The sequence below is a fragment of the Juglans microcarpa x Juglans regia genome, chromosome 5S (assembly GCF_004785595.1).
Source record: "Juglans microcarpa x Juglans regia isolate MS1-56 chromosome 5S, Jm3101_v1.0, whole genome shotgun sequence".
Classification (NCBI taxonomy): Eukaryota; Viridiplantae; Streptophyta; class Magnoliopsida; order Fagales; family Juglandaceae; genus Juglans; species Juglans microcarpa x Juglans regia.
The window spans coordinates 27,535,423-27,607,511 of record NC_054603.1 but is presented as its reverse complement, the minus strand read 5'-3'; the positions used below and the strand labels follow the sequence as shown (position 1 = coordinate 27,607,511).

The 72,089-nt window shown below is 35.5% G+C and overlaps 1 protein-coding gene across 1 annotated transcript; it reads right to left on the bottom strand.

The window, feature by feature from the left end:
- Positions 1 to 43,509: 43,509 nt before the first annotated feature.
- LOC121267264 (spermidine hydroxycinnamoyl transferase-like) lies at positions 43,510 to 58,659 on the bottom strand. The gene is made up of 4 exons (XM_041171113.1): positions 58,656 to 58,659; positions 58,593 to 58,596; positions 50,759 to 50,786; positions 43,510 to 44,893 (listed from the first exon to the last, which is right to left on the bottom strand). The coding sequence occupies exon 4, from the start codon at positions 44,890 to 44,892 to the stop codon at positions 43,510 to 43,512; it is 1,383 nt and encodes a 460-aa protein (XP_041027047.1). The 5' UTR covers position 44,893; positions 50,759 to 50,786; positions 58,593 to 58,596; positions 58,656 to 58,659.
- Positions 58,660 to 72,089: the final 13,430 nt, after the last annotated feature.

Genomic DNA, 72,089 nt, shown 5'->3' with positions numbered 1-72,089 from the left:
AAAATAGATTTAACATCAAAATAAAGAGTATTTACTCAGATAATGGAGGTGAATACATTGGGTTAAAATCTTACCTATCCGTTTATGGCATTAGTCATTATACTACTGCTCCTCACACTCCCCAACAAAATGGCATGTCTGAAAAACGACATCGTCATCTTGTTGAAACTAGGCTTACTCTTCTCACTGATGCTCGCATGCCTCTCTCATATTGGCCATATGCTTTTCAAACTGATGTGTATCTCATAAATAGAATGCCCACTCTTGCGTTGCAAAATCAATCTCCATTTGAAATATTGTTTAAGCAAAAACCCAACTACATGAAGCTTAAGCAATTTGGTTGTCTATGTTATCCTTTAACTAGGCCTTACAATACCCACAAACTCCAGCCCAAAGCCCAACCGTGTGTATTCCTCGGCTACTCGCTCTCTCAAAATGCGTACATATGCATTGAGCCCAAAACCAGAAAGTTCTATCATTCTCGGCATGTGCTCTTTGATGAGGGAACTTTCCCTTTCGCTACTTCTAACCCTAAAATCTCAGATTCATCCTCTTCAATTTCGGGTGCCTCTCCATCTTCGGATGCTGTAATTTCCTTGCCACAAATTCGCATGATCCCTGTCCAAGCTCATGACTCTCCAGTCGTGGGGGTACCGTTTCTCCAGCCGTGGGTACTGTTTCTTCACCATCGCTTGCGAATGAGTCCTCTCCTGCGTCGACTTCACCACAGGCAAGTGTTCCTTCTTCTTCTCTTTTGGTTCCGCAAATCACCTCAGCTTTAGAATTGAATGAATCTGAGATACCTTCAATTTCTGATGTGCGCACTCACACAATGACCACCAGATCCATGAATCAAATTTACAAGCCAAAAAAAATCCTTCTTGGTCACTAAGCACCCCCATCCCTCCTTCTATAGAACCCACGAGTGTCACTGAGGTACTTTTTGATTCACGTTGGCGTGATGCTATGTCATCTAAATTGACTGCTCTCTTGAAACATGATACATGGCAACTGGTTCCACCACCAAAACACTACAATCTTATTGGTTGTAAGTGGGTGTTTAGGATTAAGAGACATGCCGATGGTTCCATTGATCGATTTAAAGCAAGGCTTGTTGCAAAAGGGTTTAATCAGAGACCTGGTCTGGATTACACAGAGACATTCAGTCCTGTAGTTAAATCAGTCACCATACGCACTGTTTTAACACTTGTTGTGATGCATGGTTGGTCCTTGAGGCAATTAGACGTAAATAATGCATTTCTTCATGGGTATCTCACGAAAAAGGTGTATATGAAACAACCACCTGGGTTTCTGGATCTTGAAAAGCCAACTCATGTATGTTGTCTTCGAAAGGCAATATATGGCTTGAAACAAGCACCTCATGCTTAGTACTCAGCCCTCAAACAAACACTATTAGAGTTTGGATTTATCAATGCAAAATTTGATTCATCACTCTTTGTGTTGTCTAAAGATTCTATACTTGTCTACTGCTTGGTGTATGTCGATGATTTGATTATCACAGGAAATAACTCGACCTTTGTAGCAAGTGTTATTGCTCAACTTGGACAAAAATTTTCTCTCAAAGATTTGGGTCCATTAAACTTCTTTCTTGGTGTTGAGGTTATTCCTACAAAGGATGGTTTATTTTTATCTCAGCATAAATACATCCGGGATATTCTTGCTAAAACGAGTATGGATGGTGCCAAGGATGTCACAACACCCCTATCCACCTCTGTCCCTCTCAAGCTCGTTGATGGCTCCTCAAAAGTTGATGCTACGGAATATCGAAAAGTTATTGGTGCATTGCAATACTTGTCATTAACTCGGCCTGATATAAGTTTTGCAGTAAATAAACTTTTTCAGTTCATGCACTGCCCAACAACGATTCACTAGACAGCAATAAAAAGGCTGTTACGTTACTTGAAGAATACCATTTTTCATGGTATTAATATCACAAAATCAGTGAATCCAGCCCTCACTTGCTTTTCGGATGCTGACTGGGCAGGTAACTTGGATGACAAAAAATCTACATCAGCTTATCTTATTCTACTTGGCACAACTCCCATTTCGTGGAGCTAAAAAAAACAACGGGCCATTGCCAGATCGTCAACCGAAGCTGAGTATCGAGCTCTAGCAACAACTGCAGCTGAGTCCATGTGGATACTTTCTTTGTTTCATGAAATGAAGTTTTCGTTAAAACAATCACCACTGTTACTTTGTGACAATTTGGGAGCAACACACCTAAGCTTCAACCCTGTCCAGCACTCAAGGATGAAACATATTCAAATTGATATTCACTTTGTGCGAGACTTGGTTGAAAAGAATGTTCTTCACGTTCAGCATGTTCATACAAATGATCAACTTGCAGATTTACTCACCAAGCCCCTCTCACGCCAACGTACTGATTATCTCAGAAACAAGATCGGCCTCACTGATGGGAGCCGTTCTTGTGGGGGCGTATTAAGGAAGATGCTCGAAACATGCAAAAGTCAACAACACAATAAATCACTCCAGATTTTATTCTCCAGATTTTATGCTAAGCTTGATCATAGGAATCGGTTTTTATTTTTATGTAATTAATAGTTTTTATTCTTGCTGTAAATGTTATTTTTTCAGTTACATTTTCCTTGTATAGCTCACGGTTTGTATTTATATACTGTGATGAAGAGAAACAGTGAATTAAGTTTTTCAAAACCTTAGTAGTGCTATTTCTTAAATATTCTAATAATATTCTATTCAATTTTTAATTTTAATCTCAATTTATCTAATCTAATCTAATCTAATCTAATCTAATCTAATTTAATTTGAGAAAACAAAGGAAACCAAGTGTTTTTGAGAATCTGTGTCTCACAACGAGCACATAAGCGAACATGTTCCATTTATAAAAAAATGAACAAATTGACTTTACAAGCAGTGGAAGCTGTATAAGGAAAAGATTGGGCCTAGTTTGTTTTTACATCTCATCTTATATTATTTTATCTAATCATTATAGTTTTCTCAAATTCTAACATAAAATAAAATAAAAAATTCAACTATTTTAAATTTCAAAATAATAATAATATTAAAAAATATATATTATAAAAATATTTTATTTAATTTTTAACTTTTATCTCAACTCATCTCATCTTGTCTTATCTAAGAAAAATAAATGAGACCTAAAGCTGACTAGAGCTGTACAGTCAAAAAAGCAAGGATTGCATTAGATTGTAAGGCTGTAATTGAGGATCACATATAGCTAGTAGAAATTGTTGGGATAGTGAGATGAGATGAAATTGTTTTAGATGAAAGTTAAATAAAATATTATTAGAATATTAGTTTTTGATATTATTATTATTTTAAGATTTGAAAAAGTTGAATTATTTATTATATTTTATGTGAAAATTTAGAAAAATTGTAATGGTGAGATGAGATGAGATGAGATTGATCGAGAGTGTTTCTCAATCCAAGCGACTCCAAATTAGGTTGGCATGTGCTGGTGGATGTTGTCTTCATGTGGAGATTGTAAGACTGTAATTGACGAACACGGCTGGCTAGCATTTTTTTTTTAATCAAGCATGTTTAGTATTATAAAATAAAGTCTAAAATACAATATAGATTCAAGGTGGATCCCTTCTATTAACGATAAACAAAATGCACCTAGGAAGAGAATATAAAGGAAATGAGCCAAAAATAGATTGGTTGCTGCCCATTGCGCCATTGAGTGTGCAGATCGATTTTGAGATCAATAAATTTTTACTATTTTCCACTCCTTGTGATGTCGAAGGATTTGCTGGATAACTTCAATGATAGGAGTGATTTGCTAATTTGGAGACGAATCTGTGCTTTTAACAGCTGTTATGACTGTTTGAGCATCACCCTCTATCACTGCTAGATTTTGTTGGAGCTGAGATGCCATTTGGGAAGCCAAGAGGGCTGCTGAAGCTTTAGCTTTCATGGGATTTGTGGTTTTAATTTTTGATGCTCTGACCTCCAAGATTTACCTGTTGTGGTCCTTACATATCGTTGAGATTGCTGAGAAAGAATCTTTGACTGCAGCATCAAAGGAGAAACTTCTTTGATTTTGAGGTGGTGGTTTCCAAACTTCCATTTTATTTTTTCTGTTTTTCTTCCCATGCATTCTTGTAGGCTTGGTAAGTTTGGTTCAGTTGATCGTTTTACAAGAAGTTGAATAACTAACAAAATGGTGGAAATCCAAACTATTTACAATAAATAAGATGTGCTCTACCGATACCAAGGCTTCTGATAGAAAGATAACGTCCGGGATATTTTTCGTAATATTAATCCTTAAACTTCTAGTTGCTTTGGGTGAAGCTAAACCCATACAATTCCATATCCTTGTCTTCATTCAAAGGACTGTATTGAGTGTAGAATCGGGCACGAAATGGCTAGCTTTTGAGGGAAAATATGTGCTTGAGGGGCTGGAGCTAATCGGCCTTGTGGAGAAAATGTTTTCAGCTTGTTTATCTAAGAAAAGTGGGCCTTGTCTAATAAAAGGTGCAAATATAGAGTTGGGCTCTCCAATATGGGTTGTGCATTGTTAGGCCCCATGTTTGGCTCGATATGCTTTATACCCTTGCATTGCCGAATACATATGGCACCATCGTGCCTTCCATCGGGTGTATCTCCTTGTTGACACCCCTGAATTTTGTGACGTAAATCCCACCTGCTGCGCCATTGCCATATTTTCAGTTAATATAAACACTATTCCAGTTGGTGAGAGGGATAAATTTTGTCTCACTGATGGATTTGGCGGGACTGAACTGAGCGATGGTCCAACAGTGAAGTAATTGAAGTTGGTAGGTGTCGAGTTGAATGCTGTTGTTGCACTGCCCTGGTACAAAGGCAGGGCTTGTGGGTTGGGTCTTGTGATAGTTACAGAAGATTTGGGAGTGACCCAATCTTCCACATGCATAATAGAAGTCAGATAGCCTTTCATATTTAAAGGAGATCCAAGTCTCTTGGTTACCAACTCTCGGTAATATGAAACCTTACTGCAGAGGATTAGTGAATCTATTTCAACTTTAATTCTAATATGCTTTCTGCATGCAATGCCGAATAGTGGGTCTTCTTCAACCTTCACCAGGTTACCTAAAGCTTTCCCTATGTTTGTACGATTCTTAAATGTCACGTGGTCCAATGGTAAGCCATGGATTTGAAAATTGAAAATGGAGTGTTTAAGACAGATTTCTTGTAACGTAGAACCTGGAGACCAAGGTTTTAGGATTAAGAGATGACCTTTGTAGTTCCATGGTGCTTGGTTGAGCACAGCTCTGAGCTTGGTTGAGCACTTTGAGCTTGTCCTGTGGAGAATGGAAAGTAAATAGTGTAGATGTAAAGTTTGGCTAGGACTCTGTGACTAAGTTGATAAGTTTGTATAGGATTAGGTGACTAAAATGATAGAGTTTATCTTATCAATAAGTTTGAATTTGAATGAATGTAAAATAATTATTGACTTTATTTTAAACAATATTAAATTTATCTAGGAGTCTTTAAGGTTAGTTAGATAAGTCAGCAACACGAAATTCGAATTCAAAAAGATCTGCAATTATCCAAAACAGAAGTTGAATACAGTTCAGTAACTACAAAGAAGAGTTATCGTGACATGTCAGCAATCCGTCAGGAGATGTCTTCTGACAGATTCTGCCCTTCAACAGAGTTCTACTTTAATTGGGACTCTTTTCAGATTGTTTATTTAAAGGATCCTACGGGATATGATCCATAGAGATTCAGATCTACATATTTTCTAGAACACTTTCTAGTGCATTGTTTGGTGAGAAAATTCCTTAGTGAATTTTCATATTTGTGATCTCTCTTTGAGTGTGATCGTGCTTCGTGCGTAGAGGATCGTGTGATTGGATTTTAGCCGCTAGAGTTATAGGAGGAAAGACAATATTTGAATATCTTTAGAGGTTTTGGCTGCTACTGCGGTAGAAGACAAACGGGTCGTTTGTCTGGACAAGTAAAATAGTCAAGTTACAAAGGTTTTGTAATTGATGAGTACTTGTAATTGATTTTCAAATAATAAGATGACTTTCCTGGGTTTGGCTGCTCCGTAAGATTTTACCTTTAAAGAGTTCTTTAAAGAGTTTTTCTTCGATACCAATCTTAGTGTTATGCAATTTATTTATTTTATGTTATTTTTTAATTATTAAATTAATTGCATTCTTGAATAGTAACCAATTTGTTAAGTGAATTGGTAGATATTTCCGCTGCATTACAGAGGTACTTGGATAATTTCAATTGGCATCAGAGCGTGGTTTACTCATCCGAGTGTGATCCGTTCCTTTGTTGACTATGTCGCTGCATGTCCCGCCACACTTTGATGGGGAAAACTATGTATATTGGAAAGTTCGTATGAGGGCTTTTCTCAAATCGTTGGATGAATGAGTGTGGTATTCCATTGAAAAAGGATGGACTAAACCAACACCAAGTATTGATGCTTGGACAAAAGATGAGATCAACAACTGTAATTGGAATAGCAAGGGACTGAATGTTATATTCATGGCTGTATCTCCGGAAGAATTTAAGAGAATCTCCATGTGTGAGATTGCTAAAGAAGAATGGGACATCTTGGAGGTTACACACGAAAGAACAAAAATTGTGAAAAACTCAAAATTACAATTGCTTACTTCAAAATTTGAAGAGATTAAGATGATGGAAGATGAAAGTTTTAATGATTTTTATGCTAAGCTTAACGATATTGTTAAGTCCAGGTTTAATCTCGGTAAGAAGGTGGAAGATTCAATGGTCGTGAGAAAGATTTTGAGGTCTCTACTTGAAAGATTTTAGCCTAAGGTTATTGCCATTGAGGAAAGTAAGGATTTGGACGCAATAAGGATTGAAGAGCTGATCGGTTCCTTACAAACGTATGAATCCTCACTTCCTCAAACAAGAAAATGTAAGTCCATTGCATTAAAAACAGTAAAGAGGATCAAAATGATTTTTCTGATGAAGAAAATTTTAACAATGAGGATATAGATCTCATTGCAAAAAAATTCAGAAAAATTTTGTTTAACAAGAAAGCTAGTGAAAAACAAAAGCAAGGTAAAAATTTTTTGCAAAAAAAAAAAAAAAATTATTCTGAAAATTGGAATAAATAAATTTTTGATAATAAAAATAAAGTAAAGTGTTATGAATGTTCGGGTTATGACCATATAAGAATTGAATGTCCAAATTTCAAGACAAGTAAAGGAAAAACGTTAAATGTCACGCTTAGTGATAGGTCAGATTCTGAAAGTTCAAGCTCATCATTTGATGATGAAAAATCTTTTATGATTTTTCCTTCTATTGTGAATGATTTTCTTGAGATTGCACTAAAAAAATCTGAAAATGGTTGTGATTACAGTGATTCAGATGTATCACTTGTTGATACTGACCAAGAATTTAGTTTACAAGAAGCATATAATGATGTGTGTGAAGAAGTAGTCAAATTAAAAAAACTCAACAAGAAGCTGTATAATAAATTTACTACTGTGGAGAATGAGAAAAATAATCTCTCTAAGGCATTAAAAATTTCTGATGTTGAAATATCAATATTAAAAGATCAAAAGGTTGCACTTGAAAAAGAATTGAAAAAGTTTCAGGAGTACAAATAGAAAACAACAACACAGAAATTAGAAGAGATATTAAGTTCTCAAAAATCTAGTTATGATCGTACGGGTTTGGGGTATATGACTTCCCAAGGTATGAAACTTAAAGGCTCATCATCCACTGCCACTTCATCAAAAAGTATTGTGTTTGTTAAATGAAGTCAAGATGAGGAAGCTCTAAAGAATGTTGTGTCTAAAACTCATGTTTCGAGAGCCTCACATGATAAATCAATGACAAAGAAGCCCAACCAAGATAAGTCTGAAGGTAAGTTTATTCCTACTTGTCATCATTGTGGTATTCTTGGCCATATAAGACCATATTGCTTTAACTTGAATAAAGTAAAGAAAAATGGAGGTGAAAGAAAGTTAAAAAGGAAGGGAAAGATTCTAGAAAATCAAGTTGATGAGATGAATCAACAAATTACTTTCATAACTCTAAAACTTGGTGAACTAGCAGAATTTTACTTTCACAATAAAGAAAAGATCATACAAAGTGGTATTAATGAAAATAATAGGCCAAAATTTAAAGCAAAGTAGGTGATCAAAGAAGATGCCGTGTCACATTAATTGATAAGATTACTTGCATGTTCTTACATTCTTTCATTTCATTTTATTAGTCTAGGACATGCATTTTATTTTTCTGTTTTTAAGTTATGTTTCTATTTTCAGTTTTTTTTTAATAAGCAAACTAATATATAAAAAAAATTTTCTAGTTTGTTTCTAATTTTTTTTGGGAAGTACATGCTTGATATATCAAAGTTTTGAGCACATGTGTTCTCACAAAATAAATTTTTGAACTTATGCATCTCTCTACTTTGTGCAGTTCACTTTGTGCATACTAACCCTTCGAGTCATCTTGACAAAGTTTATTTACAAAGCACTGTGAGAAACTTATGTGTATGCACTTTATAATTAAGTTCCATATTTATTATTGAGATGCTCACCATAGAGGGAGTTCATGCTTTGAATTGACTAATACTAGTTGAACCTAGTACAAAAATAAAGAGATCTTCTATTGCCAAATACAAATAGTTGATCCATATAGAAAAATTCGGTGTTATATCATTGCGGAAAAAGACAAATACCATACACGGATCTATCTCTTAAGTCCTTATAGAAAGAATCATGGCTCAAATCATTGTGGAAAAAGATGAGCAACAAAAATGGACATGAAAGGGGTTGTGCAAATTAGTGTTTGGAGGAGATATTCATGTATCTAGGCCTTAGCATAAAGTTTGACTTTTAAGGTGAGTAACAAACTCTTGTGAGCATCTATAAGAAGCAAAACATCCATAAATAAAGGTCTCAAAAATATTTTGAAGAAAGAAGACATAAAAGTATTATGATATAAGGTTATTCACTCACATGAACTTTGACATTGATGATCTTATGAGGAGTGAACATCCATAGTGATTGTTGCAAATTAGAGGATGTTACCTATTGAATTTATTTTGTGAGTAACATTATGATTGAACTGAGATGCATTTAGGCATGTTCATTGTCTCTTTTTTTTTTAAAAAAAAGGAAAAAGATTAATTTAAAAAAAATGGAAAAACAAAATATAAAATATATATTTAGCTATTTTGTTGATTGTTATTTTTTTCCTTTATATTTTTTTTGGTCTGTGCTAGTTTTGGGTATTTTTGGATTTGATGCACAAGTCTGAAAGTAATAGTATGGGTCTCTATTTTATGTCCCACTGGGACTCTATGACAAGAGTTAGTGCATGGCACGGGTAACTTTTAAGTGACTTCAGTTAGTCAAATATGACCCAGACTCCTTATACGTCCCGATATCTCTTAAGTGTTGGATGTTGGTTTAAGTCTGGGACTTGGTTTCTGATATATTGGCATAAGTCCTAGTGATGGGTCTCTGTTTTGTTTCTAAGTCCCAGTGGGACTCTAAGGCACAAAGCACGTGCACGGTCCTTAGTCACTTAAGTGACTTAAGTCACACGCCCAGCCCCCGAATTGATTTTTCTAAATCTTCCGATACACAGCTCATGGCTCTCTATACGCAAGTCGTAGCCTTCCTCATCTCTTACATAACTTCTTCGATTTACTTGAGAGAAATACTCGGGTTCAAGTTTCTTGACTAAAGGCTCTCAATCATGGACTCACGGTAAATTTTTGAATTTATTCAAATCACTCTTTCCTTCCAATTCTAGGTTTCGACACATCAATATCTGAAAATTGGGATTTTGATTGTTAATTTATGATGTTGAGGCTGCGATTTTGATTGGGCAAAGTGGGCATTGACATAGTTGATCACATGAGAGTATTTTATTCATGTATTGATGATGATTTTTTGTGAGTTATGTGATTATACATTTCAGTTTTATCTCAGTGCATACCAAGTGTTTGATTTTTTGTCTCAATCAAGTTGTCTCAATCATTTGCTCATTGCTTGACATACATTCATGCTCATACATCAGGTGCATTTTATCCATGAGAAGTTGAGACACATGGGAGTTTTTCATTATGACTTTCTTAGTTTTTTTTCATCTCGACACATATAAGTGGTATTAATTCTCTTATGAGTATTGTCATATTAGTGACAAAAAGGGGGAGTATTAGAGTAAATTAAAATATTTTGGTATTGTGAATTTTAGGAGGAGTTGAAGAATTTGCTGCTGAAATGAATTTGTTGAGGGGGAGATAAATGATGAAAGTTTATTTTTGCTGGACATAATTTAAAGTTGGAGTAAAACAAGATTAGACTTTGAATTAATTTTTAAATCTTGTGAAATATGGTTTAATTCAGTTTCAAGTCTAATTTCATTGTGTTCAAGTGAATGGTTTGAACTAAACTTCTAATATTAGTTAATGATGCTTCACGAGATCTTGGTCTATTGGCTGTGTTTGTCTCAGGTACACTTTACATTCATCAAGATGGTTTTGTTACCAATCCGCCAAAGTGGGAGATTGTAGTGCAAGACATTCCTCAAGTTGACTTTGTCACCAATCTGCCACAGGGGAAGATTGTAAATGTAAAGTTTGGCTAGGACTAGGTGACTAAGTTGATAAGTTTGTATAGGATTATGTGACTAAAATGATAGAGTTTATCTTATCAATAAGTTTGAATTTGAATGAATGTAAAATAATTGTTGACTTTATTTTAAACAACATTAAGTTTATTTAGGAGTCTTTAAGGTTGGTTAGATAAGTCAGCAACATGAACTTCGAATTTAAAAAGATATGCAATTATCTAGAATAGAAGTTGAATACAGTTTAGTAACTACAGAGAAGAGTTATCGCAACATGTCAGCAATCCGTCAGGAGACGTCTTCGCGACAGATTCTGCCCGTCAGCAGAATTCTACTTCAACTGGGACTCTTTTTAGATTGTTTATTTAAAGGATCCTACTGATTAGGATCCATAGAGATTTATATCTACATATTTTCTAGAATACTTTCTAGTGCATTGTTTGATGAGAAAATTCCTTAGTGAATTTTCATATTTGTAATCTCTCTTTGAGTGTGATCATGCTTTGTGCGTGGAGGATCGTGTGATTGGATTTCAGCTTCTAGAGTTCTAGGAGGAAAGACAATATTTGAAGATCGCCAGAGGTTCTGACTGCTACCGCGGTAGAAGCCAAATGGATCGTTTGTCTGGACAAGTAAGAGAGTCAAGTTACAAAGATTTTGTAATTGATGAGTACTTGTAATTAATTTTCAAATAATAAGATTGACTTTCCTGAGTTTGGCTGTCCCGTAAGGTTTTACCTTTAAAAAATTCTTTAAAGGATTTCCCTTCGATACCAATCTTAGTATTATGCAATTTATTTATTTTATATTATTTTTTAATTATTAAATTAATTACATACTTGAATACTAACTAATTTATTGAGTGAATTGATAGATATAATGGGAACAGATTAGCTTCTAGGTCTTTAATGAGGAATTTTTGGATGAAATTCTACAGCTGGCTAGCATGGTTATCAAATATCTCTTATTATCTACCGACGAGTTTGTGGTAACAAACAAGGAACGTGATAAAAGTAAACCGACACCTCACCCACACGAGGTATTCCTATTCTATAGATGAAAAATTCTACTGTCTACACTATTATATAACTCTTATTACATTTTGATGGGTGGTGGAATTGTCAACTAACCTTTAAATTTATTTATTTTTTAAAAAAAGTGACGATCTTTGGCTAATTGTAATTGCCCATCTATAAAAGTACACTATTGAGACACTTTAGTTGCGTCAATTTGCGGTGATTGAATTTGAATGGAATTAATTATTTACGAACATTTTTTTAATAATTTTACAGTAATTTCATTTGACGCCAAAAGCCGTTTCTATGGTAATGGTAGGTTGCTGGATAGCAACATGGTACGTAGCATTATTCATAACTGTTAAAAAAAGTCGTTTTCACTTGAGAAGATACAAAAATTAAAAAAAACTAAAAATTTTAATTCAATTCGATCATTTCAACCAATAAGTTTAAAAATAGAATTAATCATACCATTTCAGAATTAATCATATATATAAATATAAATTGATAACTATTAGAATAAATACATGATATATAAATCTGCATTATGCATATATATATATGTGCGTATAAAGATAAAAGAATTGACGATTTAATACACGAAGAAATATTAAACTTATATAACTATATTTTAGATTTTAGAATTATTTAAATATCATATAGATTTAAAATTTACAAAAATAGCACCCAAACTAAAGAAAGTTTAAAAATTGCCATTCAAATAGTCTAAAACAGAATGTCAATTATTGCCAAAATGGATGGAATTTGACTGGAATGGTCGAAATGAGCCGAAATTTGAAATAAAAAGGAACAAAGAGGTATAGTGTCTTGGCTACCACACTAGAATGAAAAATTCTAGCCCAGAACGGAATTGAAAAGTATGATACTTCAAACTAAAATTTTATTTATTTATTTATTCTCTAAATATTTAAATGCAACTACTTGATTAAGATCATAATTATGTGTGTAATCGGTTCGGTCTAGTCGGAATTAGAGGCAAATTTCGAACCAAACAGATTTTTTTAAACCATCAAAAGTTCGGACTATATCCAATAAAGACTTTGGACCAGACCGGACCACTTTGGTTTGATACTGTCGAGGCATTTCGGTCCGGGTCATTTTTTCTTTTTATTTTTTGACAAAAACTTAAGGTGAAGGCAAACAGTTGGCAGTTGGAGGAGACGTGTTCAATTTCAATCGTAAAGAGGATGTATGAATTGTGAATGTGTTAATATCTACTTTATTTTGGCATCACAAGGTAGATTTCATGAATACTTTAACAATTTGAGATGTTGGAGGAGGCAATCGAAAAATCTTTCCAACAAATGAATTTGGAAAATTGGAGGACAATCAAATTATGTAACTCATTTATATAAGGTAAGGAAAAAGATAGTCTTCCCATTGGGAGCAACCGCTAGTGGCTCCCACTGGGATTTTTTTTTTAATTTCTTTTACTTAATGATTAAGGATGTATTTTTTAATAATATTTTAATTTTTAAAAAAATAATATTTAAAAATGTTAAAAAATACATATAAAAAAAAAACAAATCCCTAATATAACTAACGATAACTCCTAGTGGGAAGCTGCTGGCCATTCTGGACTTCATAAAACTCTTCATAGATCTCAAGCAAATTTTTATTGGAAGGGGTTGATGAAGAAGAATGTTCAGCAATTTATCAAGAAATGAAGTGTGTCAGCACAATAAAATCGAAAATATCAAGCCCACAAATCTGCTCTAGCCTTTACCCATTCCCAATAGGGTGTGGTCTGACATTTCTATGGACTTTATAGAAGGGTTACCCCCTTCAGCCTTCCCATGGGTTTACTGTTGTTTTGGTCATAGTGGATGGTTTAAGTAAATATGCACATTTTATTTCGGTTGCACATCCTTACACAATAGCTAAAATAGCTCAAATTTTTATTGCTAATATTTTAAAGCTTCATGGTATGCTTAGCTCGATTGTTAATGACAGGGATCCCACACTTACAAGTTTGTTTTGGAAGGAACTAATCAAATTACATGGCATAGATATGAAGTTCAATACGGCATATCATCCTCAAACGGATTGCCAAACTGAAATTGTGAATAAATGTGTTGAGCATTACTTAATATGTTTTGCAGAAGATAAACCTAAGGAATGGTCAAAATGATTATTAATGAGTGAATGGTGGTATAACACGAATTAGCTTGCATCTAAAAAAATTATTCCATTCGAAACAGTTTATGGGTACCCACCTCCATCATTGTTGCCACATTACCCTTATACAGTCTTTGTCCAAGTTGTTGAAGATACACTGAGATATCGGGATCAGATCGTCCAACTTTTGAAAGAGAACCTACATGAAGCACAAGAAATGATGAAATGGTTCACGAATTTGTAGCACATGCAAAGGAGTTTTGAAGTGGGCGACCTAGTTTACCTTCGGCTCCAGCTGTATCAACAGCATTCAGTTGTTTGTTAAAGGCATTTGAAACTTTTACACAGATTTTTGGATCCCTACAAGATCCTGGACCGAATTAGTATTGTTGCCTACCAATTATAACTTCTCCTTGGGATGCTAATCCATTTTGTATTTCATGTATCATGTTTGAAGAAAATGCTAGGAAATAGGAATGTGCAAGTATCGACCATACCTCTGGTGGCTGAAGATGGTGGATTGAGAGCTGAACCTGAACAAATCTTAGAGTGGCGCATGAAGAAGAAGGGGCGCAAAGTTGTGACAGAGCTGCTTGTCAAATGGCAAGGGTTAGGGTTTGAAGATGCTTCTTGGGTTGAATATCATGAGTTAGCTAAGGACTTCCCTGACCTTGTAGGCAAGGTCTTTTGATGGGGAAGGGATTGTCACGGTCTCATGGGCTTCAGTGGGCTTAAGGCTACTTTGAGTGGGTTGAAGCTTAGGTTTTAGTGGGTTGAATAATCTGTGGTTATGTTGGTTATGTTAGTTGTAGATGAGTCATTCAGTGGGTCGGATAATTTGTTATTAGTTAGTCCGAGTCTTTGGGTAGTAAACTAGTGTGTTGATTTTTAGGCAATTTGTTAGCAAGGAATCAATTGCAGATTTGGTCTTCAACAGTTATTAGGTTGCTCCTTAATTGTAGTGATTGGGTTTTTGGGTAGTTTCATAATTGTAGTGGTTTGGATTGAGTCTGTTATTTTCCAGTTGTATTTAACTTAATAGAATTAATGGAAATCCATAGAGATTTTTATTCCCAACTTACAAATCTGGAGGTCTAACCCCATCGAAGTGGTTAACTTATCTTTAATTCCTATCGTGCACCTTACACTCACGCACGACAGCAAGCCCTCTCTCTCTTGATCCCTTTTCTCCCTGTTTGTTTCTCTCCTTTTTGGCTGCCACCCACAACCACTTAAAGCCACCCCCAAACTTTCATCTCACGTCGTAGGTCAGCCACCCAAACAACCCCTATTTTTATAATCACGAAGACAGAGTAAGTCTTCTTCCTCCTTAGCCCAACTCTGCCCCGCACAACCACCCACCACCAGTAAACCACCATTGAATCCCATGATGTGAGCCACCTCTCAAGTTTCCACCTGGGCATCCCAAGCTAGAGCCCTCCTCTGGTTCCTCCACGCAAATTCATGGCAAGTCCAACCTTGAACACATAGCAGAGCCACCGTAAGCCACCATCACTATGTCTACACCGAAAACAAAACACCAAACCACCGTGCTCAACCACCCGAGTCACAGAGCCCCTCAATTTTGGTATAGCCTTAAGTGGGAAGCGGCAAGCGGCAAGTAGCAAGCAATAACTCCAGCCCCTTAATTTTTGGTATAACCCCTATTCCCTTTATCTCTCCTAGATGGGGGGTTGTGTTGAATTGGACATATTTTCTATATATATTGACTATGTTGATTGTGGAGACTCAGAAGAAGTGGTGTGTGGTTGGGATCGAAATGGAATTGTAGGTGAAGCATGGAGATTGTGAAGTATGGGGTTGTGTTGGTTTGTTGTGTGGAGTTTAAATGGACTGTGGATTTAGTATGTATTTTTGGTGTTGTTTTGTTGTATATCGAGTTTAAATGAATAATGGATTTAATTTATGTGCATGTAGTTGCATGTTTTGATGTTTGATTTCATGGACTAAGGAAGTTTGTAGTTGAACTAGGAAATTTTTGTAAATTGGTAAGTTGTTGTATATTGATTTTATATGTGTAAGAAATTGATAGTATGGGCAGAATTGTATTTATATATACTGAATGTATTGATTTTGATAATTGAGAAGAGGTGATAAATGTGTAGTTATGATGTGTTGTGCTATGTGAAGTGTTGGGATTGTGGAAGTTGGGAAATTGTGAAAACATGATTATTGTATCGGTTCAAAATTTGTGAAGCTATGTGATTATTTGGCTTCATTGTAGGTGAGTTTAAATGGATGATGGACTGGATATGTGTGTTGTATGTATTGTTAAGAAGCTTACTTATTGAATATAGTAATTGTGAAGGTTGGGTTGTGTGGAGTCAAATGAAACTTATTAATCTTTGTGTATTGTCATTGTGTTGGATTGATATGCTTATGTGAGTAAATGTGTAGTTGTGAAGTGGTTGTATGCTGTGTGAAGTGAGAGGATGGTTCTATAGTTTGTGAAATAGTCGGATGTCATGTGAAGTGTTCGGAATGTTGTTGGTGTATGAAGCTAAAAGCTCATATGTATGTTGGTGTTAATGGCAGAACAGACTTTTATACATTGAATGTATTGTATGAATGAAGCTTGCACAATTTAGTGATTGTGTTTGAGTTGGTGTAAAAATGATATGGACAAATTTTATATACTGAACGTGTTGGTTTCAATAAACTATGAGGAAGTGATGTATTGATTGGAAACTTGTTATGGATTGTGTGTTTATATTGGATGGTAATTTAGGAATATGGAGGTGTTATCAAATGGCTTATAAATTGAGTAAAATGTTTGTGAAGGTTGGGCAGATTGATTTTATGCACATTGAAGTTAATATGAAGCTTATATGACTCTTTGGTTGTGTAATGGATTTGAGTGGAGGTCAAGTATTAGATGGATAGAATATATATATATATATATATATATATATATATATATATATGGGTTGGGTTGGACTACATGGGTAGCCAACATGTTGGTATGCTTTATAATTTGAGTTGTGTATATGGAAGGGTGAAGTGGAATGATACGAATTGATACTAAATATTGAAGTGATGTTGGTTGGGATTGTTGTTGGTATGTATGAAACTTGTAAAGCTTTGTGAATATGTACTGTGGGTGTATAAATTGTATGGGAAGATTTCATGTATTGGACAGATCTAATGTTTAATCTTTGACTTCAATTGTATTAATGTTTGAGCATGGAATGGGTTGTAATTACATGATTATGCTTGAGTTTAGGTTATGCTACCTAATTGAGTTATATTGAAATAATTGATGTGAATATATGGCATTGGGATGGAGATGGATTTTTTTGAAGTGTTGGGATTAAATGATGGAGTTGTAGTGGGTTTGTAAAGCATGATGATGATGTTGGTTAGTAAATTGACAGATTTGTGTATTTAAATGTTTTTAGTATGGATTAAACTTGTAAAAACAAATGAGTACTTTGAATGAAGTGTATGTTGATCTTAGGTGATAAAGAGGTAGGGTACATGTGTAAGTTGATTGGGTGCATATATTGGATAGATTTGTGTATCCTAAATGTGTTATGTATGGATGTAGCTTGTAAGAACAAGTGGATACTTAGATGAATTGTATGTTGATCTTAGGTGATAAAGAGGGTAAGGTACACGTGTAAATTGATTGGGTGCATGTATTGAATATATTTATGTACTTGAATGTGTTATGTATGGACAGAGCTTGTAAGAACAAGTTATGGATTGTATGTTGATCTTAGGTGATAAAAAAGATATGGCACATGTGTATGTTTGGTGGGTTGTATATGTATGCTTGGTTTGGATTGTCTAACATGTTTGTAGGTGAGGAAGTGAATGGGAACTTGAGTCGATGTTGGATTGGATTGTATGTGTATAGAGGATGGGTATTGTATTTGTCGTTTGGATCAAATGGTGAAGTGGGACAAATTTGTAAAGCTTGTTGATTGATGGTTTGGAGGTTAAAGTTAAGCATTGGAGCTCACTTTATTGGTTAGAAAATGAAGTTAGACTTTTAGGTTTATAGTCTAAGCTTAGGATTTATGAAAATGGTTATGCTTCAATGATTAAATGATGACTTGTATAAGTGAAATGAAATGGATATTATGAATATCTGAAGGTGTAAGTTTGTACAATTAGGAAGGTCATGAAGAAGTATACAAGTAAATAGTTGATGTAGATTATTTGGACATTCATAGTGGAGGAAGTTTAAGTAAAGAACCAATGAGAAGTTAATGCCATTTGGAAGAGAATGCACAAAGAGTTAGGGGACGCTTATTTATGCAAGTTCTAAGTTTAATATTCTAATGTAAATGGAAAGAAAATGACATAAGGTTATGTATCATGTAGCTTGCCATATGACCTGCACATAAATGGATTGCATAAAATAAAAATGGCATGGAGTCCAAATAAGTATTATGTTCATACTCTTCTAAGGTTTTACAAATTATATGAAAATGAGAATGAAATGCTTTTATAAATATTCTTTTATGCAATAAAAGAAAGAGATTTTTTATTTTTTTAGAATGAAATGATGTTTTATGAATATATGCTAATGTATTAATTTTTAAGTATATGTATGTAGCAGCCTTCTTTGGTAACCCCTTTTTATGCACCACAAGAATAATTATATACATATGAATGGATGTTATATGTTGTACTTGTTGTATTTATGTTCCATGAAATGAAATGATGAGCATTTATACTTTATGTTATTAAATGATGTTGTATGAAATGAAATGGATTAATGAATGAAAAGAATGAAAAGGAAATGACTGAATGAAAGGAAAGGAAATAAATGAATGTTTTAATGTATGAAACTACGTAACGACCATGATTGCATGAATGATGGTACCAAACGAGGGGACTATTGAAATTTTGAGTAAATGGTATTGGTAGTGCACCCAGTGCTACCCCCTGATTAAAGGATTCCCAATCCACGGCCATGGACAAAATCCAGTCCAAAAGATTGCTAACCCAAAACATCGGGCGTAATAGTGTGTACCGGCCAGAGGAAAGTGATAAGAGTAATTGGATGTATGTAACATTGTAGTTTTTTATGAACAATTATGAAGGAATGTACAAGGTGGGGCATGTTTTTATGAGGAATAAAAATCGTTGTAAAGAAAAACCTCACCTTTTAATATTTTCAAAGGAAAGAAATGCTTATTGTAAAGTATGTAGAGGAATGATAAATGCATGAATAAAAACTTATGTTGGTATATTTTTACAGTGTGAAGTAATAATACTTACTGAGTATTTGACTCATTTTATTTTTATGTGTACTTCACCCAAGAATGAAATGAAGAAGAAGAAAAGTCAGGATAGACACAGCCCTTGGAGAGGGTGATAGAAGTCTAGGCTTTTTATGCAATATATGAAATCATTTTGTAAAAGAACATTGTATTTTAATTAAATGAATTCCAATGTAAACTCTCTTTAGATTTATAAAACAAGTTTTAAATTTTAACTATAGAATTTTTTATATCTTGTAGAGGAAAGGAAAAAGTCTAAAAAAAGAATTTAGTAATTCCCGTCTCATTTTTTAAAACCACAAGGCGGGCGTCACATCAAGTAACTAGCTGGTAATTGAATCTTTCCTTGTTGGTAAGCTTGACAGTTGCATAATAGTTTCTATTTGGAATCTCATAATTTGAGGCTTAATGATTGCCACTAGGAGATACTGTTGATGTAGAGTGAGCTTCAATCTTGGTCATTGATTGTTGTATCTTAACATCTCACTCAAGCTAATGGGTGGAGAATACACTCTTAGCTTGTCACGAATGAGAAGAAACCTTGCTCATGTAAGACCCTTAGTATAGATGTCATCTATTTGATCAAAAGTCTGAAAATATGGGATGCAAATGACTCCATTCAGAACCTTCTCCTGAATGAAGGGGTAGTCCACTTCAACATGTTTAGTTCTAATATGGAAAACAAGATTTGAGGGATAGTGCTCCTAAATTGTCACATGAAAGAGAAGGTGGACTTTTGATGGAAATGTACAATTCTTGGAGAAGCATGATAATCCAATAGAGAAATGATTTGTACAAGCCCCAAATAGACAAGCCCCATACAAGCCTTTGTAAAAAAGTAGACCCCACTTTAAAAAAGTATAAAAAAATTATTATTTATTAGTGGGACCCATTGTTTTATAAAAGGTTTGTATGGGACTTGTCTATTTGAGGCTTGTATCTAACATTACTCAATCCAATATTATTCAATAGTGGCAAGAGCAAGCAATCTATATTCAGCCTTAGTACTGGATTTGGAGACGACTGGTTGCTTCTTAGCTCTCTATCTTATAACACTAGGAATGAGATAAATGGCATAACCCATGGTAGACCTCCTGCCATAAGGATTTCCTACCCAATCTGAGCTTGTATAAGCATTCAATTGGAGTGTTCCTTTGCTAGAATGCAATCCATGATTCAATGAGCCTTTAAGATAGTGAAATATCCTTTTAGCAAAAAACCAATGAGTGGTTGTGGGCTAATTACTTAGAGGCACCTACAAGTTGATTGATAGAGAAAGATATTTAAAGTGCAATACTACAAGGCACCTACAAGTTGTCGATACTTAGAGCGATTTTCAAGGGTGTCACCATCATGTTAAGATAATTTGGAGCTAGCAGGAGTAGGTGTTTTGGCAAGCTTGGCATCTGTCAACTTAGCTCAGGAGAGAAGGTCTAGAATGTATTGGAACTGTGATATCAATAAAACAATGTGAAAGGGTTGAAGATTAATGCCATGAAAGTAATGTAGGGCCCTAAGGTCCTTCATGGCAAAACTCTTCTTTAAGCAAAGCCATGAGGTTGTTCCATGTATTTCTCCTAGTCCAAGGTGCCATGGGGGAAGGCATTAGAGGCATTCAGCTACCTTATATGCCACTAAAAATGTATTGCAAGAGCAATAATGGTTTGAATAGTAGTTCACTTAATCATAGAGCAATGCACTACCTTAAACACCCACTTGTTGCTGATTACATTCTTGTGAAAAGGCTGAGGAGATAAGATCCAATTATTGTTAGTTATAAGAGCATTGAATTCTTCAATCATGGCTTGGTGCCATTGTGGAGTTTTCATGGCTTGGGAAAAATGAGATGGAGGAGAGGCACATCAAGTGTAGCAATGGTAGAATAGAGGGCCATCAATGGATATTTAGTGGAGTAATGCTTGTAACCTGGGTAGATTTTGATTGCCCAAGTACCATCTTGAGACCTAGTGGTCATGGGGTGAGTGAAGGTAGCTTGAGACAAAGGGGTCGAACTTTGTGGGTGCATGGGAAGAGTTATCATCTGCAGGAGAGTGAGCATTACCTGCAGTAGTGTTGGAAGAAAGGGAATTAGTATCAGTGGGATCATGCAGTTCATTTTCTTGATCTATAGAAAGAAGATCATTAGTGAGTCATTATACAGACATAAAGGAAGTAACAGGTGCTGGCAGATTAGTGGGAAACAAAGGAATGAAACCAACAATCATATTTCGAGAGGGACTTACCACTAATGGGGCTGAATCTCAAGCAAAGCCTTCAAAGCCCTTCAGGGTAACACCATTTTGATCTGTAACCACATTTCAATCAGGGCTTCCTCCTCACAAACCCCCATCTCACAAAGCACCATATCCCTACCAAGCATTACACACTTAATCTCTGTCACATTTGACAGTAGCAATTATCTAAACTGGGTTTCCTAGTTCCTACCAGTATTTAGAAGCCATCATCTCATGAGCATCGTTGATGGTGTTGAGCCATGCCTTTCTCAGTTTCTCCTTGATGAAGCTAGAAAATCTACCACAGTTGTGGCAAAAAAAGGACCAATATCTCCCAAATTGGTTCAATACTACCTGTCTAAGAGTGTCTTGTCTTTTGTCTATGGCTTGAACACATCTCGACATTAGTGGACTTCTACTGCTCATTTTGCCTCCCAATCAAGGTCTTGAGTGGCTTATTTAAAGAGACAACTTCAATCTCTCAACAAAAAATCTCGCTCTTGTTTTGATTATCTCAGCCAAACAAAGTCTTGGGTTGATTAGTTGGTTGCAGCAGGCAAATCGGTCGAGGATGAAGACCTAATCTCCTATATTTTGGGAGGTCTTAGCCCTACCTATACATGGTTTATCACTTCATTTAACTTTGCCACATGAGAACCACAAATCTCCTTCAAAGATTTTTAAGCTGAGTTGCTTAACCAGGAGATTCTTCTTGGCAATCATCACCAACAAAACTATGATACCATGAAAGAATTAAGAGAAACTAGAAAAGTTTTAGTAATCAAAGAAACAAAGTTAACAAATATTTTTGACTAACTTTACAACAAGCCTAGTCTATGTATATATACACTTTACAAAAAAACTATATTTGGATGGAATCCCATGATTGTACCTATAATAGAATGCCTGATATGATTATCTGGGATCAAATAACTGATTGTAGGGTTGTACACAAACCAGCTAGATCGACTGTCGCCAACGCAAACCGACTGTCGAATTCAGAAACCGGCCAAAATCGGCAGAGAACTGGTCGGCCGGCGGTAGCAAATTAACGAAACCGACGTGGGCCGGTTCGGTCTGCGGTTCAGACCCGGTCTAAACCGACAAACCGACCGACATCTTATATATTTATTTTTTAAAAATATTTATTATACAAAACGACGTCGTTTTGTTCTTTAACCTATGAAAAAAAATAATGGCGAAATGACGCCGTTTGGTCTAAACCAAATGGCGTCGTTTTTGGGTAGAGTTAGAATCCCCTGGTTTCTCCTTCCTTCCTTCATTTCGTAACTTTTGTTCTTCGCTCTTCGCTGGCAGTCGTCCCACTCCCAGACTCCCTCTCCCTCTCCTTGATCTGTACTATCACACTCTCATTTCCCGTCGATCATTGTCTCCTCTCTCGTCACCGACAACCCACAACCTTCTCTATTCTCTCGTCGCCAACGACCCACAAGGCCCACATCCCACTGTAAGTTTCATATTTTCCTTTGTAATTCATCTTTTCTAGGTTCCATTTTTTTGTTAGTTCTTATTGTTAATTTCTCTGAGGAATTTTTTGGGAGGAAGAGGAAATGCTGAATCTTTTGTCTCTGTTTTTGCCTTGCTTAGTAAAAATATTGTGGTTTGTGACATTGTGTCATGTGTGATGGAGCAATGCTTAGTAGCTTACAGTAAAAATATTGTGGTTTCACAAGTTTATGCCGAAATGCTTACAGTGTGACTGTGAAAAACAGTGTGATAATTTGTGTGTATGTGTCTGTGATAGACTTGTGGGCTGTGTTTGAAAATTTTATTTTCTTACCAGTCTTTGAATCAGTGAATTTAAAGCATAAAATGTGATGAGTGAACTAAACTTAGATTAGAGTCTTAGACTTGTGATGTTTGCTATGTTGCAAACTAGCTGTTGTGTAATACTAATCACTGTGTTGTTTTATAATGTACGTGATAACGTATTAACGTGTAACATTTATGTTTTGTTATATAATTAGATGGATTCTTCGTCGTCTCTAATTGATGTTGATGCATCAACACCAACCATTAACTTGGGAGATGATGTGAGGGAGACCTAGTCATCAAAACCTCCTAGTGCTCCTACTAGTACTACTTGTCCATTACCTAAGAAACGAAAAGGGAATGATCTATCTTTTGGTTGGAATCATTTTACGAAGGTGGAGGGTTGTGCTATAGCTGATCCAAAAGCTAAATGTAATTATTGTGGCAAGACGTATGCTTGCCACTCAAAGAGGAATGAGACTTCAACAATGCAAAACTATTTGCCTTCATGTCTTAAAAATCCTCATAAATGTGGGTCTTTGGATAGGTACCAAAAAATATTAATAGGTGAGGCAACACCTGAGGAGGGGGTTGGAGAGAGTGATGGTATGTTAAGGAGTCTTGTAACCCACAAATATAGTGAAGATGTTGTGAGGTTGGTGATTGCAGAGATGGTAATTGTCGATAAGTTACCATTTAGAGTTGTTGAAGGACAGGGATTTAAGAAAGTGTGTTGGTCTTTTGAACCTTAGTTTAAAGTGCCATGTCATGTCACAGGGGCAAGAGATTGTATGAAAGTGAAAAGGGAAAACTTAAAAAAGTGTTAAAAAATGGTGGCATGAGGATTTTGTTGATGACCGATACATGAACATCAATACAGAATTTGAATTATATGTGTTTAACTGCACACTTCATTGATAAAGATTGGAAATTGCAGAAAAAAATCATTAACTTTTGTTTAATCCCTAATCATCGAGGGGAAACTATTAGGAGATATGTTGAGTCATGCTTGTATGATTGGGGCATTGATAGAATATTTACTGTGACTGTTGATAATGTAAGTTCAAGTGATACTGCAATTTCATATTTGAAACAGTTTTTGAATGGGAATTTGTTGGGGGGTAAGTATATGCACATAAGATGTTGTACTCATATATTAAATTTTATTGTGCATGAGGGTTTGAATGAGTGCAATGATGCCATCACAATGGTTAGAAATACAGTTAGATATGTGTGTTCATCTCCCGCAAGATTATACAAGTTTAAGAGATGTGCAGAAAAAAAAATTGATTGTAAGAAAATGTTGTGTCTTGATGTACAGACACGATGGAACTCAACTTATATGATATTGGAGGTGGCTGAGAAGTTTGAGCAGGCTTTCAAGCAGATGGAGAGTAAGGATTATAATTACCTCTCTTACTTTGATGATGGCCCTAGGTCTGGGCACATGGGGCCTCCTAAAGTTAGGAAGTGGGAGACAATGAGAGTTTTTGTTAAATTTTTGGAGATGTTTTATGATGCCAATAATAGATTTTCTAGGTCTTTATATGTGACAGCCAACACCAGTTTTCTAGATATTTGTGATCTCCAAAATGAGTTGATGGAGTTGAGCGAGATTCCTAATAGTTGCTTGAGGAGTATGACCATAAATATGAGAACAAAGTATGATAAGTATTGGGGATCATTAGACAGACTGAACTTGTTCATGTTAATTGCAGTTGTGCTTGATCCACGAAGCAAGTTAGGATTTCTTACTTTCCACTTGAGCAAAGTTCATGATGAGTTTCGTGCTAAGGAGTTGGTGTCGAGTGTGAAACAGGTATTGAAAGGTTTGTATGCGAAATATAATGTAGAATTCGATTTCACCACGAGTACCCAAGAACATGTGCCCCCTTCGACATCTAGAACCATGAATGATGGTGATGGCAAGCGTGAGACCAAATGGTTCTACGAGTGGTATAAAGCATCTTCCGCCATGGGATCTAATATTGCCAAAACAAAAGTAAATCGATATTTATCAGATGGTTGTGAGGCACTCTCCACATCGTTTGACTTGTTGACTTGGTGGAAAATTAATGAGGCTAACTATTCTATACTCGCAAGGATTGCACGAGACTTATTGGCCATGCCTATTTCCACGGTTGCATCCAAGTCAGCATTTAGTACGGGAGGTCGTGTGCTTGACCCTTTTCGGAGTTCTTTAGCTCCGAGGACCATTGAGACACTAATTTGTACTCAGAATTGGTTAAGACATCCGGCAACAACCATTGATATTCGGGAGGTTATGGATAATGTGGAGAGCTTCATAGTAGAATCAAGTAATATTTTCTTTGTTTTTATTGTAATTTAATTTTTTATAAACCAAATTCACTAACAGGTAGTATTTTTTATAAACCAAATTCATTAACATTTGATGTTTTATTCTTATTATTAATATTTATTAATATTTGTATATATAGTTGGGCACACAATCAAACGTGACAAGTATTGAAGATTAAAGGTTGACGGCTTGAAGTTGAAGTAGCAAGTAGCAACTATCCAATTTGTTGTCATTTAATTATGTTATATTTTTTAGTTGTATTTTGCTATGCTTAAGACAATTTGTTTTTGTTTTTGTTTTTTTCAATACGTATTAAGTAATACTAAACATCTAGTGAAGTTATTTTTATTTTTTTAATTATGTAATAAGTAGGAAGTAATAATTAATATAGTTAGTTAGTAATAGTAGAAAATTATAAATGACATTACTATTAACATTTAAAATGAAATCAATTCAAAAAAAGCTCAAAAAGAACCTGGATAATGAAATGAGAAGAAAAAAAAAAGCCCAAGCTATTTGTTGAATTGGCCCAATTGGGATAGAACAAAGGCCCAAAAAAAGGGCCCAAGAAAAAGCCCAAACTGATTAAACCAATCGGCAACCGGCCTGACCAAAGCCAGCCGGTTTCAGCCCTTAACACTGGTCGGTTTTGATCGGTTTTTATCCTCAAATAATGCAAGTTGGTTGGTTTCGGTTTCATGAGAAAATCAAACCAATAAAGTCGGTTTTCAGGCCTAATTGATTGGTCATTGGATATGGTTTTTGTCTATAAACGTGCCTAATCCAACTTGATTAAGATGAGATTTATTTTATTTGGAGGAAAACCCTTAAAGGAATTTCCTATTTGGGATAAACATATCAATGATTTTGTTTTTCTTTTTTAATGTTCAACAATGGCAATTATTTACAAGAGTTTCAAAGTAAATTAACCCCAAGTCCTAAAAAAATAAGGAGATTCCAACAATGATATCCCAAAAAGTAGTTGATATCTATAACTTTATCATCAACTAGAAATTACATGGAAACAAAAGGAACTTGATTAAAAAAAAAAAAAAACCATAGCTCCCCTTACGGCTGGTTTGGGGAGTGAGATGAGAATTTTATGAATAGCAATAAAATAGTTTGTGAATAGTAGTGAAATAATTTGAGTTGAGTACTTTTTAGATTTTGGGAAAGGAGAAAGAAAAAATAAAATAAAAAATATTATAAAGTTAAAATTATGATACCCCGTATTTTAAGGTATTTTAATTGAATGAGTATTTTAATTAATTTAAATATTGGTTCTCTTATTTTAAATTTATCAGATTTCTCATTGGTTTATTTTTATGATTTTTAAGTTCTGAAAATTATTTTGATATGTTTTCTTAATATTAATTATTGTTTTGTATTTAAATTGTTCTTTAATTTAAATTAGTTTGTTTGTGGGATTTAAAATTATTGTGTTGTTGGATTTTTATTATTATTTTATTTTAAAAAGTCACTGTGTTTAAATTAATTTATTCAACTTATTATTTTGAAATTATTTTCGTTGGATCAATTTTGTGACCCAAGTTGTGAGGATTAGACTTCATTTCTTTCACTCACTTTTTCTTTTTTCCTTTTTTTCTTTTCCTTCTTCTCTTTTCTTTTTCCTCTTCTTTCCTCTGCTTTCCTCCCTTCCACGCGAGCCTCCCTCCCCACTCTCCCGTCAGTTTTTCGTTAGCCTCCTATGCGCCATCGCACACTGCCCCTCCCAACTTCTTCCTTTTTGGCCGGCAAACCGCCCCACCCATTTTCAGCCCCCCCCCCCCCCCCCCCCCGTGCTGCCCCACGCACGGCTGGAAGCCGTGTGACATTTTTGCTCCAGCCCTGCCATCCTACCACCATTGGCCCCCATCTCTTCACCACACCACCATCGGTCTTCCAGCTATCCAAACCACCATTCCCCAGCTCCGATCTACCACCGGTGAAACCCATCCATTGTATTTTTTGATTTGTGCTTTTTGGCTTTAGACTGCTGCCCACGCCGCCACCCATGGTCAACCACCACTAGCAGTAGCTACCCCAACACTCCTAAGCTCTTCCCTAGGCATCCCAAGTCTTTGTTTGTCCCCGTTCAAATGTTGGATTTTTGAGACCCATGACCGTTGTCCATTTGCATTGTTGCCTTTCTTTGCCGCCACTTCTAGCACCTCATTGATCCTCCAAAAATTATATTATAGCGCTGTAAGTATGTTTCCATAGAATTTTGAGATTTAATTATAATTTTGCGCTAACTCATATTTATAGTGAATTGGTTGGTTGTGCCGAACTAAGTCCAAGGAGTAAGGGGTTGGTTGAATTGGAGGATGAAGTTGTTTGTGTGATTGGATTATGCTGGATTTGTTGGCTGTGAACTTTTGTGTCATGTCATTTATCATTGCATAATTGCATGCATGTTCATATTTGTAAATGAAAACTGGGCTTTCACATAATTGCATGCATGTTCACATGTTTAATTAGAAACTAGGTTTTCATGTGAGAAATGGTTTTTGGGTGTGTATGTATCATGACCCCAAGCCAAGATGGAGTATTATCTTGGTAGAGCTCCTCTGGTCACTCGAGAGTAAAATATACTGAGTGAGGTCCCCTATGTTGTAGCTCTGCGACAAGGGGATCAGACAGGATGACAACACTCTCGTACCAACTCCGTGGCCCTCTTGCTGGCGGCGATTAGAGGATGCTTGGCCACGAATGCACTGGGCATGGAACTGGGCATCACACGTTACGAAGTCGCTCGCATGGTCGTTACCCGTGCTGTGACGAAGGGAGCCAGGGTGTGCGGATAGTCCCTAGGTGAGATCATGGTGCATACGGTTAAATTGGATCTTTGGGCCATTTTTTGGAAAAATGGCGGGCTTTGATAAAAAGGATTTCATGTGCACCATTTCTAGGAAAAGGATGAATTACTTATTTTTAGGCCATTTCGAGGAAAATGGCAGGAAATGTTTTAATAGAATGTTTTGTGTGACGCCTAGACTCCCACGTACAAAAAAAAATACGAGAATCATGACGTCGGGATAATGACAACACGGTCATGCATCCCAACGAAATGTGCTCACGTATGTGCAACATGCAAAGGTGCACAATAAAAGTCGCAGCGGATATTATAATAGTCAACTAAGTACCAAAATTTTAAATACAAATATTCAAAACAAATTATCCTTAAAAAGTTATACAGTCATCCCAAATATATTACAAAGGCAATACATAAATAATTGATAAAAACGAATCTCGATAAACAAGAGCAATCCCAGATCACTCCGCCAACGGAGCCAAGCTAAGGCTCATCATCCTCATCTGCATCGAAATCTGCGATACCATAAAATGGTACCACAGGTAAGTATAAACCAAACAACTCTCGGGATAAAAACATATTGATGCAACCAACATGCATGCATATGATAAAATATGCATCAAATCCAAAATATTATTTTACCTGAAAATAGATATTTTCCAACACACGCCAAAATCTCATTTTGGCCCAAAAACAATAATCCGTCATTTTTCCAGAAAATGACCAAAGTCAATAAAACATCATTTTCCCAAAAAATGAATCACATAAAATCATTTTATTCAACACACGCTATTTTCTCAGAAAACAGCCCATTATTCCATTAACCAATGCACCATGATCTCCCCTAGGGATCATCCACACGTCCTGGCTTCGTAGCGATGCTCAGTTCCACGCCCAGCGTGTTCGTGGCCAAGCACCCACTACCCAATGAGCGATGCCCAGTTTCGCGCCCAGCGCGTTCGTGGCTAAGCATCCTCTAGCCCCCGCCAGCAGAGGGGCCACAGAGTCGGCACGAGACCATCTCGTCCGATCCCATTGTCGCCCAACAACAACCCAGGGGATGTCACTCAGTATATTCCGCTCCCGAGTGACCAGAGGAGCTCCACCAAGATAATACCCCATCTCGGCTTGGGGTCGTGATACACACGCACCCAAAATCCTTTAACACATGAAAACTCAGTTTTCATGAAACACATGAACATGAATGCATGTACACGAAAACCCAGTTTCCTTTACAAACATGATCATGCGTGCAATATGCCATGTACATGAACAACACCATACCAACAACCAACATTTCACAATACCAACCAAACACACAACTCCATCCACAATCAATCCGACCCCCAAACTCCTCGGACTCAGTCCGGTATGTCCAACCAGATCATAATAATATGAGTTAGTGCAAAAATATATTTAAATCACGATAGTTCTTTGGAAAAATACTTACAGTGCTATATTATAATTTTCGAAGGATCACGAAGGTGCAAAAGGTGGCGACACAGCAACGTAACAGTGCAAAATGCACTGTGGCCGTGGGTCTCAAATACCCATTTTTGAATGGAGACAAACTAAGATCCGAAATTGATAGGGTAGGGCTTAGAGAGGTCGGTGAAGTTAGTGGTGGTGGTGGTTGCCGTGGGTGGTGGCCCAAAAGGTGGTTTTAGGCCAAAAATGTCGAAATCAGAGATGGAAATAAATAGGCTTCACTGGTGACGGATCAGAGCTGAGGTTGGGTCCATTGGGTTGCTATGAGGTTGAGGATGAAATTGTGAAGAGTTGGTGACCGGAGGTGGCGCGACGGCGACGTTGGAACGAAGAGAAGGCCGCGGCTTTGGGTGGTTCGTGGAGGCTAACGACGGCGAGATAGGGGCTGGGATTTAAGGGGAAGGGTCGCCGGCTGGTGGGGGAGAGGTTGGGCTGGGCGGTGTCGCGCACGGCGGCGCGATGGCGGTGGGCTGGGAGAGCGACAGAATGCACGGGGAAGAGGGAGAGGGACGTCGCGCGCGGGAGAGAGCTGGGGGAAAAAGAAAAAGAAGAAAAAAGAAAGAGGAAAGAAAAAGAAAAGAGGAAAAATAAAAGGGGGTAAAGAAATGAGGTCCAATCCTCACATCTTGGATCACAGAAAATGATCCAACGAAAATGATTTTAAAACAGCAAATCAATTAAAATAATTTAAACGTAATGATAAAATGAAAATAAAATATTTAAATCCAACAATCAATTAATTTAAAAGGAGAACAATTTAAATGCATCACAATAATAAATATTAAGAAAATATCTCAAATTAATTTTCACAATTTACAGATCATAAAATAAACCATTTAAAAATATCCGATAATTTTAAAACAAGAGAATAAATTTTTGAATTAATAAAAATAATCCTTCAATAAAAATATACTAAAATACGGGGTGTTACATTTTGGGTCAAAATGAAATTTTGGCGTGCGTTGGAAAATAATCATTTTCAGAAAAAATGATGTTTTTGGGTCTCGTGCACATTTCATCATATGCATGCATAATGGTTAGTTGCATTAATATATTTTTATCTCGTAGGTTGTTTGGATTGTTACTTATTGAGATTCACATATCATGAGGTATTCCTTACCCTGAGGTACCGTTTTATGGTATCGTAAATTTTGTTGCAGATGTTGATGTTGAGCCTGAGGATTTGGCTTTGCCAGAGGAGTGATTTGGGATCACTCGCTCATGTTTGAGAAATGTTTCCCGTTTTGAATTATGTATTTGGTATTATTATGTTTTAAGGGTAACCGTATTGCTTTGTAAAACGCTTTGGTTTAAGTGAATTTGTATTAAACAATTCTGATACTTAGTCGACTTATTTAAATTATTCGCTACTTTGTTTTGTTGTATACTATTGCATGTACACATACTTGTCACTTATCTTTAGGATGCGTGACTGTGTTGTCATCATGGGTATCTCAATTCCTGAGTTTCCATACGTAGGGGTCGAGGGCGCCACAAAAATATTGTAAGAATATAGTTTTATAATATTATTTTTTTTTTAGATTTGAAAAAGTTGTAATTATTTTTTATTTTTTATTTGAAAGTTTAAAAAAGTTATAACAATTAGTTTGAAAATTTTGTTTATGAATTGTGTTTAGAAATAAGATGGGATAAAATGAAATGAGAAAGAATTTAAATTGTCATCTTAGGCCCCAAATAAGCTCTTAGTGATAGTGAATAGTCACTACAACACATGTGGCTATTTGCTGCGATTTGAACTCTCGGCAAATAGCAGAAATCGTAGTTAAAAGTCTTTTTTTAACAACTGTTTTGTATTACAAATGAACTGTGAAAAAACCTGGTCACAAAAAAGTGTCTCACTTGTGGTAGAGTATTGCCGCAAATAATCTATGCAATTTGTGATGAGGATTTTTCCCTCAAATGATTCTATGTTGAGGAAGTTCCAACTGAGTCAACACGTTCAACTTTCACTCCTTGAACATCAAGTATATCCTATAACATAGAATGTGAAGATTTATTTTGGCATAAAAATAAATTTTGCACATCGCCTCTTCCTTTGCAATTAGATTACTGGTAGTGGACTTAACAAAATTAAATTTTGGGTAAAGTTTAACTAAATTGCATAAAAATGGATTGTAGTGGACTCAACAAAGCTACATTAATTTCAGGTATGAATATTTTCACTAGCCAAATCTATTGAACTCAACTGTTGGCTAAAATATTATTTTGGCATAAAAAATTTAGGTTTCACCCCAATTTCATTTTGCGCTTTAACAAATGGCCTTCGTCACTCCTGGGTTCTCTTTCTGCATTCGGCATGAAAGGAAAAAAAAAAAAGTAGAATTTTGGGCCTTTTTTGGGAATTTTGGTTTCTTCTGTTAATAATCTTCTATCAACAAGAATAGAGCAATAAAAGAACTAGTAGTTGCTTGTCAGAGTAGATGATGGTGAAAAAGAATAGGAGCTTTTTGCTCTCTTCTTTTTTATTCCATTTCCCTTTTCTTAATATTTTAATAGAATAATAATAGATTTGTTGAGAGTGTTATTTGATGTTGTTGAAAAGTGACCAGTTAAATTTATAAAAGTGAATGTTCTAATCAAAATTTGACTAAAATTTATTTAGGCCATCGCTAGTGCTCTTACTAGCTGCTTCTTCCAGCATTTGCTCGATAAGATCACAACACTCCCATTAGCCCTAGGCCAAAAATATATTACCAAAAAAAAAAAAAAAGGAATAACTTTTATGCACTTCTATGTTTTTGGACTCCACAATATGGAACATGAAGGATCTCCTCTATCCACCAGCTAGTAAAGGTAGATTAGATGCAACACTAGTCTAGTAGCAACTATAACACAACAACTACTAACGAGTAGTTAAAGCAGCATAATTTACTTGGTTTGTGCCCAAAATGGTATATAAACACAACAACTATAATACCCTAAATTCACCACACAATTTAATCAGCATCAACTATAACACAACAACAGTTAATCACTTCAACCTTTAACACTATGGCTCTTGATTGTAGAGTTTTAGCACAACAACAACTATAACACAACAACAATTGATCACTTCAATCTTTATCACTAAAACTCTTGATTATAGAGTTTTAATGTAACAGCAACTATAACGCATCAACAATTAATCACTTCAATCTTTAACACTAAGTCTCCTAATTTAAGAGTTTAAACACATCAACAATTATAACACAACAGAAATTAATAGAACATGCTTTATGTTGCATTATTTCAAAATGTAACCTAAGCTTAAGAGACTAACCACACAATCTTCAAATATTAATTTTAGAGAACCATACCCTTGGTAGAGATGGTAGAGAGGTAAACCAAGGAGAAACAGTGATGGCAGGCAGCTGATGAGTGATGAAGAGTGAGACAAGAGGCTAGAGAAAGAGAAGAAAGGCAAACAATGGAGAGAGAGAAACAGATAGAAGACGGATAGAGAGATAGAATACAAAGATAGATGACCTGAGACAGAGTCCAGATGACAGAGATAGAGTTGATGTGCCAATGACGATTGACTGGGGTGACCATGAGTTTAAACCTTGAGACTATCACTATGAGCGACCGACGACTATAAGATAGAGACTTGAGAGAGAGGGAGACCGGGAGAGATAGTGAGACATCGGACGGAGGGAGACTGAGCAAGGTGGGGTACTAGGGAGTGGGGAGGACGTGAGAATGAGATTGAGAAGTATGTTAGGATTTTTCAATTTTTAGCATTACAAGTGTATAATTGTAATTTTGAGTTAGAATTTAAACGGGTTATACGAGCTAATTTTGGGTAAGTGGGTTGGTCCGTTATTGACACGTTTATTAATTGTTTCTTAACAAGTCGACCCCTTTTGGCCCAAACCCATTTAGATCAAACTCAAACCCTTTAATTTCATGTCATGTTCATATTGGGTTCAGGGGTTGTGTCACATACTACACCCTTATTCTCTATACTTCATTTATTCTTATTGGAAACAACCTTGTCTCTCCGTCACTTAAATAAACTAATTTTTAAACCAAAACATTTGAAAGTTGGTGTAAAAGATTGGAATCTCTCAATTTTTGTTCATATTTTTCACAACCTTGCTTATTTATGTGATAAAATTTGAGCTACTGAACTCTCTTTGCAAAGTTGTTCCGTTAGTTCTGATCTAGTCATTTTGCAAAATTTAGAAAAGAGTAAAATGATAGATTTCTCCAAGAAGAAATCTTTTATAAGCAAAAGTGTAGAATCTACTGGTTATCTAAGGGTGACAAAAGCACCAAATTCTTCCATCAAATGGTTGCTCACAAGGGGAGAGAGGCTTTTATTATTTCTCTTACTCTCCCAAATGGTTCTTTTTTCTCTAAGCATAACATTATTTACTCGGATGTTGAGGATGATAAGTGTTATTTTTATGTAATTTTTATCACAATTTTTTTATGAAAAATATCATTTTCTCTTCTATACTATTGACTTTATTTTATTTATACATATTTTTATTTATTTTCTTCAATTTGAAGGAATGAGAAGATTTTGTGTAAAAGAAGAGCATTTTAGTACAAAAGAAGAGACTATGGATCCAGACTGAAGAGAGGCAGCGAAATATGAAGAGAGCCGATGAGATTTGGGAGAGAAGCCTTATCCCGTGGACAGCAAAGAGATCTTTCTCGCCCAAAGGCAAGAAGACTTACCTCTTGGTAGGCAATGAGACTCACGACCAAAAGGAGCGACCAGAAGGCACGAAGACTTGGCAACAAGGCTCTAGGCTGTTAGATTGGGCGACCAACTTAAAAGACCAGCCTAAACTACATCGTTGGCAACAACTAGAAAATGCGAGAGGAGTCTTTCATCCAGGTCACGAGTATTTCCACTCTGTAGATAAGGAGAGGCTCATTCATTTGTGACCTCCACGCCCGCCAGTTATATTCAGCGCACATGGCATCTACTTGCCTCTACCCTTCCGAGTTCCGCAATCAATCTATTGACAACCAAATCCTCCTGAACTCTGCAATTCAATCTGCATATAACTAAATCCTTCATTTTAGATAATTTCCTTTTATGTTAACATTTATTTTTAGAAACTATTTTCCAGATTTTTAGGCTAGATTGTAGCCGCATTTATTTTGTTTCCAGATTTGAGTCTTGACATCTATTTAATCCCGTCTTGTGGGATGAATAGGGAATCTTTAGTCTTTGAGTTTTGAGTTTTGAGTTTTAGAGAGTCTGAGTTTTAGGTTTCGATTATTTCAGAGTTATTCTTTGGGTTTCTTTTGAAGAGGTAGATCTAGAGAGCAGAGGCGAGAGCCGCATGTTTCCTCAACCGACATAACGAAGAATACCAGTTTTATTCTTTTTAATTTCATTATGAACTAATTCTATTTTCTAGATTTTTTATGTAGCCTAGCATTGAACACACAATTTCTATTTCAAGTTATTTTATTTTCAATATTTCCAGGATTGAATGTCTATTCCTTGTTCTTAATGCTTACAATTTTCTAGCTAACTATTATTCGATCTTTTGGATTGCAATGAGACCAAGGTGAATTGTGACTAAAGCTCTAGGATTAAACACCATTAGTTGAGCGAAAACAGAGATGCTTTACTGTGACTAGTGTGATTTTTAGGAAAAATCCAAAGAACTTAATGAGTCTCCAATTAGTTAAATTTACATAGAGATATGGAATTATTAGTTGGAGATATTTTTGGTATTGTTCGAGAGAAAATATTGAATAATTAAGAGATTTTTATCATCAACTTAGGATAATTGGAATTGTATAAAAAGGAAGAATAAATTATGTGAGATTTACTAGGTGAAGTCAAATGGTCTAGATCTATTCTCATTATTTTTAAAATTTTAATTTTAATATTCTTTTCTTCAATCTACTTTAGATAAACTATTATTCAAATTTCGGTTTTCCAAATAGTAATTAATTTAGTCAATTTTAATACTCAATAGCATAATTACTTCCTGTGAGTTCGATAACCATTTTCTTTAAAACACTTTACTACTTGTTACGATTCTATGCACTTGCAGATATATTTTTATGCGAACAGTGGACTTCTTCAACAATCAATTAACTGCTTTTTCGATTCACTTTTCTAGCTCTTTATTGGATTTAATTCCTAACTTGGTTTCTATTGATGACGATACCCTGATGCTCAAACTTCCTTCTTAGGAAGAAGACAAGAAAGCTGCCTATAGCATCTCTTTGGACTCGGCTCCTAGTTTGGATGGTTTCTCCTCATCTTTTTACATCTCTTATTGGTCTATTATCCATTCTAACCTCTTTGATGTGATTACTGATCTTTTCAAAAAGGAGTACTAGCCTCCTTCCCTAAAGCACACTTTCATTTATTTTTAGTCCCTAAAAAAGATTATCCCTCCACTTTGTTGGATTTTAGACACATTTGTCTTTGCCAAGTGTGTTACAAGATGTTTTCTAAAATCCTGGCTTGTCATCTTCCCACCATATTGCCCAAGCTTATTTCACCCCACCAAGCTGCTTTTGTTGAAGGAAGAATCATTACTAATAGTATTTCCTTGGCTCAAGAATTGACTCATAGTCTTGCTAGAAATATCAGAGGCAATAATGTTATGCTCAAAGTTGACATGGCTAAAGCTTTTAACAAGGTCAATTGGATTAATCTCTCTCGTGCCCTCCATTCTTTTGGTTTTAATGAAGGTGTTGTCTCTTTATTTTAGAAATGTTTTATTATCCCACATTCTTTATTTGCTAAAATGGTACTCACTCGAGTTACTTCACTTATAGTATAGGCCTAAGTCAATGAGACACATTATCCACTCTTCCTTTCATTCTTAGTAAAGAACCCTTGCGTAGAGGTCTTCACCAAATTCTCGTCATGGTGATAACTATACCTTGCACCTCTTCTTTTTGCAAGTTTGTAAGTAACTGTTCCCAGACCTACATGAAATTCATCTCATTGCTTAACCATTTATGAATTGGACTAGATTTATTTGCCAACACATCACTGGCTGTTGGATTGCTTCATAAAACATGTGTAACTATTTCATTTTCAACTTGACAAATTGGACATAATGCATTTTCAACAACTTTTATGCTAACGATATTTCTTATTGTAGGCAAGATGTTATTTCCTGCCTTCCACATGAAAATTTTCACCTTACCAAGTACATTCATCTTCCACAACTTAGTCCATCTGTCATCTACAAAATTTCCTTTTAAAGTCTCACCACATAATATGCACTTCTAAAGTATATTCAATACATAGACATAAGTAATTAGGTTACATATTTTATATTAATTATAAAAGTGCTATGAATATTATTAGCTAATACATATATATGTATATATACTTAGGTGTATGTATATATTTATCAATATGCAAATGAGTTTTAATCGAGTCGAGCTGACGAGTTGATTCAGGCATAAACAAGCAAGACTTAACGAGACTTAGCCAAGTCGAGTCAAGGTTTGTCTATTATGTGTTATTTACTAATCAAGCAGGTATCTGCTTTCACGAGCGAGCTTTTTTTTTCATAAGTCAAGTTCAATTTGAGATTAACAGGGCGAGTACCAAGCGGGTCATCAAATAGACTGGTTCATTTACAACCCTAATTAAGAGTTAAGAGAACCTTGCAAATCATCCCTATCGCCAAACCCTAGCTAGTTGGTGTACGTCAAACTTGCAAGATATTTGTGTATTTATTTTCTAAATATTAGAATATTGAAACTACCTCATGATTAAGATTTTCTTCTGTTAACTTGCAAGAAACAAGCTAATTAGCACCATCGTGGGGAATTTTCTTCCGTTAATTTTCTACTATTAACTAGCCCATTCCAACCTGATTAAGATCATAAATTGGTTTATTTGAAGGAAATCCGTCCAAAACAAAAAAAATATTGTTTGGGATAAAACAATATTGTTATTTGAATAATATATATTAAGTTCTAGCAACATATATGTAGCTATAAATTAAGATTACTACTAATTATTAACTTGTTGGATTTGTACAGACCATATTACCATGAAATATTTTAAACTTTCTAAAACATGAACTTTTTTATTTTTGGAAGTTATTTTTACAATGAAAGAATTAGTAAATATATAGATAGATGAGGCTATGCTTGCTAGGGTAACAAATAAATTATGGAAAGAATGGATAATGGCTAATTTCTTAAAATCATGGTGTTGCTGATTTGGTTGCTGATTTTGTGCTAAGTGTGATTCGAGTGATCCTATCAATACTACCCCTCAAGTTGGCGCATGGAGATCTGTAATGCCCAATTTACGTGAACAATAATGAAAAAGTTCACGCAAGTTGCTGATGGGAGGAGGTATGAATGGCTGTAAGGAGGCTTGAGCGGATCTTGTCACGAACAATGTGGCAGTCAATCTCAATATGTTTGGTATGTTCATGAAACACATGATTGTAAGCTATGTGGAGAGCAGATTGATAGTCACAATGTAAGTTGATGGGCTCATAATAAGGAACACCAAGATCAGTGAGGAGCTATTTCAACCAGGTGAGTTCGCAAGTGGTGAAGACCATGGCGCGGTATTCAGCTTTAGTAGAAGAACGTGCCACTATCGTCTGTTTCTTTGTGCGCTAGGAAATGGAGCTCATGCCTAGCTAAATGAAGTATCATATGGTGGAGTGACAAGTGGTGGGACAACTAGCCCAATCCGAATCAGTGTAGGCAGTAACATGTAAACCACTGGAGGAGGAGAAAAAAATGCCTTGTCTCGAACTTCCTTTGATGTAATGAAGAACACGAGTGGCAGCTTGTAGGTGAGGAACATGAGGAGCATACATAAACTGACTGAGAATGTTCACTGAAAAATAATATTAGGACGTGTGATAGTTAGGTAGATGAGACGTCTAACAAGTCGTCGATTGGTACAAGGATTGGGAAGAAGAGGGTTGTCGTGATTGGTGAGCTACAAGTTTTGTTCCATGGGAAAATGGGCAATCTGGGCACCAAGTTGCCCATTGTCAGTTAAAATACCAAGAACATATTTTCGTTGATTGAGGAAGGTGCCTTGTGAAGAACGAGCAACTTCGAGACCAAGAAAATATTTGAGAGGACTGAGATCTTTGGTTTTGAAGTATGTGGAGAGAATGCCTTTGAAAAACTCAATTTGTGAGAGATCATTGCCAGCAACCAGAATATCATCAACATAGACGAGAACAATAGTGATACTGGTGGAAGTGACCAAGGTGAATAGAGAATGATTGGCCTGATTGAGAAAGACATGCAATAACAAGCACAGTGATTAGTTTAAAACACAAGTTGCAGGATGTTTATTTGAGACCGTAAAGGGATTTGTAAAGAGGGTAGACACGAGTCTCCCCCTTGGGACAATAATATGGAGTAGGTGTCATGTATACTTCCTCATCAAGATCACCATATAAAAAAGCATTGTTGACGTCAAGTTGATGGATGATCCATTGTTGTGTAGCAGCGATAGCCAACAAACACAGAACTGTGGTAATTTTAGCAATAGGGTCAAAAGTCTCATGATAGTCGAGGCCTTCAATTTGAGTGTAGCCTTGGCTGCTAACTGAGCTTTGTGTTTTTCGACAGAGCCATCTGCTTTGAGCTTAGTTTTAAAAACTCATTTGCAACCAATGGGTTTCTTACCAGGAGGTAGTAGCTCAACTGTCCAACTTGAATTGTTTTCAAGAGCACGAAGTTTAGCAGACATAGCTTCACATCAATGGGAATGACGAAGAGCAGTAGAATAGCAAGAAGGTTTAATAGAAGTAGTGAGGACAGTTAAAAAGTAAAGGTGAGAATGTGAGAAACAAGATTATGAAATAAAGCAAATAACAGATGGGTAGTACCTGAGGGATGTGCAGCTGGCGTGGATGTCGTGGGCTCCATGTGTAGGATCGGGCATACATAATCTTGAAGATACGCTGGTCGGGTAGTTTGGCAGTGAAGGTGAAAAGAAGTAGGAGGAAGGTGGATGGGGTTGCTAATGAAAGAAGTGGGAGAAGGGGATGGCAATATAGGCTCAGGGACAAGGAGGGGGAGGATAGGGAGGGAGGTGTGTGTAAGACCAGGAATTTCCTGAAAGGGAAACTGTTGTTCATGGAAAATGACATCACGAGAATAGAAGATGGCTTGCGTGTCAAGATTATAAAGTTTGTAGGCTTTATGAGTGCTAGGATACACAAAAAATACACATTTTGAGGCACGAGGGGAAGATTTATCATGAGAAGCATGGAGAGTTTGAGCATAACAAAGGCCACCAAGCACGCGAAGGTGATCATAGGTGGGGAAAGTGTTAAAGAAAAGTTCAAAGGAAATTTATTTTGGAGAATACGGTTTGGTGTACGGTTGATGAGATAGGCCGGTGAGGATAAATTCACCCCAAAATGTCAAAGGTAAGTGAGCATGAAAACGGAGACTGTGAGTGAAATTCATGAGGTGTCGATGTTTCCTTTCCGCAACACCATTTTGTTGCCGAGTTTCAACACAGGTATATTCATGAATGATGTCGTGATCATGGAGATAGGTTTAAAATTTGTGGGAAAGAAATTCTTGTCCATTATCAGTTCTAATTATTTTAATCATGGTGTTGAACTGATTTTGGACAAGTGCAAGGAAATGCATGAGATGGGTATAAGCCTCATATTTATAACGCATAAAATAGATCCAAGTAGTGCGTGAAAAATCATCAACTATTGTAAGAAAGTAATGAGCACCACATAGTGAAGAAGTATGATAACCATCCCATATATCATAGAAATTTTGATTAAAAGAAAAAGTACTTTTATTAGCATGAGAAGGAAAAGAGAGTCTTGTGTGCTTAGAACGAGTACAAACATCACACTCAGAAATAACACAGGGATTACTTAAAAGACTAGGAATGATTAAGCTGGAATGATGACTTAGGCATTGGTGCCATAAGATTTTATTTGCAGTAGTTTGAGCAGAGAGGGCCATAATGGGTTTGGGCTGATACACATAAAGCTCATTACAAAAAAACAATTGGCAGAGAAAAAAGAAACAATGCAATAATAATTAATAGTAAGCTGAGGGACTGAAAGGAGATTAAAATTAAAGTGAGGGATATAAAAGAAATTTTGTAAAATTAGGTTTGGGGTCAAAACACATGTGCCGACACCTTTTATGCGAATAGTGTGGCCCGTGGGTAACCGAACGTGCCTCTCTGAAGGAGAAAGAGAAATGGAGTTGAAGAGGGTCCGATCATGGCACATGTGGTTGCCGTCACCGTTGTCCACGACCCAGTCACGGTGGCTGTCGAAAAGAGGGGGTGGTTGGAGTGAGCAAGTCGAGCAGCTTTTGGTAGAGATCCAATGACAGACCAGGCCCTGATGACAAGGCAGAGGAGATGCAAGTGTTGTTCACAGTGGGCGACAGACTAGAGGGAGATTTGCCAAGAAGGGAAGGTCGCGGCTTGGACTATGGGTCTTGGCCTGGTGGGTAGCCAATGAGACACCAGCAGTGATCATGCAAGTGGCCAGATTTGCCACATTTCGAGCAGCGGAGGGTGGGCTTCACGGGATGGTGACTGTGGGCGGCGAAGGCTAGCAAATCTGATGATGGTGGCCGAAGGTGGAGGAGACGCTGCTGCTCTTCCTGAAAAGGACTAGAAAAAATTTTGGTGATGGGGGGAAAGGGGTTCCATTGTAAGGATTTGTGTTCTGAGTTAGGAAAAGGAGTCATTCAGGCCAAGTAGAAATTGATAAACACGTTCATCCTCTGTTTGTTGTTGTAATTCTTTGAGATCATTGCTTTGTTGTAAATGGCTAAGTTCATCCTAGATTTATTTAATCTGGTTATAATACTCATGAACAGAATGGGTGTTTTAGTGCATGGATGACAGTTCACGTTTGAGATGGTAAATACGGGCATTGTTGCCTTGACAAAAAGGGGATTGAAGATTGAGCCAGACTTCATGAGGGTTGGTGTGAAATTCAAGGAAATTGGTGATGGAGGGATTGATGGAGTTTAGAAGCCATGTAAGGACCATATCTTTTGTTTGGTGACCTTGGGTGTAGTTGGCAGAATTGGGATTTGGGGGTGGGAGAGTGCCATCAACAAAACTTAGTTTGTTCTTGGTGTTAAGAGCATGGATCATGGCTTTCTGCCATTTAGGAAAATTATCCCTTGTAAGAAGTCTAGAAACAAGGATAAGACTAGCAGAATCAAAGGGATGGAGGAGGTACAGGGAGGAAGGAGGGTGGTGAGGGTTTGAAGATGAAGCCATGGAGGTTGTAGGGAGAGGATCGTGGTTAGGCTGATACCATGTTAAACAATATTCTATAACATGAACTCTTTTATTTCTGGAACTTATTTTTACGATGAAAGAATTGGTAAATATAGGTACATGAGGCTATGCTTGCTATGGTAACAAATAAATTATAGAAAGAAATGGCTAATTTCCTAAAATCATGGTGTTACTTAATTGAATTTGTTGCCGATTTTCACGTGCTAATTAGTGTGATTCGTGTGATCCTGTCAATAAAATAGGTCAGGCCTCGTTGAAGAACTTCTTAAAAGAGTCCATGTATTTTGTTTGCAAGCCGAGTATTATGATGAGAGATCCATCAGCGACGACATAATGAATGCTTTTCCATCATCATTTAACAATCTGGGACCAACGCATGAACATGATTGGCTTTCCCCACCCAAAATCTGATCTACTAAAATGTCAAATTGATTCGGCTTCCTGGCCAGGGAAACATTGGAACTTCCTAAGAAATTTGCGGTTTGTTATATGTATCAACATTTTAATTATATATATATATATATATATGTATGTATGTATGTATATTCTATAACATTTCTTTTTGGCAGACGGGGTGGAGTCTCATGGAGATGATAAGAAACATTAATGTTGTCTAAGTAGAAAGTAAAAAGAAGATTTCTATCATATTGTTGTTTGTAGAAAACTTTCTTATTTCAATAACAAAAACTCGTTAAAAGAATTGTATAATCGCTTAAAATTTAATCACTATAAATATGGAGTTCACAAATAATTAAGGTTTTGCTTTAAAAATAAAGTAATTAAAAGAAATTATACTAGATGTCTTTTATAAGTGGCACTAACAAAACCACACATCCATGTAATCGCAGACAAAAATGGAGAGTTATATATGACACTTACAAAAATAACTCAACTACCATTAAGCAGTATCAGACAGGAAGATCATCTCATTTCATTGGACTCCTGTTTTTTTTTATCTTAAAATTTCTGTTTTCATTTGGAAGTTATGGCACAATATATATTGGTATTCGGTGGGGAGATCGATGTATATACTGCTGTGCTCTAGAGGCTTTGTACGTAAACTTTTCATGATCATATATAATTTGCATGAGCAACTGACATCATGATCAGAAGCAGGCAAAAGTATACCAGTACTTTTCTTCTTTTAATTTGCCCATTTCACATGAAGATCTGATCAATTTGGTTTAAATTTCATCTCCAATAATTAGTTTTAGGGACGAATTATCTCTAACAAATTTCGTCACTAAAAGTAAAATTTCTTGTAATTAACGGTTTGTGTTCGGGATAAACAAATTTTTCTTATATAGCATCCAACAAATGGCAAATCTTCGTACAAGAGTTTAAAATTAAGGAAAACAACTACTTTGCTCGAGTCCTAAAAAATAAGAAGATTACAACCATGCATGATATTTGCAAAACTACTAGTAGATATCCAATCACTTAGATCTCTTTTATTCTCAACTAAAAAGCTCATGGAAACAAACAAGGAACTTGATAAAACCAACATAACAGCCAACAAATGCTTCCCACATTTATCCTATAAATACCACGATTTTAACCAAATAATACCAAGTTCTAGTGCCAATTACCCAAGCAATAAATATGAAGATATATATATAGAGAGAGGGAGAGTGATAATAAGTAACTAGAGTTTTACGTCCCATCACCATAACAAATGTCCTCATAGAAGAACTTCTTAAAAGAATCCATGTGTTCTGTTTGCAAACGGAGTGCTATGACGAGAGATCCATCAGCAGCTGGACTTGACATGATGAATGCTTTGCCATCATCATTTAACAATCCGGGACCGACGTATATTGGCTTTCCCCACCCATAATCTCTACCATAAAATGGCAAATTGATCCAACTTCCTAATGAAACGTTGGGATTACCTAAGAAATTTGGTGTTTCAGTATATCCACGAATGTGGAAGCTATCTCTCAAAGGACTCACATTCTCCTGCCTAGCTATAAAATCAAGAGCAGACCTTATATACTCATCTGTCATACGCTCGACGGCTTCCCTTAATTTCCCCGCAACAAAGCTTAATGGCTTGGCCAAGAGGTCTCCATGGACACAATTTGAGGTCACAGTCTGAAGAACTGCGTTCCCAAAGTATCCTGGAGGGAGAGGTGGCTTCAAGCGGTTGCGAAACTCGAGCCCTATGTAAAGTCTTGTTGGTTGAGAGATATCGCCCCCTCGCGCCTTGCATATACACCTCCATAAGTGGCTAGCAATAGTTTCGTATCGAGAATAAGGTCGCGTCGACTCCATTTCCATTTCCTGATAAGGAATCTCGTTCGCTTTCTTTTTTAGTCGCTCCACTTGCTCTTTGGTGACTTTCAATATGGTGGCACAAGATTTTTTCTTCTGCACCTCTTTGGCATCAGTGAGTCCTATTAGGAGTGGTGGTTTTGTGAACTCTATATGATCAAAGCGTGGAGGCATAAGTGGCTCAGGTGATCGTAATATAGTGTGATCAGGAAACGGTATCTCATTCTCCTCGAGTTCATCTCCCCGAGCCAACTTTGCCCATGCGTTGAAGAAGTTAGCTGCAGACCATCCATCAGCCATTGTGTGGGACATGGCTGTTCCAACACAGAGACCACGGCAGCTAAACCTTGTGACTTGCACCAGCAGCAAGGGCCAGTCCTCAATCGGACTACCATAATTAACCTTAGGGATCAGATCTTCGATTGCCTCCGTTGGTGCAAAGTCGCCAAGTTCATCAAGTTTTGCTTCTGAATAAGCTTCAAGTACCTGCGCTCCCTTGGCATTGCAATGGAGTTCCAGTCGGCCACCATGAATCCAGTGTAGTCGACCAGCTAGTGGGTAATAGGGAACCAATGTGCGACTTAGCGAATCTTTCAAAGTCTCAAGTGTTGTTTCTTCATTGTTATTGCCGGTGGTTTTGTAGATACAGATGAGTGGTGCATGAGTCCATTGCATTCTTTGGTCGCTCTCAGACAACCATAGTACGCCCCTTGGGGTAGGCTTGCTTGGAACGATGGTGGAAGTAGCCTTGAGGGTTATCATTTTTTGCATTTTTTTAAAGGTTCAATGAATATTGGCAACTATTTTCTTGCTATATATAGACTATTTGCTTGCTATATATACACTTTGGATAAGGTGCATTTAATTTATTTGGGAGATAAGGTTATGGAAATTTTCTTGTTTCTATCAATCGTAGAAAAGAGAAATATTAGTTTTTAATTTAAATTGAGTTATTCAACTAACACTTATTAATTTCATTTATTTTAAATGATTATCAATTGATATATATGAAATTATTTAAAATTCTTCGGTAAGTATGATCATGAAAATGATAAAATCTATGATGGATAGTAGTAGTACTATAGCTAGATCTTGTAGAAACATTAGAACAAATCATGTTAAGAGGGGCTTACGAGCCACTACAACACAATTGGTTTTTAGTGACGGTTAGGAAATTGTGACGGTCTCTAGACCGTCACTAAAAGGTATTTTCTGTGACAGTTTCTGGAAACCGTCACTAAAGATAGAATGAGATGTTTTTACGTTCCAACGTATGGGAAATATGCGTTCGAACGTTACATATACGTTCGAACATTATGTCTGTTTACGTTTGAACGTAAAATGTTTTGGCGCAACCGTTCGAATGTTATTAATTTTACGTTCGAACGTAAAATGTTTGTACCAATGTTCGAACGTTAAGTAATAACATTCGAACGTTCATTGTAAATTTAAATTAAATGACTTTAATTTAAAAATTATGTGGTTTTTATTGTGCATAATTTGTGAACAAGTCTAAAAAATTGAATTGTATATATTTATATATACACACTTTGTAATATATAAATATATATTATTGATTTATATATATTTGAAATGCAGTGATTTAGTATTAAAGTTGAAAAATATAACATCAAAGAAAGTTAAAAATTGAAATTAAAAAACGATAGAAATATTCAATAATATTTTTCGTTACAAATATTAAAAATAAAATATAAAATTTGATATTAACAGTCAGATGATAACGTTATCCGCAAAAGTCGAACTCCGTACCTCCTCAGTCAAGGTATCAACCTTGTCGTTGAGGATAGTTACACGATGGGTGAGTTCGGCAACAGACGCCGATATAGCCTCGAGCGATCGATCGATCTTATGATCGATATGCGCAGTCAGCTGTGAGATGACCGCATCAACCCAAGCAGGCCGCACATCTCCTGCAGATGTACTCGGCGTATGCTGACTACTACTCCCGACATGACCTGGCTCAGGCTGCGTCGGAGGAACTAGATCCTCTACAAGGGGTGGCTGACGTCCCCTCGCCTGTCCAATGCTACGTCGATGCGTGGTCATGTCGAGGGGGCTCATCTGATCTTTGACCCGGTCCTCTGGCTGGGTCGGCACTCCCCGTGCAAGTAATAGTCGGCTGATGAGGACACCATATGGGAGATTATCCGTGGAGACGATGCTCGCCTCGTAACGGATCCTCTGAAAGATGTGCAATGGCAAATCTATAGGTCTCCACGTGCCACTCGTATCAAAAATTGTGCCCGAAGCCGACTAAATGTGGTTTTATGAGCCACAGGATCCACATTTGTTGCAACAATAAGGTGCAACATGCGGAAGAAATGCAGCAGATGGTTCTGGTTGAAGGCGTTCTTCCGCTCGATCTGCATGCGATCCCTCCCGGTGAGGATGTAGAAATCCTCGTCTCGGTCATCATCCCGAGCCTCGACGCCAGTATCCTCAGCCTCTGACTGGCCTGCATCTCTGGCTGATGCTGGCTCACATCCCCGACCAGTAGATGATGTAGAAGTGCCTACATCCTCACGGGTGTCGAGTGTGCAAATGTCTCCACTCCTCGACGAATCCCAAGGTGCTCGCCGATGACATCTGCTAATACCTCAATGGAAACACCGCGTACAGTCACGGTGTGAGAGGATGCATCCTGAGGCATGTCACACATCCCCATATAGAATTCTTGAACCATTGAGGGGTATACCTTCCCCCTCAATGTGCAGATATTTCCCCAGCTTCTACTGAGAAAAACATCTCTCAGGTTCGTCTGCTGCCAACAGAGTTCGTCGAACTCATTAATTAAGATCTCTCGCTCTACCATAACAGTACGAGCTCCAATGCGGGCAGTGTCCGACGTGGCTCCTTCCCTCCCTCGTTTCCTAGTATGCAGTGGAAGAGCCATATCCTGAAAATAGAAAAGGAAAAAAAAAATTATTTACAATAATGCATTTTTTTGATATTAATTCTAAGATGCTCTGCCGTAACGTTCGAACGTTTTATCTATAACGTTCGAACGTAAAGATAAAACGTTCGGATGTTTATTTATACGTTCCCACGTAAAATAATGTCAATATATTTACATTCGAACGTAAAAAAATACGTTCGAATGTAACAATGTACGTTCGAACATAAGCAGTAAATAAATATTGGCTGACGTACGTTCGGACGTTAAAACAAATACGTTCGAACGTATTTGTTTTACGTGTGAACATAAATATGGACGTCCGAACGTCGAAGCATGAATAATGTAGAAAATCATTACGTTCGGATGTTATAATCAAACGTTCGAACGTGGAAGCCGTAACGGCTTTGTAATTTAAACGTCGTACGTTCGAACGTCTTGGTGAAACGTTCGAACGTTTCGACGCAGAATGGCTGAGTCGACTCAGCCATTATTGAAATCTCAAAAATTTCGCTACACGGTTCTAAATACCGAAATGTCACCGTGGAAATGAAGTATACACTTCAAGAAACATTTCTACGGTGACTATTCGGCAAATGACTAGCCGTGGTGGCCGGAAAATGAAGTTGAAAGTCTTGAAATAACTTATCCGGTTTAACACAAAACTCAATCCAAATTTCAATAAAATACATGTTACTTGAATAAAAGATGAATGCCTACCTTTAGTGACGGTTGTGGCGGAGTTGACGGCGGCGGCGAAGGAGGCGTGGCGGCGTGCAACGGAGTAGACGATGAACGTAATAGAGATGTCGTTTCGACGTTCGGTTTTGGCCTTATATACACAGAACGTTCGAACGTAATTATTATTACGTTCGAACGTTTTTCAATTTAATATTATATTATAAATGTTTATGTTATAGATTACGATGTTATATAATATTATTGACAATTAGATTATTGGTTTTTTTGCGAGTGCTTGTTATATTTCTAAAGTTTAGCAATATGTTTATACATGTTGTTGTGATTTTATGCTTACTCTTGAAATAATTATGATTATTGTTTGTGAATTTTGTGAATAGTTTATGAGCTTATGGTGTTTATTGATTATTTAATAAGTAGTATATAGATATAAATAGATATATAAAATGTAGAATACATATTATAGTATAAGTTAGTATATAATAAAGAATTTAATAAATAACAATTTAATATATATTATTCATTTATATATATGGTAAGTTTATATATTATATACATTTATGTTCTCATTTAAAGTATTATGCTATCATACTATACAATGTAGTATATAGTTATAGATATATAAAATGTAGAATACATATTATATTATAAGTTTTTATATAATAAAGAACTTAATAAGTAACAATTTAATATATATTATATGGTATAATTTATATATTATATATATTTATGTTCTCATTTAAAGTATTATGCTATCATACTATACAATGTAGTATATAGTTATAGATATATAAAATGTAGAATACATATTATAGTATAAGTTAGTATATAATAAAGAATTTAATAAATAACAATTTAATATATATTATTCATTTATATATATGGTAAGTTTATATATTATATACATTTATGTTCTCATTTAAAGTATTATGCTATCATACTATACAATGTAGTATATAGTTATAGATATATAAAATGTAGAATACATATTATAGTATAAGTTAGTATATAATAAAGAATTTAATAAATAACAATTTAATATATATTATTCATTTATATATATGGTAAGTTTATATATTATATACATTTATGTTCTCATTTAAAGTATTATGCTATTATACTATACAATGTAGTATATAGTTATAGATATATAAAATGTAGAATACATATTATAGTATAAGTTAGTATATAATAAAGAATTTAATAAATAACAATTTAATATATATTATTCATTTATATATATGGTAAGTTTATATATTATATACATTTATGTTCTCATTTAAAGTATTATGCTATCATACTATACAATGTAGTATATAGTTATAGATATATAAAATGTAGAATACATATTATAGTATAAGTTAGTATATAATAAAGAATTTAATAAATAACAATTTAATATATATTATTCATTTATATATATGGTAAGTTTATATATTATATACATTTATATTCTCATCTAAAGTATTATGCTATCATACTATACAATGTAGTATATAGTTATAGATATATAAAATGTAGAATACATATTATAGTATAAGTTAGTATATAATAAAGAATTTAATAAATAACAATTTAATATATATTATTCATTTATATATATGGTAAGTTTATATATTATATACATTTATATTCTCATCTAAAGTATTATGCTATCATACTATACAATGTAGTATATAGTTATAGATATATAAAATGTAGAATACATATTATAGTATAAGTTAGTATTTTTTAAAGAATTTAATAAATAACAATTTAATATATATTATTCATTTATATATATGGTAAGTTTATATATTATATACATTTATATTCTCATCTAAAGTATTATGCTATCATACTATACAATGTAGTATATAGTTATAGATATATAAAATGTAGAATACATATTATAGTATAAGTTAGTATTTTTTAAAGAATTTAATAAATAACAATTTAATATATATTATTCATATATATATATGGTATAGTTTATATATTACGTTCGAACGTTAAATAAGAGTAGGACTATTACGTTCGAACGTTTCATGTTAACGTTCGAACGTTAAATAAGAGCGGGAAATTTCCCGCTCGATTAAGGTATGTGTGTGATTATTCAGACGTTCGAACGTTTAGACTATGCGTTCGAACGTTATTTGATGAATTAGTTCGGAAAATTTAACTCTCAAATATGGTAACACTTTGATGAAATAAACGTTCGGACGTTTAAGTTAAATGTTCGAACGTTTATCTGTAAATTTACAAACGTTCGAACGATAAATTGTGATACATTCGAACATATATGAGGAAAGTGCGGGAACTTTCCCGCTAGATTTTATGATATAAATTAGAAGGGTACGTTCGAACGTGTACTGTAAACGTCCGAACGTTATGAACGGGTGAAATTTTAGCATATAACGTTCGGACGTACAACTTAAACGTTCGAACGTTTAAACTAATAATTTGCGGTATTAATCAGTACGCGCACGGGAGGAAGCGGATCATTTCTCTTCTCCCGTGCGCGCAACAGACAGAGAGAGAGAGAGTGAGAGAGAGAGAGACAGAGAGAGAGAGAGAGAGAGAGAGGGTGTTAGTGTGAGAGAGAGTTGAGTTAGAGAGTTAGAGAGAGTTGAGTTTTGGTAAGAAAATATTTTTATTTCTTATCTTTATTTGAATTTTATGATATTTATAGAATGTGTTTTTGTTATAGAATATTTCTAATAAGTTAGTGTTGTATTTTTTTGAAGGATTGCTTGTTTTGGGAAGTTGGAAGATTTTGATTTGTAAGAGGATATTGTGAGTGCTAGGTATATTTCTAAACTTTATCAATATATTGTTGTGATTTTATACTTACTCTTGAAATATTGTGATTATTATTTGTATAGTTTGTAAATAGTTTGTGAGTTTTTGTAAATATGTTGTGATATGAATTTGAAATATTGTGTTTCTTATTAGGTATATGTTTTCATTAGGCTTTGTTAATACATGTTTATTACTTACTCAACTTTAAAAATATGTTAATACATGTGGCATGTTATTTTGTGAATATATTGTGAGTTTTTTTCTAGTATGTTGTGATATAAACTTTAAATATTTAAATTATTATTTGTGAATGTTTGAATATATTTACATTATTACAAATAAGTAAAATGTTCGTATAGTAGGAATCGTACGTTCGAACGTTTCAAGTTAACGTTCGAACGTTAAAATAAGAGCGGGAAATTTCCCGCTCAAGGTTTCTGTGTGATTATTATACCGTTCGAACGTTTAGACTATGCGTTCGAACGTTACTTAAATTAGTGCGGAAAATTTAACTCTCAAATATGGTAACACTTTGATGAAATAAACGTTCGGACGTTTAAGTTAAATGTTCGAACGTTAATCTCTAAATTTACAAACGTCCGAACGAAAACTTGTGATACATTCGAACATATATGATTAAAGTGCGGGAACTTTCCCGCTAGATTTTATGTTATAAATAAGAAGGGTACGTTCGAACGTGTACTGTAAACGTCCGAACGCTACGAGGAGAGGAAATTTTATTAAATAACGTTCGGACGTTCAACTGAAACGTCCGAACGTTTAAGGTAACGTTCGGACGTACAAGTTAAACGTTCGAACGTTTAAACAAATAATTTTAGAACTTAATCCGTGCGCGCACGGGAGCGCCATTGAACATTTTTTCTTCTCCCGTGTGCGCAACACAGAGAGAGAGAGTTGAGTTGGAGAGTTAGAGAGAGTTGAGTTTGGTAAGAAAAAATTTTTATTTCTTGTCTTTATTTGAATTTTATGATATTTATACAATGTGTTTTTGTGATATGGATTTGAAAAATTGTGATAATAATATTTTAAATTAAGTAATAATAAATAAAAGTAACTCTTTAAGAATTATAATAATTAAAATTATTGTATAACCATTGAAATTTAAGAATGATAGTGTAAGTATAACAATTAAAATTATATTTTAGGAATGATAATAATTAAAATTATAATATAACATTTAAAATACTCTTCAATAAAAAAGTCTTGAAACTACTAAATAAGTAGAGTTTGAATATGTAAATATACTTATTTATTACAAACTAAAGAGAAAGGAAATAAGGATCAAATAGATTCTTATATAAAAATTATATACTTATTGTCTATATAAGTAAATAACTCACTAAATTAAGTATAACAATTAAGATTATAATTGTAGAATGATAATAAGTCGAAATTATATAATAACATTTAAAATTATATATAACAATTATAATCTCTAAATTTTGGTCTAATTGCTTGACTGTCATAGTCTCTTCGGCCTTGAGAGGAGTGTCGAGGTCGGACAGTTTGTGACGGTTAAGTAATTAGACCAAAATTTAAACATTTCATCAAGATCATTCTCCCTCGTTGTGTACAAGACACGAAACAGGGGGTCACATAATCTTCCATCCCTCTTTAGTTTAACAAATATGGAGATATTGTTGTATGATTATATTGCTAGATGCGTGTGTCATTGCATAAATACCCTTAGACCCGTTTGGGAATCAGTGTACATTTATGTGTCCACTGATTCCTGAATTGTCCAGTGTGGACAGTTTGAGATTATATTATCTGTATTGCACATTTTTGTTACTCGCTACTTTCCACGTTTAATATGAAGTTTCGGTGTCTTCTTCATTGTTCTTCGGGTATACTGTTCGTCGGGTCACAATCCCGATATTTGAACATGTATACTTGGAGAATTATGGGGAGGTGCTGCCGAAATTTCTACTAACGTAGAAATTAGTAGAGTGACGAGATTTGTGCAATATGGAGAATATAATCTCGAATGGGATAGGACCAACTACCTTATCAACAAAGTAATGAGAATTGGAGCATGACATGCATGTGAATTTTCAATGTACGTGTTATTAATATATAGATGTTTTTAGAAATGGATAAAAATTGGATGCGTCTGGACGATAGACTTGGAAAGGATTACGTACCCTATGCATGTGGAGTAAGAACTTTCATTGATTTTGCACGGGCTTCTGCTGATAGTCGTGGTTACATTAAGTGTCCATGTCGAGGGTGTAAAAATTTGTGTGCGATAGGATTGGATGAAGTAGAGCGTCATATATTTGTGAACGGTATGGATCTGGGGTATACGCGATGGGTACTGCATGGTGAGCCGTATGAAGGGTCAGCAGATGTATTGGTCGATCATCACAATTATTTGCGGCACATGGATGATGATTATGAGCATGATGAGATGGAGGAGATGTTGGGTGACATTGGAGCTGGGATGTTTATGGATGAGGTTAACGACAATGCCTCAACTGGTGGATCAGGGACTGATTGTGAAAATTTCCCTTCACTGTGGGAAGATGCAAAGCGCGAGCTTTACCCAGGTTGTACAAAACATTCCAAAATGTCGTTTATTGTGCGGTTGCTTCACATTAAATCATTGTGTGGGATGTCGACGAAAGCAATAAACATGGTATTGGACTTATTTAACGAGGTGCTTTCCGAAGGGTCTGCATTGCCTAAGAACTTTTATGAAGCGAAGCAGTTGAGAAAGGGATTAGGATTTGAGTACAAGTCCATACATGCATGCAAGAATGATTGTGTATTGTTCTGGAAGGAGAACGAGGAGAAACAAGCATGTCCTGTATGTGGAGAGTCGAGGTGGAAAGGTAAGAAAAACGTTCCGGTTAAGGTGTTGCGGTATTTTCCCTTGAAACCTAGGTTGCAAAGACTATATATGTGTAAGAAAACAGCTCATGATATGAGGTGGCACGAGGAGAAAAGAGTTAAGAATGACGGGTATATGAGGCATCCAGCTGATTCACTTGCGTGGCAGTCTTTCGATAATCAGTATCCAGAGTTCGGGTTAGAAGCTCGGAACGTGCGCTTGGGACTCACAACCGATGGATTCAACCCTTTTGGGAATATGAGTACAAGTTATAGCACTTGGCCCGTGGTATTGATTCCGTACAATCTTCCACCATGGAGGTGCATGAAGGCGCCAAACTTTTTGTTAACTTTACTCATCCCTGGCCCTAGATCACCTGGGAATGATATTGACGTATTCATGCAGCCGTTGATTGAAGAGCTGAAAGAGTTATGGGAAACAGGGGTTAGAACTTATGATGCATCTAAGTCGACATCTTTTCAGATGCATGCTGCGGTAATGTGGACCATAAATGATTTTCCGGCGTATGGGAATCTTTCCGGCTGGAGTACGAAAGGGAAGTTAGCGTGTCCGACGTGTAATAAAGAAACTGCTAGTGAGTGGCTAAAATTTTCTCAGAAGTTGTGTTTCATGGGTCATCGACGTTATTTACCAGCAAATCATGCATGGAGAAGAGAATGTGCCAAGTTTGATGGGAGAGTAAAGGATAGGATTGCACCAAAAGAGTTATCTGGAGAAGAGATAGTGGAACAACTGGAACATGTTAGAGCGAACAATTTTGGCAAAGGTCGGGGAAAGAACAAGAGAAAACGAGCCGTACCAGAATTGAATTGGACAAAGCGTAGTATTTTTTTTGACTTGCCGTATTGGTCGTCATGCAAGTTACGACATAGTTTGGATGTAATGCATATAGAGAAGAATATTTGTGATAATATACTGGGTACATTGATGAGTATTAACAAAAAGACGAAAGACACGATCAAGACGAGGAAAGATCTTGAGAGAATGAGAATTAAACATAATCTGCATTTACGGGTGGAAGGCAACAGGGTGGTCATGCCGCATGCATGTTTTACGATGACGAGGGAGGAGAGGATGGATTTCTGCAAATGGTTGCAAGGTGTGAAGTTGCCAGATGGTTATGCTTCAAATATTGGTAGATGCGTGAGTCCTGATGATTGGAAAATCAATGGATTGAAAAGTCATGATTGTCACGTATTTTTGCAGAAGTTATTACCTGTGGGAATTCGTGGGAAGCTTACATCTAATGTACGTGTGGCCATATCTGAACTATGTATGTTTTTCAAGGATTTGTGCGCTCGGGTAGTAAATCGAGATGTGTTGTCGAAATTGGAAGAAGACATTGCTACTATACTATGTAAATTCGAGCAGATCTTTCCACCATCATTTTTTGATGTCATGGTCCATTTAGCAATACATTTACCGCGAGAGGTACTTCTGGGTGGACCGGTGCAGTTCCGTTGGATGTATCCAGTTGAAAGATATTTGGGTCGATTGAAGCGCACTGTTGGGAATAAAGCCAAAGCTGAGGGTTCAATAGCAGAGGCATATATACACGATGAATGGTTAACATTTTGCTCTCTATATCTTCGTGGTGTTGAGACACGATTTAATCGTCAAGAGCGAAATGCTGATCTTGCTACTCCGCCTCCTCGTGAGCTATCAGTGTTTTCCCAGAATGTACGACCCTTGGGTGCACAAACAGGTTACGATTTAATTGATGGAGAGTTGGGTAAAGTTCGGTGGTATGTGCTAAATAACTGCCGAGAGATTGATGATTATCTTAGGTATGTCATTTCATTTCTTTGAATAATTATAGTTTTCTTTAAATTAATTAGAATTGTTGTGCTCAAAATATACTTCTTTTGCAACATGTTATAACAGTGACCACATGGACAAACTTAGGACGGAAGGAGTAGAAAATATAGAGGCAAGACACGAGGAAGAATTTCCCGGATGGTTTGAAGAACGTGTATGAACTAAAATTATATATATGTTATATTGTGAAATTTTTAACTCTGGATAATGAAATAATCAATATAATCTATTTCAATTTATAGATTTTGGAACAACGTGCTCGTGATCCCGGATCAATTTCTTCTGAATTGTATGCATTGGCTCGTGGTCCCTCAAATAGAGCACTTCGATATACTGCATGCACGGTCCGAGGTTATAGATTCCATACTTTGGACCGTGAACGTAATAGAAAGACTCAAAATTGTGGTGTGTTGGTCGAGGGGAGTCATGGAACAGATGATATTGACTATTATGGTGTCATACGTGATATTATCGGATTGAAATATCTGGGTGGGTCTGTAACATATGTCTTTAAATGTGATTGGTGGGATCTAGGCGGTGGTCGGGTTTCGATACATAGGGATAATCACTTTACGAGTGTCAATACTGCATCTAAATGGTACGAAGATGATCCATTCGTATTGGCTTGTCAAGCTACCCAAGTCTATTACTTGATTGATCCAATGAAAAGTGCTGATGAAGATAGTGGGGAGATAACTTGGCGAGTCGTACAAAAATTTGTTCCTCGAAATATATATGAAGCAGGAACGGGTGCAGATTACGAGAATAGTGGAGATGAAGATGACACTCCGATTGTTGAGGCATACCAGGAAGATGGAGAGGGTATTAACTTGTTTGTTGACCTCGGTGCACTCGAGTTGCTCCCTTGTGTAGAGATGATGTCCCACCCGTACATCTCGACCCGTCTGTATTAAATGATCATTCAATTCAAGTCAGTGAGGAGGAAGAAGAAGAAGACGAGTCAGAAGATGAAGACGAATCAGAATCCGGGCAGGAGGTGGATAAAGATGATGAAGAAGAGGTGCATGATGATGATGAAGATGTTATTGATGGAGATTCTGAAACAAGCATGGAAAATTCATCTGAAGAATAAAAGTACTAAATATTTTATTCATATAGGTGACTATAAAATATCTTGAATTTTCATAATTTCTTCTAATTAATTTTCTTTGATATAATTAATTATTTTCAAGAATGCCGCCAAAACGACAACGAAGAAATGTGCCTCCGCCAAGTCCAAGTCCTGAACCCATTGAGGACTTCCCACTCGAGGAATCCGTTCCTGAAGATCAAGCTAACACAGAAGAGAACAACAGCCAGTCGACACCTACCAGTAAGGAAATATTGTCGTTGATAATTATATATATAGTTAATACTTTTTTCTCAATAACTATATAATTATAATTATAGTATATCTATTATCATGTAGTTGATGCATCTGCACGTCGCGGTCGTGGCTATACACGTGGAATCTCTCTTGAAAAAAATAGAAGGCATGGTAAACTGAAGATCACAATTCCTGATAATTCCACTGGAGGAGTGGATGATAGTGCAGCAGCGCTTTCCTCCTATATTGGCACATTAGTTCGAGCTTATGCTCCATTTTATGTGCGCTCATGGCGAGATGTTCCGAATGAGATTAAGGAGCACATTCGAAGTCGTGTGCTGGTGAGTTTACTTTTCAGTACATTTTTTTCACCTAGATTAATATATTATATTTTTTACCTGATTCCCTTATTAGGATGAATTCGACCTCGACTTTGGCCGTAGCGAGGATTTGAGAACCGTGAATGAGTTGATGGCTACACTATTCCGACGTCACAAAGGATGATGTCATGACCACTTCAAGAAGTTTGAGACGTTGGAAGAGGCTGCGCAGTCTCCTTTTCAGCAGATGAAGTTAGATGATTGGAGAAAGTGTTGTGATCTTTTCGCATCTCCAGATTATCAGGTATTTTACATTTATCTCTTTTAATTATTTACATTCATATTCGTTTTATATATTATATGTATACATATTACAATTAACATTTTTAATATATTTTGTAGTACTTGAGTTCTACAAATGCACAGAATAGATCCGTTATGACTGTCCACCATCGTGCCGGTTCAAGGTCATTCCACCGTCTTGCTGAAAAAATGGTAATTAAAAAATTATAGAATTCATTTATTTTCCTGATATTATTTCTGATAAGTACGTACTAATATTATCTTTTTAAAATTGCTAATATTCTCGCTTTGTTAGAAACGTGATGATCCTGAAAACTTTTCCCTCATTCATGTCTATGCTGCTGCTCACACTAATGAGCATAGTGAGTGGATGGATCCTGTCGCTGCAGATAATTATGTAAGCAGTGTTAATTTTGTTAAATAAATTATTTATATAATATTTTAATAGTTTATTTCTTATTTCTATTTCTTTTAATACGTTACTAATTATTTACGATCATTACCTTTTAAATTGCAGAGCAAAATGTTGGAGATGCAGTCGGCTTCTGAGGAATCATCTCCTAGTGACATAGACATATTCACGCAAGTGCTCGGGCCGCAGTCTAGTATGGCAAGAGGTTTGGGACGATCTATCAAGCATAAATGTTCATCCTCCTCAACCTCATCGGCTTCACAAATTAATAATCTTACGGCAGATTTAGAAGCTGCACGGCGTGAGAATGAGTATATGAGGTCTAGGCAACAAGAGTTAGAGTCTCTCTTAGAACGACAGTCTCATTTAGAGACGCGTTTGCAGGACCAACAGAGAGACCAGGAGGAAAGAATACGCAATGAAGTGCAAGAGCAAGTGCAACGGGAGATGATGGTGCAAATGGAACGTGTTATGTCGTTGCAACAGAATCCACGTGGGAGAGGGAAAAAGAAGAAATAAATTTTATCAATATTTCTGACTAGTTTTAATATCTAATTTTGTACTTTTATAAGACATTCTTACTTCTTAATTGGGTATGTAATATGATACTATTGGTATTATATATGTTTTTAAATTTTATGAAATTAGTATTTCTGATCTGTACGTTCGAATGTAAATAAAAATCGTTCGAACGTTGGTTCACACTGTAACAAACGTTCGAACGTAAATACAATTGAATCGTACGAACGTTAAACTATACGTTCGAACGTACTCACGCTAAAACGAACAAACCGTTCGAACGGTAAAGCGACTAACGTTCGAACAAAAAACTTGCATTCGGACGCTCCTTCGTTTACATTCGAGTATACGTCCGAACATTAAACGCCCTACGTTTGAACATTTACGTTTACGTTCGAACAAATATTCGAACGTTTAATGTAATTAACGTTCGGACGCATTAACATTCGAACGTAAATTTATACGTTCGAACACGATATCCAACGAACGTCAACTTCTCTCATTCGAACGCCAATCGGTCGGGTATAACGTCCGAACGTTTTATTTTACGTTCGAACGTGATTTTCTGTGACAGTTCATAACCGTCACCAAAAAATGAACGTTCGAACGTTGTACCGAACGGAACACTTCCAACCGTCACTAAAAATATTTTTTGTGACGGTTGTACAGTAAACCGTCACCAAATGTTTTCTGTGACGCACTTTAGGTGACGGTCATGGTGACGGTTTCAAACCGTCACCAAAAATTTTTAGTGACAGTTTGCTATTTTTTTGTGACAGTTTTCTCTGTCACAAAATACACATTCTGTTGTAGTGAGCTGAATTCATCACGATTATAGTAGGCAACTCCCAAATTCATGGCATGGAAGTATCCAATTAAGGAGTTCTTCGATCGGGGTGGAATATTAATTTAGGTTTCTATAAACTAAAAATAAAAAATAAAGAAAGAAAATTTATGTCCTTAACTTTATTTATTGAACAAGTATCAAGCTCAGCTTAGCATAAAGATTAAGATTTGATTTGATCCCCTAAAATTTATATCCTTAACTTTAATTCTTTTTAACATCTTATTAGGTTATATGAACATTCAATTATAAATCAATCGGTCAAAAGTTATTTATAATTTGATCATATTTAAGATTAGATTTTATCCCCTAAATAACATTAATTTCTAGATTAGATTTTATAAAAAAATAAAAATAAAGTAGCAAACCACACTCCTATTCTAGTAGTACTTTTATTTCAATATATAAAATATCACACTTTTATTATTATTGGTTTTTCCTTTATTTAATTAAAAGAGAATTTCAAGATTGAGAGACTATATATGTCACCTAGCATAATTATATATAGAAATATAAGAGTATAGTTGATAGAAACTTTCAAATCAAAATCACACATTAATATTAACACCTCTTATATCGTAAACATGTCCCTTAAACGGCCACTTAGAATATATATATATATATATATATATATATATATATATATACACACTAGCAGTGGTTTAATGTACAAAGCACATTTGCCACATTTGCCTAATTGGGAAAAAAAAAAAATTCTTGGAAATAATGTGTCCAAACCGTAAATAAAGTGTGACCCCTACATACAGCAAAGAATCTTGAATAATTGAATTAGATATTAGTTCACAATTATCAAAATTAAGAGAGTACATAAAATTGATTAGTAAATAGCCTAATTATTATTAAATTTAAATTATGTTCAAATTTCTAATTATTTATATGGTTTTACACTCTTAAAAATATTTAGCAAAATTTAATCATTTATTTAATAATGAAATATTAATATTTTATAAATTAAAGTTAATTTTAACTATATGATATGATATTTATATTTTAATTATCTATTTAAGTTAGTTTATTTTCAATATTTTAATTTCTACTGTTGAATCAAACTTAGAGACTCAAAATGAAGAGTTGGCTGACAAAACTAGAAGACTAAAATCATAATGACAAATCAAATAAGAGTGACGGATAAAGTGCAAATGGAAAAAGTAAAGTACAAAAAGTAAGGCTAAAATCGTAATAACACCTAACTACCAATGGCATTGATGGAATAAAAATGTTAAACATGAATTACTATTTATTATTGTTCATTATTGTTTACTACTTTTATTAGTGTTCATATTTATAGATGCTTTTAGTACAAGGTGATATATAGCATTTATAAAAATTGATTCTTCCTTATCATGAGGTATATATCGCTTGTGATCCAATTAGCGGTATCCCTAGCTAGCCCGTGACTCATCTAATTGATGGTTGTCTGCAAAACTTTAATAATTCCCACTGCATGAATGCCATATGCCATGTGGAAATCTGATCGAAGTGCTGTTTTCCCTTGGTTTTCTAGCTAATTCATTGATGCGGTCGGAGGCATAGATCTCATTCGATGCCCAATTTTTTTATCAGCGTCAATTCTGGCATCTGCATATGTATGCAGGCTGATCTGGAATTTGCTGCCGACTTCTGCCCCTGCGTTCTCACATCATGCCATTTTTGTTATTAATAAATCTTAATTCTTTCTATATAATTACTATACTATATCTCTCCACTATATATTAGTATTATGTATTAATATAGTAATAGTAATATAGTATTACTATATAGTATAGTAATAATATATAGTAATGCTATTAGTATATAACATATAATATTAAACTAATACTATACTAATATATTATATGGTATAATGTTAACATTATCCTAATGCTATTAGTACTTATCCTGATACTATTAGATATATATTAATACTATACACTAATATTATATATATAATGAAAAAACAATTCACAGTATAAGCAAATGATTGTATGCATTTATAACAAGACATACAATCATTATTATAATCATTTAGTAGATTATATTTTATTGAGTATAAGTTAGAATATTACTAACAACATTAACATATATTAGTATTGCATATGGTCGGTTATACCGTCTATTTTACATGCTTTCATGCATATGGCTGATAATACCGCCTATTATTATTATCATCATCATATAATATTATTAGTAGCTATTTATTACCTGGAATTTACGTCTTTGATATAAGAGTCATATGTGATTATGTTGTTATATTATTGTTATATCACATATTATTGTTACAGGCCGGCCAACTAAAAGATTGGTCGGATCATTACCTTTCAAATGTCACATCTCCTTCTCAAGATTATTCACCCTAACATCCACCTCTCATAATCCTGAAAAAGAACATTTTTCTCCAACATATTCACAAGTGATTGGAGATGATATCCAAATATACAACTTGAGTAAAGAAGAATTTAAAATTAACAAAAAATATCTCAAACAAAATTATATGAAAGAAGAAAATAGTTACAAAAGGTTACTATTTTTCTCAACTTTTCAAAAATAACAATTAAATTATATTCAAGAGAAATATTATGAGTATCTAGAAAAAATACATATATATAACTATTATATTAATAAATACTAACTACTAAAAAATGTCCTAAACTAACGTTCGAAAGTACATTTTTTACGTTTGAATGTCAAATGTAAATCGTGCGAACGTGAATCGAGATATATGAGAGGAAATCGATTCACGTTCGAATGTTACATTATATCACATTCGAATATAAGAAGAAAAATGCTGGAAATTTCCAGCTCAATTTCGGCCCCTCTATGATGATCTGAAACATTCAGATGTTAAAATTTTAACGTTCGAACGTTAGTCACTGAAATTTACTGGGAATTTATAAACGTTCGAACGTCAAATTTCCGTACGTTCAAACATGAAAAGAAAAGTGCGAAATTTTTTTTGCTAGATTTCAGGTTTTGTCATAGTAAGTTACGTTCAAACATGTATATTTAGCGTTCGAACGTCATTTGAAAATTGGGCTAGATATTTTAACGTTCGAACGTACAACTTAAACGTTCGAACGTTAAATCTAATAATTTAGTTTTTGCATGAATACACACACGAGAGGAAGCAGACTCATTTGTGAGTGCTTCTCCCGTGCACGCAAGTAACCGAGAGAGAGCAAGAGAGAGAGACGGTGAGAGATAGTGGGTCGTGGGTTAGAGTGAGAGAGAGTTGAGTGAGAGAGGGTCGTAGGTTAGAAAGAGAGAGTTGAGTGAGAGAGGGTTAATATTTTGGAACTCTAGTTCCATTGATCTTGGTAAGGAAAAACTATTTTTCTTGTGTTTTTTTGAATTTTATGATATTTGTCTTATGGTTTTTTTTTCATATATATGCTTCTAATAAGTTAGTGTTATACTTTTTTGAATAATTGGTTGTTTTGGCAATTTGAAAGCTTTTGATTTGTAAGAGGATATTGTGAGTGTTAGGTATATTTCCAAACTTTTGCAATATGTTTATACATTTTGTTGTGATTTTATGCTTATTCTTGAACTATTGTGATTATTATTCGTGAATTTTGAGAATAGTTTGTGAGTTTATGGTGTTCATTGATGATGAATTAATATCTTTATAAATATTGATGTGGGAATATTGTGAATATATTATGATACGGATTTAAAATATATTGATTATTGTTTGTGAATTTTTATTGAATGTGTTTATATGGTTAGAAATATATTGTGTTTAAGTTATGGATTTATGTGAATTTTTTGATATAATATTTTTTTTGGTATTTTTTGAATTTTTTGAGGAAGTTGAAAGTCATATATTTGTGAACAGTATGGATCTAGGGTATACCCGATGGGTAATGCATGGTAAGCTGTATGAACAGTCAGCAAATGTATTGGTCGATCATCCAAATTATTTGCAGCACATAGATGATGATTATGAGCAAGAGGATATGTTGGATGACGTTGGAGTTGGGATGTTTATGGATGAGGTTAACGACAACGCCTCAAGTGGCCGAGAGACTGATTTTGAAAATTTTGCTGTAATGTGGGAAGATGCAAAGCGCGAGCTTTATCCTGGTTGTACAAAACATTCCAAAATATCGTTTGTTGTGTGGTTGCTTCACATTAAATCATTATGTGGGATGTCAACGAAAGCAATGAATATGGTATTGGACCTATTTAACGAGCTGCTTCCCGAAGGGTCTGCATTGTCGAAAAACTTTTATGAAGCGAAACAGTTGAGAAAATGATTAGGATTTGAGTACAAGTCCATGCTTACATGCAAGAATAATGATTGTATTTTGTTATGGAAGGAGAACGAGAAGAAATAAGTATGTTTTGTATGCGAAGAGTCGAGGTGGAAGGGTAAGAAAAACGTGTCGGTTAAGGTGTTGCAGTATTTTCCCTTGAGACCTAGCTTGCAAAGACTATATATGTGTAAGAAAACAGCTCACGATATGAGGTGGCACGAAGAGTTAAGGATAACACATATATGAGGCAACCAGCTAACTCACTTGCGTGACAATCTTTCGATAATCAATACCCAGAGTTTGGGATAGAAGATCAGAACGTGAGCCTGGGACTCACAACCGATGGATTCAACCCTTTTGGAAATATGAGTACAAGTTATAGCACTTGGCCCGTAGTGTTGATTCCGTACAATCTTCCACCATAGAGGTGTATGAAGGCGCCTAACTTTTTACTAACTTTACTTATCCCCGGCCCAAGATCACCTGGGAATGACATTGACGTATTCATATAGCCGTGGTTAAAATATTCTTAAAAGTTGTGTTTCATGAGTCATCGACGATATCTACCACCAAATCATGCATGGAGAAAAGAATGTGCTAAGTTTGATAGGAGAGTATAGGATAAAATTGTACCAAATGAGTTGTCTGGGGAAGAGATAGTGGAACAACTGGTACATGTTAGAGCGAACAATTTTGGCAAAGGTCAAGGAAAGAATAAGAGAAAACGAGGCGCAGCAGAATTGAATTGGACAAAGCGTAGTATTTTTTTTTTTTACTTGTCGTATTGGTCGTCCTGGATGTTGCGACATAGTTTTGATGTAATAAACATAGAAAAGAATATATGTGATAATATACTAGGTACATTGATGAGCATTAACAAAATGATGAAAGACACGATTAAGACGAGGAAAGATCATGAGAGAATGAGAATTAAACATAATCTACATTTGCGGGTGGAATGCAATAGGGTAGTCATGCCGCATGCATATTTTATGATAACGAGGGAGGAAAGGATGGACTTCTGCAAATGGTTGCAAGGTGTGAAGTTGCCAGATGGTTATGCTTTGAATATTGGTAGATGCATGAGCCCTAATGACTAGAAAATCAGTGGATTGAAAAGTCATGACTGTCACGTATTTTTGCAGAAGTTATTACCTGTGGGAATTCATGGGAAGCTGACATCTAATGCATGTGTCTCCATATCTGAATTCTGTATGTTTTTTAAGGATTTGTGCGCTAGGGTAGCAAATTGAGATATGTTGCAGAAACTGGAAGAAGACATTACTACTATACTATATAAATTCGAACAAATCTTTCCACCATTATTTTTTTATGTCATGGTCCATTTAGTAATACATTTACCTCGAGAGGTACTGTTGGGTGGACCGGTACAGTTCTATTGGATGTATCCAGTTAAAAATATTTGGGCCGAATGAAACGCACTGTTGGAAATAAAGCCAGAGCTGATGGTTCAATAGCCAAGGCCTATATACATGATGAATGGTTAACATTTTGCTCTCTATATCTTAGTGGTGTTGAGACACGATTTAATCGTCAAGAGCGAAATGCTAATATTGCTGCTCTGCCTCCTCGTGGGCTATCAGTGTTTTCCCAAAATGTATGACCCTTGGGTGCACAAACGGGTTACAATTTAATTGATAAAGAGTTAGATAAAGTTCGGTGGTATATGCTAAATAATTGCCGGGAGATTGATGACTATCTCAGGTATGTCGTTGCTTGCTTCAAATAATTTTAGCTTTTTTGAAGTTTAACTATAAATGTTGTGCTCAAAATATACTTCTTTTGCACTTATATACAGTAAGCATATGGACAAACTTAAGACGGAAGGTGTAGAGAATATAAAGGCAAGACACGAGTAAGAATATTCCGGATGGTTTGAAGAACGTGTAATATATTTTCTTATCGCAATGAAAATATATGTCAGTATTATACTCAAAATTGTTAGAAACTAAGTTCACATGTCAAATCCTATGTAATTAACTGCAAAGATAATTTTGTAAGAAAAATATTTCGTCGCAATTGTAACTATTTGCAAAGACACAATGTAAATAATGTTTATTGCAAAAAAAACTATTTTTGCTGTAGTACAATTAACAGTACCCAAAAAACTAAATTACATCCCAACCATAATATCCATAAGTCACTTGTCATGAACCCATAAGCAAATGAATAATACAGTCATTTGTTCTTTCTGTCAAGTTCATATATACCACTTTGAACGTTTTTGTATTACGCAGATAACTATAATACAGGTAGTCGAGAAATTGTATTACATTCGAATATATACAAATTCATGTTTGAACGGGCCCTGGACATTTGAACATTAAGGCTATTTACGTGCGAACGTGTAATTTTTGGGGCCAACGTTTGAACATTAATGATTCACATTTGAACGTTAATTGATTTAATATTAAAGTTGGATATTTCAAATTAAAAAAGATTGAGAATTGAAATTCAAAAATAGTAAATATATTAAATAATATTGTTCATTACATATAATAAAAATAAAGTACAAAATATGATAAAATTTTGTAAACAACACTCAGATCAACGTGTTGTTCATAAATCGTATATTGCAAAACTCTTCAATCAATGTCGAGACATTCTCGTTTAGAATATCTACACGATGGGAAATCTCGGCGATAGTCTCCTCTACAGCCGTGATCTATCTGTCGATTTATCGGTCAATATGTGCAGTAAGATCTGAGATCACCGCATCAACCCAAGCAAGATGCACATCCCCCGCTGATGTACCCATTGGCTGCCAACTAGTACTCCCAATATAGGGAGCAACATTGGGCCCAAACTAGGTCGGAGGAACAATATCTGCTACAGGGCCATGTTGACATCGAGCATGCCCCCTCCCCTGTCCAATGCTCCAATGGAGTGTGGTCATGTCGAAGGGGCTGATCTGCTCTGTCAACCACTCATTCGCCTAGGGTGGCACTCTACAGGCCAATAATAGCTAGGTAATGATGACTTTGTATTAGAGGTTGTCCATGAAGACGATACTTTCCTCGTAACGGATCCTCTAAAAAATGCGCAGTGGCAAGTTGATGGGCTCTCCACTTGACACTCATATCAGGAACTATGCGTGATTTCGACTGAATGTGGCCTTATGTGCTATAGGATCCAAGTTTGTCGTAACAATACGATGCAACATGCGGAAAAAGGCAGCAATTGTATCTGGCTGGACGAGTTCTTCTTATCGAGCTGCGTGTGGTCTCTCCCAGTGAGGATGTAGAAATCCTCATCTCGGTCATCATCATCAACCTCATAATCAGTACCCTCGGCCTTCGACTGGTCTAAATCTCTAGCCATAGACTCAACTGGGCCAGTAGATGAAGCAGTTGATGCAAATGTGCCTGCAGCTGTTGCAAATGTGCCTACCACTACTGCGTCCCCAGGCTGAGCATCTCTTGTAGTCGATGTCTCAACTATGCGACGGATCCAGATTAGCTCGGTGATAACATCTGCCAAAACCTCGAACTGAACACCACATACAATCACGGTGTGAGAAGATGCATCGTGAGGCATGGAGCACATCCTCATATAAAACTCTTGAACCTTGAGGGGTATATCCTACCCCTCAATATCAGATACTGCTATAACCTCTAGTAGTGAAGACGTCTCTAAGTCTCTTCTGCTCCCATCTGTGCTCATCGAACTCATTGATCAACACTTCTCATTCGACCATAACAGTTCAAACCCCAATCCAAGTAGTGTCCTGGCCGGTTCCTTCCTTCCCCCATTTTCTAGTAATCAAAAGATGAGCCATATCCTAAAATAAAGAAAAAGAAAAATATTAGTACTATATATGCATATTATGTACTGAAATATAAATTGTTTAGGAAAAATGTTTGAATGTAAAATAATATACGTTCGAACGTTATCCTTCTACGTTTGAAAGTGTTAGGCTTTACATTCGCATGTTAATTGCCTATAGCCTAAGCATTTGAACGCAAGATGAGTTATTTTCAAACGTGATGCTGGCAAACACACATTCGAACCAAACCAAGTCTATGTTCAAACAATATTAATAAAATAAATAGAAAGTTATTATATTCGAATGTACCAAACAAATACATTCAAACGTCAGCAAGATCTTGAACGTATTTATTAAGATGTTCGAACCTACATTAATGATTCATTCAAACGTTTCTGACCTTTTTGAAAATTGAAAGGTTTTACATTCGAACGAATGTGAAAATTCAAACATAAAAGACTAACATTCGAATGTATGTGACGTTTAAGAATATGAACAATATGATGTTCAAACATTACAAACATACGTTTGAATGTAAAATACACATTTGCACGATACAAGATTAACGTTTGAACGTGTTTGACATTCAAGAATTTGAAACGTCTAACGTTTGAATGTACGGCTGTAACGTTCGAATGTTAGGACACAAAAATGGCTGAGACGACTCAGCCATTCTCGTACAACTCAAACACAATGAAAGTGGCTAAAAGTCACCGTAGAAATGAAGTATACACTTCAAGAAAGCTTTCTACTGTGGCCGGAAAATCAAGATTAAAATTTGGCCACCAATGAGTGTCAGTTCATACCGAAACCTCCATTAAACATTAAAAAAAACATATTAAGGGTTAAAGAGGAATGTTTGCCTCTTTTGTGACGTTTGTTGTGGCATTTGACGGCCGCAGTGATGAAGAAGAGGCAAAGTGCGACGATTCTGAGTTTTTTGGTTTTTGCTGAAATGTCATTTCGCATTCGAATGGCAGCTTACATACACGTGACGTTCGAACGTCACTTAATTCCCGCAAGAGACATCTAAACTTTACTATTTGTACATTTGAATGTTCATCTCTTAATTACTGATACATTCAAACGTTATATTTGTACGTTCGAACATTTCTAGAATAAATTTTTGATAATTTATACTAAATAATATATTATTTATAATATAATATATAATAGTTGTTATATATTATATAATCTAATAATAATATTATTGATAATATAGTTGTTTTATATTGTAAATATATTATCGATCAAGAATATTATTTATAATCTAATATAGTAATATACACTTCACTATATATATACATTAGTAATATAAATATTACTTTAATATATATTATTACTATCATATATACTATACAAGTTTTGAAGGAAAAGTATTTTACTATCATATTATATTATATTACTACTATACCATATACTGGGATCAAATGAAAAGAGCAAAGTGTCATGGTGGCCTTGGACTAAGAGATTTTGCTAACTCTAACTTAGCTCTCCTAGCTAAGCAAGGCTAGAGAATTGTCTCCAAGCCACTGATGCTAAGAGCCAGTTGTATAACCACTGATGCGAAGAGCATCCTTACTTAAGGCATGAGCAATATAATTATTAGCTCTTACAGCGTGCCTTGCTGACCAAAATGCAAAGGAATTAAGAGTAGTTCTAGTGTCTGCTATCAACTAGCCTGCATAGGTGTGGATGACTAATGTTGAGTTGAGTCGAGTAACGACTTGCAGTGAATCTCCCTCCATGATGACATCGTTATAGCCACAGAACTTACAAACGATGGATGCCTGTAATGCAGCAAATGCTTCTGCCAGAAAAGGATTGGGGTACAAGTCATGCTGCATCCTAAGGGTGTAAAGAACCTGTCCCCCACGATCCTTGATAATTGCACCCACTCCCACCTTACAGGAGATTTTATCAAGTGCCGCATCCCAGTTCAACTTGAATCTTCCTTGAGGTGGAGCTTCCCACTTGGTGTGCTGCTACTTGGTGGTTGCAGGAGGCCTCTGCGATTATGTAATTTGTTGTAACTCCTCCACAAGATAAGTTGATTGTCGGGCAACAACATAAGGGTGTATGAACTACTCCTTAAAAACCATGTCATTACTTTTCTTCCATATTAGCCACGAGGTAATGGTAAAGGACATCAGATCCTTAGGCTTCAGGGTCTCCATAAATCCTTCAACTAAGTCTTTAAAGTAATGGTAGCGAGGACTTGCCTTCTGTAACTTTCTAGAACTCTGACCCCACACATCCCTTGCTGAGGGGTAGTCCTATAGGATGTGCTCCATTGATTTTGGTTGTTGTTTGCAAATTGGGCATGAAGGGTCCTCAATGACCTTTTTCTTCAGAAGGCTTGCTCGAGTAGACAAAGCATTAAGTCGTACTCTCCAGAGAAATGTTTTTGTTGCATTGGGGATGCTCAAATTCCAGAGATTAGTCCAGAGGTCTTTTGAGCTACTAGGATTGGAAGATTGACCCAATTGTTGATTGTCCAACTCAGAGAGCAATGGTAAGCACTCTTTACACTGAACGCACCTAAGTTTGTGCTCCTCCAAATCAATCTGTCAGGTTTAGGATAGGGGCTTAAAGGAATTGCTTTAATAAGGTCAGCTTCCTCCTTTGTAAAGATAGCGTTAACCAGGTAAGTTTTCCATTGATTTACTAATTTATCAATAAGAAAGGAAACTTTGGTATCAGCTGGCAAGAATCTTATAGAGCTTTGAGGCTTGAATGTTGCTGCATGGGTAGCCATTTGTAGGTCCAAATCTTAGCTAAATCACCATCTCCTATCTCCATATCAGACCCTCCTTAAGCTGAGATCGAGCAGCTAGAAAGCTCTACCGTAGGTAAGATGTGTTTTGGCCCAGTTTAGCTGACAGAAAGGACCTGTTAGGAAAATACTTTTCCTTCAAAACCTGTGTAGCAAGTGAGTCTGGCTTAGAGACAATTCTCCAACCTTGCTTAGGTAGGAGAGCCAAGTTAAAGTTGGCAAAATCTCCTAATCCAAGGCCACCATGACTTTTTGCTTTCTTCATTTAAATTACTATATATTATTACTATCATATCATACTTTAAGTTACTATTATATTATTTCTATAATATATACATTATACTTTAGATTACTATCATATATATCATATTATCTATATTATAATATATATACTATAATATACTATAGTATATAAACTATACTAGTCTAGTATTGTTAATATATTAATAAAGTATAATTAACAACTAATATTATATACTAATATATTATAAGCTAATAATATATGTTATACTAATATCACTATGTACTATTATATATGCTATACTAGTACATAGTGTAGTATTATAATAACAATATAATCACCAATGGCTCTGATACCAAAGGCGTATATCCCAAGTAATAAATAGACAATAGTACGATATTAAGATATTAACAATAATAATAGGCGGTAAAACCGGCTATATGCATGATAGCAAATAGAGCAGGCAGTATAACCGACCATATGCATAAGGAAGTAAATAATATAGAAAAGAAATATGAAATAAACTTCTTCATTAAAAACATAATACTTATAAGGAGACTAATTCTCAAAGGAATTGGAAGTTGAAGTTATGAGGGAAGGAAGATTGAAAGATTTACAAAGTGAGGAGGACTGGAATGGAGAGGTTTGGGCGAGAGAGGAAGGGATTTCAAATCAGAATTCCGAATGCCTTTCTTCTCTTGTGAACCCATTTATATAGATACTAGAACAGTACAAAACAATAATTCTAATAATACATGAACAGCACCAGCCAACACTAAAAACAAAAATAGTATCTGTCGACGCTAAAAACAAACACAGTACAGGACACGTAAGCTTGTATGTACAAAATCATTTGTTGTTTTGCTGGACAATAATCTGTCATGAATAATAATCTTCTAAAGAGATCATATTCCTGACAACTTTCGTCTCTCATGTTGACTATTCGAAAAAGTAATAATCTTTTGGAATCACATATTCTGAAGATCATAATTTGTTAATTCCAGTTCAAACGGGTCTTGAGAATCCATCAGATGTACTGGATGGTAAGGTGAGTAATCTTGAGAAAGAGAGGTAGCTTGGTTACCCTGAAATTGGGAGGCCTATTGAGAAGGATAGGCCTGATGGGCTGACGATAATGTGGGTTGCTGTAGTGGAGATAATCTGGCTAGATGTTGTGCTTCTTCTTCATCGTCACTGTCTGATACTTGTGACATTGTTTCGGCTAATTTTTTCAAATCCTTCTTGTTGGTAGTGGATGCTAATTGTGATTGAAATCTGCTTCGTTTGACTAGGACTTCTGGAGTTTTGGTAACTTTTGAAAACATCTTTAATACATGATCATAATTGTATTTTTCCTACCATTTGACGGAAACTTGGCGGGCTAGAAACATAATGGTTTTGAGAGAGGGATGAGGTTTGATGACGTATTCTCATTTCATAATCCAATTTAATTTTGTTTTGAGAAAGAAGAGCAGAAGTGGTGAACAATGGTTTAATGCTGGTGGACTGTCATTTTGTGAAGTAAAATTTTGAAGACTTTCCTGAAGGGGAAGAGGAAGGAGAAGAGGTTCGGGTCCGTAATATTTCCACCATAATGAGAACCATTTCGGGAGTGTATTGATTTCTTGTAATTTGTCAAAATGAAGGAACTATGAATGACGCAAATTTTTATTTTGTTTTAAAAACACTTTTGACCATGCTTGCTGGTAATCATAATAATCATAATAAGGAGGATCATAAGGATGAAAGAATTTTCTTGTTAAATAGGGATTTTTTCCCTATTGTTCTAGAGTGAAAACTTGTTTAATGGTGACTTTATGAAAAACAATAATTGGGGATGCAGGTGAAGAAGATTGAGTTTGAAGAGAACAAGGAATTTTCGAGAGAATAATTGAGTTGGTATCTACTAATATGAATTCATAAAAATGCTGGGTTTTCTTAATATTTTGTGGAACATAATGCCAGTATGGTAAAAAAAATGCATCAAGTAATTTCTGGGGGTCAGACAGATGTTGAATTTCAGATTCAATAGGAAAGACTGGATGCCAATGAGATTTGATGATAATAGGAGATGAAGAAGACTGAGA

Excerpts from the sequence above, each read along its gene's own strand:
- LOC121267264 (XM_041171113.1), bottom strand. The coding sequence starts at position 44,892 with ATGATAACCCTCAAGGCTACTTCCACCATCGTTCCAAGCAAGCCTACC.